Source organism: Dermacentor albipictus, chromosome 3 (genome assembly GCF_038994185.2).
Source record: "Dermacentor albipictus isolate Rhodes 1998 colony chromosome 3, USDA_Dalb.pri_finalv2, whole genome shotgun sequence".
NCBI lineage: Eukaryota > Metazoa > Arthropoda > Arachnida > Ixodida > Ixodidae > Dermacentor > Dermacentor albipictus.
Genome location: NC_091823.1, coordinates 129,799,499 through 129,860,308, shown reverse-complemented (window position 1 = coordinate 129,860,308; position 60,810 = coordinate 129,799,499). Strand labels below are relative to the sequence as shown.

The 60,810-nt window shown below is 47.2% G+C and overlaps 1 protein-coding gene across 3 annotated transcripts; it reads left to right on the top strand.

Moving 5' to 3' along the window:
- The first annotated feature begins 4,730 nt into the window (after positions 1-4,730).
- LOC135912845 (uncharacterized) lies at positions 4,731-54,958 on the top strand. Of its 3 annotated transcripts, none has more exons than XM_070536052.1 (5): positions 4,731-5,223; positions 10,092-10,474; positions 46,522-47,495; positions 48,066-48,428; positions 54,124-54,958. In XM_070536052.1, the coding sequence occupies exons 1-5, from the start codon at positions 4,853-4,855 to the stop codon at positions 54,538-54,540; spliced, it is 2,508 nt and encodes an 835-aa protein (XP_070392153.1). In that variant the 5' UTR covers positions 4,731-4,852; the 3' UTR covers positions 54,541-54,958. The 3 variants fall into 3 exon arrangements, with proteins under 3 accessions (XP_070392153.1, XP_065301468.1, XP_070392154.1); XM_065445396.2 differs by having other exon boundaries at positions 54,121-54,958; XM_070536053.1 differs by lacking the exons at positions 4,731-5,223; positions 10,092-10,474 and adding an exon at positions 22,065-22,446 and having other exon boundaries at positions 54,121-54,958.
- Positions 54,959-60,810: the final 5,852 nt, after the last annotated feature.

The window sequence follows — 60,810 nt, the reverse complement described above, 5'->3', positions numbered from 1 at the left end:
TACAAGAGTACAATTTGTGCACCCTTGCGGACGTCGCTACTTTCGGTCATCTTTTTAAAAGTTGGTGCTTTTCTTCTCTCTAACGTATTCACTCATGCAGTGTTGGTGTTGCTTTTCTAAATTTAGCTTACCATTCGAGATCTCATTACATAATTAGATTAGATGGTAGGGCCACTATAGAAATTTATTTGGATGGCAGGAAGACTTCTTTCAAAAACACTTATGCACCTGCAACGCCCGCCCTTACAGATGTTTCTGTTTTTTCATTCCATTGACAATTATTTCATTGAAGTCCAGCACTTCGTTCTCTTGGGTGATTTTAACTGCATCCTGAATTCTCAGCGTGGTGTTAGAGGCCCTGGCCAGGGCACTTCAAACTAATATGCGCGGGAGCCGAGGTGACGAGGGACCAGCTGTCGATCGAAAGCATGAATTTGTGTACAAAATGAATTGTTTGCTGCTACCGGGTGGAGGGTTAGATCGCTTAGTCGTTTCGTCAGAGTGTAATTCCCTCCTGCTCTGACACCATGTCTCACTTTGTGGACTATGGTGAGCTTTCCTTGCGACGCCCTTGTCATTCAGTTACCACGCTTCCTTACCTAACATACTATACAAGTGTTTAACGTTCACTTGAGTGAGGATTGGATGTGGTGCATGGATTGGGCGCTGCTGCGTGATGTGGTATTGCCTAATAGGCCTGGCATTTATCGAAAAATTCCTGGCGTAAAATTTTAATTGATGCATGTTGTTCAGCAAGCGCCAGGCCTGACCGCATCTCGAAAAAGCTGAGTGATATCTTGCGTCGTATGAGGATTGTCCAAGCAGGTGGAGCTAACACTATTTTAATTTGAAAACACCCCGATATACTACGAGTTTGTTACCACAAGATATTAGAGAACAAGTATGGTACTTCAGATCCGGAATTAATAACACCTAGACTTGACGTAGACGCGTAGGGGAAAGTTCGCATTGGAAATACACGACGACAATATTGTTCTTTTGTAAAAGAGGCAATCCTTCGAGATTGTCCATCTTCAAGTGACTTAGCCATTGCTAGACAAGAGCTTGAACGACATTTTCGTTGTTACTTACATCTGAACTTGGCTGAAATGTCCAAGACCTTCATCATAGTATCCGGACTCCTTGCGCGGCGTCCTTTGTAACACCACATCTACCAGAGACTGTTCTTTGTGGCCCAGTGACCATAGAGTGAGTTTTCGCAGCGCTGTCAGCGATGAACAAGAGATCAGCATCCGGCCTTGATGGATTATTCGCAAGATTTTACTACTCCTCCTTTGAAATACTCGGAAAATATCTAACAGCACTTGTTAATTGTTCTTTGTTGAAGTTGTAGCACCGTTGTTGTTTAAGGAAGGCCGCATCGTTCTTGGCCTAAAACCCAACTATCTCCCCAGTTATCCCAACTCGTGGCGTCCAATAACGGTATGAAATACGGAGTATAAACTTGTAGCTACTATTCTAAGTATATGGTTAGGTATTTTTATCTAATAATAAATAATTATCTAGCATCTGCTGTACCTGCACGAACAATATCCACATCACTCTCTCACTCGATATCTCTTTACCTATGCTAGTGCGAAGTCTTTAAGTGATGTCTTCGTATCGGTCATCAATCCAAAGCATTTGTTCGTGATGAGCATGACTACTTTCTTTCAGCTTTCAGTGCATTGGCCTCCCCGTTGGATTAATCAATATTATATTTGTACTCTGAAATCATTCGTGAATTCATATGAGATTGTGAAATGTGTCGCGAAATCTGACGTCAACCGTGGTGTATAGGGCAGGGATCTTTGTCTCCATCCCTACTTATATTGTCATTAGACTAGCTTCTACATGCAGTAGCTTCGTGCACCAGCATAATGGGTTTTCGTCTAACTTAAAGAGACATTATAATATTTTGGCCCATGCAGACGACATCTCCTTGTTACTTTGTGTCTCCTGCAGTTTGGAGCATTCTTTGACGATTTTCAACGACTGTGTAGCTACCTCAGGTGCTATGCTCAATCCGTCAAAGCGTTTAGGTTTGCCATTTGGTGGTTCCATGATACACGCTCAGGAGAAGCCCCGCTTCTTGACAGAGTTAAATTCTTGGTACTATATTTGAACCAACTGGCATATCATATCGAACACAGAGTGAGCCCATTTCGCGTGTCAGAAAATTGTTTTTGGCATATAATGGAATAGAGCGAACCCTATGTACCAAATAAATCTTTCTGCGGCTAAATCATATGCGGCAGCTTATGTGTTTTCTGTCGCGCCTAGAAAATTTGCTGTTAACTTGGCCTCTATAAAAAAAACAATTCGTATGCGATGGGAAGCTGCATCCCTTGTTTCTAGACTCTTTCTATGCTTGGTTCATGAGCTTGAAGGCTTCAAACTGTCATTGTTGTAACACGCACGGGACGGGTGCAGGTGTGGAAAAGACGCTTTATAGCAGTAAGCCCATACCCCCCGCGGTTGCTTAGTGGCTATGGTGTTAGGCTGCTGAGCACAAGGTCGTGAGATCGAATCCCGGCCACGGCGGCCGCATTTCGATGGGGACGAAATGCGAAAACACCCGTGTACTTAGATTTAGGTGCACGTTAAAGAACCCCAGGTGGTCCAAATTTCTGGAGTCCCCCACTACGGCATGCCTCATAATCATAAAGTGGTCTTGGCACGTGAAACCCCAGAATTTAACGTTTTTAATTGCGGTAAAACCAAGATTATATAGCCGCCGTGCAAGGGGGCGTACAGCGCAATGCGTGCGCATGACTGCGCACAACGTCATCCTTACGTCACAATTGTGACAGGAGTGTGCTCAATCTTTTCTGCTGAAAAATGTTGTCTCTCTAGTGTGATATCAGGAAAAACGGGAAAGATCTCTATTTGTGTATCCGCTTTGTGCGGTCTGTTCTATTTTTCACCAGATCGTTACAAAAGGCAACTTATACACGTCATTATTAGGGCCCGCAACGACTTTCGATGTTCCAGGTTTCCGGTTTTCTTGAAACCTTGTCGGAGAGGAGAGTACGCTTTCACGTCCACCAGAAGCACCCGCTAGATCTGCATTGGCGACATGCAGCTCGGCTGCACGACTTCGTCAGTATGTGCAGAGGTAGCCTGGAACGCGGCGGCACTTCACCTGCGCCGGGCTACAATCAAGCGCCGCGGGGCAGGGGCACGCTATAGCGCACCGGAGAACCGATGACTGTGGTACGTATACAGCCCGCTGTGAACTGGCGCACGTGTTCATCGAGCAGACCTCTTAGTGCGTAACACTTCGCCCCGCCTTCGGAACCGACTACCCCAAACGTGCACATGCTTCGGATTTTCGCTAGCTGCCCGGAATATAAACGTGCCTATTGATAAACGCTATCGAAGGTGAGCTTACACTCAGTGACCATCCTTTCCTTTAAAAATGTTGTAACGTTGCGGTCACTTCAAAGAAAGAGACAGCGCCAAAACGATGAGTCACGACTCTAAAACCCTTTACTGGGTGAACTTGTGCCCAGCAGTACAAGCAGTACTCAAAGCACTGCGCTCGCGGCTTGCACAGTAGTCGGTGGTCGAATTCTGATTTACGTGTCAGATGCGTCAGATATTTATACGGGCCTCGCCGTAAGAACATTCCAGCGCAATCGCGTGTGCGCGTGCGTTCCACAATGTATACCACTACATATATTCGCATCGCGTTCCACGCCGATATGATTAGGAAAGTTCAGACCCGTCGCGTCAGTGTCGCGACTACGACGTTGCGCTGCTCACCTGTAGAGGTCGCAAGTTCGATACCGGCCGCAGACGTCGTATTTCGGCGGGCACGAAATGTAAAAAAAAAAACATGTATTTAGATATGCGTCAAAGAAGCCCAGGGGGTTGAAATTGATCCGGAGTGCATGCACCAGTACGGCGTGCCTCATAATCACATTGTCGTTTTGGCGTGTAAAACCCTCCGATTTTTTTTCTTCTACTATGTTTCTACGTTGTTCTGCGCCATATTTTCAACAAGGTCAATTATGAAAAGGGCAGTTAATATTCGACAAAACGGGAAGGTCAGGCCCTTTGAGCGAGGGCTCCTCGAACTTGTCTTGTGCCTGGGCAAATTCGTAGCAGTCACCACTTTCAGTCTGTTGTAGTAAGTGTGGGGGTTTGCTCGATTTAGAGCACATGCTTTGGCGCTGCTTGGCTTTGGCCGGTACCCGCCGTGGTTGCTCAGTGGCTATGGTGTTGGGCTGCTGAGCACGAGGTCGCGGGATCGAATCCCGGCCACGGCGGCCGCATTTCGATGGGGGCGAAATGCGAAAACACCCGTGTGCTTAGATTTAGGCGCACGTTACAGAACCCCAGGTGGTCAAAATTTCCGGAGTCCTCCACTACGGCGTGCCTCATAATCAGAAAGTGGTTTTGGCACGTAAAACCCCAAATATTATTGGCTTTGGCCGGTGATGGTTCTCGAGGTGAACAGTGGTGGCATCGGATGCTACACAGTGAAATGCTGGCGGACCAACTCAGGGCTGTCCAGAGGGCCCGTGTGACGGCAGAGGGGCTCGGCCTCTCTGTACCGACGTGGGAGCGGCCCGCATCAGTCCCAGACTGATCCCTCAGGACCTAAATAAAGTTATTCATACCATACCACTGCGGCTAATCGCCAGCTATAACGGCTGTACCTCACCTGGAAAAAGACGTTGAAGAAAACCACGAGCTCGCGTGTCATCGGCGCACGAGGAAGTTAAGAAGAAGAACTCCTGCGTCCCATAGCGTTCTGATCGCGGACCCCCGTATAGACGGCTGCGGCGCAACGCTGCGTTTCATTCTGTTCCGCGTTTTATTCCCACACCGCGTGAGACTTCCGATGGACGGCGGCGGAGCCTCGGAGCGCGGCGGTCGCCACCGCCGCTCTGGAAGCAAGCGCAAGCGATCCAAGCACAAGGCGCAGGTCTCTGGCCAGGAGGGCGACGTGGTGTCCCGTCAGAGCAGAACCAGTTCAGCGTGTCGAGAGCCGGCCGACGGCTGCACGCCCTTAGGCAGCCAAAGCGTGGGCTCCGCGGTTCCTCGCGCTACGTCCGACGGCGCGTCTTCCCGGCATTTCGATCGCAGCAAGTCTCAGCCAGGGGCCCACTCCAGATCCCGCTCTTCGGTCTCGCGTCAACATCTGGCTTCCGTGGACGCAGGCGCTCCGAGATCCGCACTGTCCCCGTCCAAGCAAAGCATTGATGCCTCCAGGTAACGGGGCACTAGGCGCGGCCGCTGCGGTTGAACGAGTTAGGAAGTGCGTGCACCGGTACCTACCTGGCGAAAACATCATTCCAGGGGATTTTTCATGTGCTCAGTTATGTGCTTCACTTCCATCTTGCCTACACCATCGATGTATACGCACAAATATTGCTATTGTGTTAGAAGCTGGCGCTCTCGTTGTGAACAAGATCTCATTGCGTAGGCACTGTCGGCTGCACACTGATATTGAACAAACATCTGAGGGCATTTATATGTACAGTGTTTTGCCGAGCGTCAGAGAAGCCCGCGAATACACGCTAAGTGCCCCGAGCGGCCAGTCGTACGGTAATTTTGCGTGTATTCGCGGGCTTCTTTCACGTTCGGAAAAACACTTTTAGGTAGTACGTATTGAGCAACAGAAAACTGTATCGGAAGTTTTTGCTCTACAATTTTCTCATTGACACTTTTCATATAATTATAATATTTGATGAGTTGATTCATTAACTAAGACTAACTAAGTTAACTAAGTGGGGAAGCCAAGTGCAATTATCTCATGAGGTACCTTCATTTGCGGCGCGAACAATGTATAGCCTCCTATCAATGCATTACTGGCCGCGTCCGGCTTAGAGATGAGCTGCCTTGTAAAGATGCAATGCTCATGGAATTAATCCTCTGCTCCTTTTAATGGATTCTAGTTTTGCTGAGCTGATACGAGTTTCTTGGCAGCGAAGCAAAATGAGCTCTGCACGTTGCTGTCCGTGAAAGCAACAATGCCAATCTTGATCATATTTTCGAGTTGGTAAAAGGCACTCTCAACGTCAAGTGCATCATTCAACCCGGCATTTAGAGATCCTATCAACTACTTAATTGGGTCACTCGACATTTTTCTTGTCAGTACTGACACGGGTACTTGTCTTCATCGGGCGACACGTTTCACCGCCTAACAAATGTTATCGCACAGCGCAAGACGCGCTTGCATGTGTGGGAAATTTCTAGAATGTTATCGATGGTTCCATCCACTGTCCTTGTGTAATCTGATTGCATTTGTGCGCGATGCGAATTTGCGAGTTTGCGATGCGAGTTTTGCTGCTTGCTTCGCAGTCACTACCACGTGACAATACGAACTGAAACTTTCTCCCACCGAGCTGGTGACGAATGCATTCGACATTTGACCTCTGAGAACGAGAGCGCGAGACATTTCCTTCGTTAGGAAATTTTCAGGTTGGCTCTTATTGCTCAGGTCTTACATGTAAGCAAGAAACACCACATCCAGCCATTCAAGTCTCGTCATCAACAGTTGTGAACGTTAGAGTATTTCGAGAACTTTAGAGTTGTGGACTTTCGTGCTGTACAGAATTGTTTACATGAATGAGTAAACCACTTCTCGACCACTTTCGTGAAATGTCTTGTTAGCCCAGCTATAGCGAACTCGGTTTCACATATTCGGCAAGTCTATATGGTCCTTCAAGTAGCTTAGTGCTGCTGTGACTGAAGCACTGAACAGCTCCGCGGCTCACCTTACATCCATTTTCAGGAATAACAGTTGCCTGTGCGTAAGCAGTTGTATTGGCCGTACTGTGGAGTGCTTTTGCATTTTGTACAAGCGCTTCTAATATTTGGAAGATATTACTTGGAAGCCACCAATTTCCTTCTGGAATTGGGTTCCTATGTTTTTAACGATGTGACGGTTCGATGGCAAGGAAGATAGGTTTCATAGTATTCCAAGGATGAGAGTCGGGCAAACTGAAGAAAGAAGCTCATCGGCTGTCGTGGGCTTAGTCTTGCAAAATCTTGCCAAAGTGAAACTATCGCCGAAATTGGTCACCCGAGAATACCGCCCTCGCATCCAGCGTTTATGCCTTGCCTTTGCACAATATATCCATCGCAACCACATTAATGCCACGGTGGTCGGTGTCAAGGCGCACGTCATACCCCGCATCTTCTGTTCTCGTGATACGTGGCGAATATAATACGGCAAGCTGCTCACCGATGCATCCTCCTGTAGTACGTAAGCAACAGGAATTATTATTTTACCATGCAGGCTGCAACGAAGGAACCACAATAGAGAGTTAGCCACGGGGATATTTTCTGATGCAGGAAAAAGGTGCAGGAGGTCAGAAGTGAAATCCGCGTCTTCAAAAAAAGCGTCTCTTTGCTTATGGCACTGCAGCTTTCGCTGGATTATGATTTCGTCAACCACAAGCCCGCAAACTTCGGCCACCAGATTCTGTAGCTTCATGTTCCGTTCGGAGCCGGCACCGCACCAATTCACTTAATACGGCTTCTGATGTTGTAGCTTCGGCCTCACCTGATTTTTGAAGAATATTTCGACCTGGAAGCTTCAGCAGCACCTACGGCCTTAGATGTTCACGGGCCTCGGCTGAGAAGTTTCTAATTAGGAGGATGCAATTCCTTACCGTTAGCTATAGGAGCCTACTGGCCTCCTTGCAGTTCCTTTTTTGGTAGGGGTGTGCGAGCACTAATTCTTGAGTCCGAATCGAATGCGACTCGAATAGTGCTAGAAATGTGCCCTTCAATCTATTTTTTACTTGTTTGAAGATTTGCTTCTCGTAATTCGGGTTGTCTGTGACTCGCCCTATCTAAGCGCATTTTTAAACGGCGTCATGACGCTGGTTACAAACTCTTTTTCTCTCGTCGATCTGCATATTAAAGCGGGGCTTTTTTGTGTGTGTCTGAACCCTCCTGGTCTTCCCTAACCGTGGCTGCTGCTGCTACTGCTGCTGCTGTTTTACCGAATAGCTCACACTTAAAGGAAATCGATTACGTTCCCGACGGTCAAATTGAACCACGGCCCCAGAGCACATGCAACCCGGTGTTCTAACAATAAAGGCCACAGTCGCACGTATAACTGCTACCGTGCCAACGTCAACTAGTTCCTTGAGATGATCCCCGCGTGTGTAACATTTGCGTAGCACGAGATCGCGAGAGAGAGTATGTGCATGCATGGCAGTCTACGCCGAAGACGCAGTAATGAAATGAGCAAATTTATCGTATTCGATTAACCTTTGCGCAAAAGCTTCACTTCACATAGATTATAACATGCCGCGGGGGATGCGCACAATTTCGAACATCACCTTAGCGTGTTACTATTCTCAAACCCACCCTTACATTGCCGGTTATATAGTGTTCAATAATTTGTTGCAAGTAATCTCCAGCGTAGCTGAACAGCAGGGACGTCGTCCTTATGATATTTTGGTTAAGGCCTCTTTCAGCATGCTTCAGTGATATCCTCCGCGTCTCATACAATGTATTTGTTCGCTAGCAGTAAACTGAGTTCACCCGCTTTTTGTATAACTGTTACTAAGTTAGTCAATCTGAAGACAATCTAGGACCTTACTAACTTGTGACTACTGGTCTTTACTCCAATGAATGTTAACCCCCTAACGATGTCAGAGCAGCGTGAGTTTTTTTTCCTACTTAGGCTTCTCCAGGTCCATTCAGTTTTATTGTGGTTTTTAATTGAATTGAATTCTGGGGTCTTACGTGCCAAAACCACAATTTGAGTAAGAGGCACGCCGTAGTGGGGGTCTCCAGATTAATTTTGACCACCACGGGAACGTTGACGTGCCTCCAATGCACTGGACACGGGAGTTTATGCGTTTCGCCCAAATAGAAATGCGGCAGCCGCGGCCGCAATTTAATCCCGCGACATCAAGCTTAGCAGCGCAACACCATAGCCACTAAGCAGTCTCAGCAAGTGTTCTTTCTGCGGTGCTGGAATAAAATATTCATAATTCGCAATCAACTCCCTCCCTGGAGCTCTAACTATTATGTCTCACAGTAATTCCACAGCCCATGCCATAGTTGCCAAATTCTTGTTCTCCAATCTGCCTTTTTTCAACTTTCTCGTTAAACTCGCGAATGACTACAGTGCAGAGAGTTTTCATCTTCCGTAATGTTTATGTAGCGTCCTAGTAGATCTGTCTTACTTTAATTTGTCATCATCCTGACGGAACGCTCATACATAGGGTTGTATTTTATATAAGTTATAAGTCCTATATTACTACAATAATCGCTACACTTCTGCAATTACGATAAAATTTATCGGTGTACCCCTCTATGTCCTTATGTGTTAGAAATCTTACCTGACATCCTTTGTTTGGAAGGCCTCTGTAGCAAAGGACTTGCCCATTAGTCAGCACTAGTCAGCCTCACCACATCTGCTTAGCCCGTTGAGCTCGCCGACATAGTAGGCAACGCCTCAAAACTTCTCAGGGCCCTGCTTAGCAAAGTTAGCTCACATTTTGAACCTTGCCAGGTTCAGCTTGCAGTGGCGGCCCTGCCCGGACCTAGAAATTCTTTGCGCCCTCTGCTGCGCACTAGGTCCGAACCGGTACGCAAGCTCTCCGCAGCCGCTGGGAATGATGACCAAGGGTAGCAGCGATTATCATGAGGGAGGTTTATAAAGACGATAAAAAAAACCGGGAAGTTCCTTGCCTCCAAAATTTATTGCGTGAGTTATCAGGCGAAGGAGAAATTTGACTCCCAGCAGTTTATAGGGCAGCCAGATCCCCTCAGTAGTGGGCAGCCCAGTGGCGTAGCTAGGTCGTCTGGCACCCGGGGCCCATAGGTCTTCTGTCACTCTCTCTCTCTCTCTCCCCCCCCCCCCCCTGGGTGTAGTCCAGGAAGTCGAGGATATCAACAATTTCCGGGTGTCTTCAGACGTATCTGACACCCCCCTCCCCCCCACCCGCTGGCCCCTTGCACCCGGCCCCCCCCCCCCCCTCTGTTGCTTCGCCACTCAGCCTCCGCACCTTTCTTCATTCTCTCTCTCTTTCTCTCTCATTTCCAAAGCGGCCCACTCACATGTCTGTTCCGATAACCGATAACATGATGCCATGCTGCTTACTCGCCAGGTCCAAACCCACCGACGAGCGCGTCGTCACAGGCGAAACACGCCAAACAACGGCGGCGCACACCGTCGGAGGGACCGAGATTGCGAAGGAGCTTCAAGACGCTGCTGCGCCGGCAGTCCCTCCTGCTTCCGAGACGGGGGCCAAAGCACACAAAGACGACGCAGCCGCTGCGAAAGCGCCGGCCGCGATAGAGCCCCGGTCGCCTCCGCTGTTCGTGGCAGCGGCGCCGCCGAAGCAACAGGCCGACCGTGGCCGGAAGTCGAAGGTGGCCAAGGACCGGGACCAAGACGCTGACAACCGGCCGTCCATGGAGAGCTTCACGCCTCCGGACGTCATGAAGAAGAGCAACTTGGCATCGACAACGGCTCAGTGGACCTTCTTTCGTGAGTCTACTGCTACGTTGAGTAGCACGAAAAAAGAAATATAGGACGTAAGGAAGGGACAGACACTGGCGTTGCTGAAGGGCGCTGCTGAAGGCTGTGTCTGCGCGCGTCATGAACCAGCCAGCCCAAATGCGTACGTTTTTTTTTTTGTTAAGATGTTTTCACCTGGGTTTGCGACGCAAATTTCGGAAGTATTGAAGTTTATTCAAAGTGTAGGAATAGTGGTACCCTTCAGTAGGAGAGCAAAAGGCCAAGTGCCTGAAGGGGCCCGCCCTCATCCAAACAGTCGTAGTAGTTGACAGTCAGCAACAACACATGATCTAAGAAGATCTGGAACACATTGTGAAGACAGATTGAATAACACTAGCAGCATTAGCACTCAATACATATGCTATTTTTGTGAAGCAACAACCAATTGGTAACCCTCTTTTTAAATTTTGCTAATGAATACTCGAAATAAATATGTTTTCAACGTGTTTGCTAATGCTATGAAAAAGTCGCAGTTCCGCCCAAAAGGCGAAGCATCGATTGTGATAGCAAATTAGTAGGCATCTATGCGAAGTAAGAATAGTAGTTTTAACCGCCGTGTAAACATGTATTTGCTCAACTAACTAAATTAACGTGCCTGGTGTCACACACGCACAAGCAAACATGAACAAATCTCAATCGATGAACGCGGAAACTTGCCGTCAAAACGCTGGAGTGGGGAAGCGCGGCAACAGCAGCAGCGAATTGACCTTCGCGCTGCCTCTCGCTTCAACAGGAACTAAGCCGCGAGAACACATGCAGTGCACACGAAGCTATGAGACCCCGAAGCACCTAGACTGTATTAATGGCAGATCGCTTTGAAGTTGGTGCCCGCGGCTGCTCCATACGCAGCCGCCGCCTTAGTAGAAAGCCTCCCCCCCTTTCCGCGGGTGCCTTGGGCGCTAAGGAAGACGGCACGCTTCCTCCCCGCTTTCCTTCATTGATTGAGCCGCCATCTTCGGATCACCTTCGCTCGCTTTCACTCGCGCATGCAGCATACGGCGAGCGGCGGCGATGTTATCGCCCTTGGAATTCGTACGGAACATCATGGCGACACCGACGCCGACGGCAAAAATGCGTCTGGAATGTCCATATAATTGCTATCGCAGTAAAGGTTGTATAAATGAAATTACAGAGGTATATTGAGCTCGCCAAAAGTGCTAAATGTGATCTTTCATAAAATGCACTCAGTTATCTTGCGGCATTGCGGTCTGGGATTGGTCATCGCGTCGCTGCTCGCGCGGACCACAACCCACTGTTGCCACACGTGAATTTTAAAAAAGTCGCAATTTCATTGATTGCGATAGAGAATTGGTCGACATCTATACGAATAAAGGACAATAGTTTTGTCGGCCGGGCCAACTTGTAAACATTCGCTTAATAATTAAATGAACAAGCATGGTGTCACCCGCGCTCAAGCAAATAGGGACACATTTCACTCGATGACCGCGGGAACTCGCTGTCAAAACGCTGGACTGAGAAAGCGCGGCAGCAGCAGCGAGCGAATTTACCTTCGTGCTGTCTCTCGCTTCCACGCGAACTAAGCGGCGAAAGCACAGCGCACACGAAGCTATCAGCACTACGTGTCCGATGTAATCGCTTTCAAGATAGGGCCCGCACGGGCGCGCGTGGCCACGCCATACGCAGCAGCCTCCGGAGTAGAACGCCCCCCCCCCCCCCTCCCCCACCTGGCGCCTTGCGCGCGACAGAAGACTGCGCGCTTCCTCCCCGCTTTCCTCCGTTGCGTACGAGATTGAGTCGCCATCGTCGGCTCATCCTCGCACGCTTTCACTCGCACATGCAGTATACGGCGCGTGGCGACGATGTCATCGCCCTTGGACTTTATACGGCGCATCGTAGCGATGGCAGAAATTTATTTATTTATTCATTTATTCATACTGTCAACCCTCTGCTGAGGGTTCTTACAGGGAGGGTTTAAATACAGGCAGACCATATATACAGGTGCATCAAGCGGCAGCGGAATCACAAAAATACATGTTTAACAATTTTTCAAATTCACAAGCATCACTGGCTTCTGCCACAAAGCTTGGTATTGCGTTCCAAAGTTCAATCACGGCAGGGAAAAAAGAAAAGCGGAACACATCACTGTGAGCAAAGTATGGACGTAAAACATATTGATGGTTAACACGACTGCTTCGTTTTCCTGGAAGCTGCACATACTCATCTTTGTTAATTTTTAAATGTCCATGTAGTATTCTGTAAAACGCTTTCAGGCGATTTTTTAGCCTTCGTACTTCTAGTGTTTCGAGTTCACAAGACTGCAACATCAGTGTAACGGAATCTAAACGGCGGTACTTTGAGCATATGAAGCGCGCGGCACGACGTTGAACTTTTTCTAACTTTGTAGTCATTTCTTTCTGATGAGGGCTCCAGATGACTGAGGCGTATTCAAGTAAAGGTCTAACAAAAGTTTTATAAGCCATCAGCTTTACATCTCGCGAAGCTTGACCTAGTTTTTGCCTTAAGAAACCTAATCTCTGATTCGCCTTCGAGCACACATTTTCTATGTGCGTATGCCATGTCAGATTATGCGTAACTGTAACACCTAGATACTTAAACTGGTTAGCACGAACTAACAAATTACCATCGATGTAATAGTTAAAAGGCAGAACGTTTACTTTCTTAGTCATATGTGTGTATGTTGATTTATTGTAGTTTATATTCATACCCCATAATTTACACCATCGGCTGAAATTTTCTAAACGACGACTAATTCTGAGTTGATCCTGAACATTGGTTACGGTAGAATAAATTAGGCAATCATCTGCAAAAAGCTTCATTTTTACCGGTTCAGCAATAACAGAAGAGATATCGTTTATATATATAAGAAATAACAGTGGGCCCAAGACTGACCCCTGAGGAACACCTGAAAGCACTTGGAGTGGACTCGACAGGCTGCCATCTAAACTTACAGTCTGTTTACGATCACTTAAATATTCTTTTATCCATAGCACTAATCTTTCATCGATACCTATTTCTCTCAGTTTAAAGATCGGCTTATTATGCGGAACCTTGTCGAAGGCTTTTGCAAAATCTATACAAATGACGTCAATCTGATGCTTCTCATCTAAGGCGGCAGCGAGATCATGAACTACTTCAATTAATTGTGTAATGGTAGATAGTCCAGTACGGAAGCCATGCGGGCATGAGTAAAGTAAACTATTCACTTCTAGAAATTGTAAAATATGTTTTGCGATGATGTGTTCCAAAATTTTACAACTGATACATGTGAGTGAAATAGGACGGTAATTATTTACAAGTGTGCGATCACCGCCTTTGTGCACTGGTATAACTACGGCCCTGCGCCAGTCTGTGGGTAGAGAATGCGTATGTAATGATTTCGCGAAAATTATCGTTAAGTAGTATGACATCCATTCAGCATAGCGTTTCAGAAATTCAGGACAAATTCTGTCAGGTCCACTAGATTTTTTTCCATCTAAACTCAGCAGCAATTGGAACACCCCTTCTTGTTTGATTTCTAGATTTCCCATTGGGTAACGTGTTATATATGGTAAATGCTCGTCTGTATTCATGTTTGTATTATTAGTAAATACAGATTGAAAGAAGTAATTAAAATGTTCGGCAATGTCCGCAGACTTTGTTAACTTTATGTTGTCCTTTACGATTTCTTCAATTTTATCTTTCCTACTGCTAAGATATCTCCAGAATTTTTGTGGGGAACTTTTATGCGAAGCATATTACTAGAGCTCAACCCAGCTCCTCAGGCGCGGCGGTGTCGCCTCCAATACCACGTGACACCGTGACGTCACGACAGAGGAGAAACGGGGCTCCAACTCGCGCCGTCGCGGCGGTGGCGCTGCAGCGCTCGGAGTGAACGGACGCATTTCATATGCTCTCCGTGTTTTTCGGGCAATTTCTCTTTTTACCGGCCACTTACTCTCACTTTTGTTGCCGTGGACTTGCTACCACCGCTTCGGACCCGCTGTTGCGCTTTCCATACCAAGGCAAGCAAGTTTTCATGTTTTTTCGACCTTTTTCGTTTGGCCAAACCTGCTGCGGCAGCTAAGCCTAAGAGCTGCCACGACCTCGACGCGTTCGAGCGCAGCTGCGGTGGCGACGCCGCACCCTGCCGCGCCCAACGCCGCATCGAAGATGCCTTACACCGTAGAAGGCTCTGATATCACCGCCGCGGAGTTATCCGACGGCACATGGACGGCGTTCGAGATGCAACGCCGCTACCGACACCCATCTCCACCTGAACAACAACCTGCCGGAGTCCAGACGCCGGCCACGACGCTCTCTGCCCCGAATGCACGGCAACGCGGCCGCCCTCCACCGCCGACCAGGAAGCGCCCGCTTCCCCGCCTGCCCTCGGACGACCTCAAGATAGTCCTTCGCCCGCAAGGCACACTCAACCTCCACACCGTCGGCCCCGCCCGACTGGCTGTTGCCATTTACGCAGCCGCCAACGTTGACCAACGCCTGGCAGTTACTACCGACCAGGTTAGAATCCACCCTACTAACAACACAGTGACAGTGAGCACACCTGACAGTGCTCGTGCAGTGTCTTACGCCAAGGTCCGCGCCATCACCATCGACACCACAGAAGTCCCGGTCGCCGCCTACGCCCCAGCCCCGGACAACTCCGTGCGGGGGATTCTGTACCGGGCTTACAGCTATGAAAGCGACGCCGAAATCTTCGCCGAGCTTCGGGCTCGCAATCCCGACATCCCTATCGTTGTTGCGCGGCGTATGGGCCAGACACAACACTTTGTCGTCACTTTCGCCAACACCAAGCTGCCCCGATACATGCGGTATCTGGGCTTCACTTTCGAGGTCTTCCCTTACAAGGGGCGCCCGGAGGCTTGTTTCAACTGTCGCAAGCTTGGTCACAGAACAGATGTGTGCTCACAACCACGTCAACCCACTTGCCGCCGCTGCGGTGTGGCCCACGAACCTCAACCGGTCGGCCAACCACCCACTTGTCAAGCCACGTGCATCGTATGCAAAGGCCCACATCCCACTGGCAGTAGAAGCTGTAAATACCGTTTCGTGCCAACCAGCCGAGCTAAATCTTCCAAATCCTCCACGGACACTGAAACTGAGCCCGGCACAGTGTCACGTGGCCATCAGTCTCGCTCTCGGAGACGCGACCGCCAACAACGACCCCCAGGAAATGACGCTTTCCCACCACTGCGCAGCAGCGGCTCCAGTCACAACAGCCCTAGCCGCTCCCCATCGCGCTCTCGGGACTCCCGGGCAACCTCCCAGGACGGACCGGATACCAAGTCCACCAAACAGGTCGCGTGGAAGAGCCCTCCACCAGCCACAAGCCAACTGCCCAACCCCCAGGTAAGGGAACTGGCAGAAATGGTTAAGCAACTACAGCTACAGTTAGCACAGGCAAATGCTAAAATTCATAGCCTTGAGTCTGCACAGGCGCACCCACAACCGCGGCCGCAGCAGGTGGCTCGCGCTCCCACCTCCGACTCCACCAATGACCCCAACATGGACACCGACCAGCCCAAGTGCAATAAGCGCAAGGCACCTCCCCCCTCCTCTACCTCTGACCTTGACGCAAAATTCGAAACTTTTGACGCCCGCTTATCTAAAATAGAGGACGTCCTAAAACGGCTGACCCCCACTATCGACCAGCTCATTGAAGGCTGCACTAAAATGGCAACCAATGTTCACACCCTAACCACACGCCTCGACCACCTCACGGGCCCTCTGCAAACTGACGCCCTCACTACATCAAAGCCCACTCAGTCGCCTGGCGCGCTTCCCTCTACCGAGAGTGCAGCCGCGCGCGCGTCTGCTGGCGGTATTATCAAAACCGACGTAGCGTTTCCGCAGCGTCCCGAACCCTACAGGAAACGCGATGGCTAGCGCGCCCATCACAGTATGGCAGTGGAACTGCAGGGGCTTCAAGGCAAAGCGGAGAGCCTTGGAGTATACCCTGCAGGCCCAGCCATTTACACCCCACATTATAGCGCTTCAGGAAACCTACACCGACACCAAACTTGCCAGCTATACCGCTTACAACCAATCGGTGGCGCCGGATCTCCGCCCGAGCACCGCCATCCTTGTACACCGCAACCTCACCGCCAATCAACTCGATCTTGACTACCCGGAAGTCCCACACACTTTCGTGCAGGTCCTTCCAAACAGCCGAACCGAATCCCCACTCAACATCCTAAACGTGTACAGCCCCCAAGTGACAAGAGCACTAATGTAGCCACTCTCCTCCGCAAGGCGTGTGCGATCGCACGGAACGAGATGCTACTTATAGTGGGTGACTTTAACGCACCACACGCCGAGTGGGGCTACCCCAGCAAAGCCTGCGGTCGTAAAGGAGCCAAGGTTTGGGACACTGCCCAGACACTGGCTCTGACGCTCCTCCTCGACCCCGAACGGCCCACCCGTTTCGGTAATAGCATCACGAAAGACAGCTGCCCCGACCTCACTTTCACCCGCAACATCCCAGATGCGCGCTGGGAAAATCTCGGTATGAACATAGGTAGCGATCACTATGTTCTCAGCACTACCTTCACAGCCACACACAGCAAGGGCCCCCGCCGCGCATTCAAACACACCAACTGGGACGCTTTCCGGTACGTACGAGCTCAGCGTCCGCAAAGCCCTATAGACGACCTCGACACATGGACAGATACTCTGCTCCGCGACGCAGCCAACGCCACGTCCACAGTCACCCAGGAGGAGGGTGGCCCCACCCCAGATGCTAAACTCATGCATATGTGGGAGGCCCAGCGCAGCCTCCACGCTCGCTGGCTCCGACGCAAACACAACCGCCCTCTTAAGCTTCGCCTCGCTCGCCTCGAACGAGAGATCGAAGCCTACTGTACCAAACTTAGTCAGGAACAATGGCATCAGACTTGCGTCCGACTCGACGGGCAGCTGGGATGCAAGAACACATGGTTTCTGCTCAAGCACTTGCTTGATCCGACCCACACCAAGTCTGCATCACACAAGAATCTCAACCGCGTCATACACGCGTTTCCAGGCACGAACCAGGAACTCCTCGCTACCTTGAAAGACAAATACATAAACACCTCCACCGACATTCCCACCCCCTTAAATTACAAAGGCTCCCAGAACCCAGACATGGACAGAGACATCATGGCGTCGGAAGTCCGCGCCGCTCTCAACCGCATCAAGACTACCGCGGCCGCCGGCGATGACCATATCACCAACAAAATGCTCCGCAACCTCGACGACCAGTCGGTCGCAGCACTTGCGGACCTTTTCAACCACCACTGGCATGAAGGTCGCCTTCCAGACTCCTGGAAGCATGCCAAGGTAATCTTCATACCCAAACCAGGCAAACGACTCGATCTGGGCAACCTCCGGCCCATCTCGCTCACGTCTTGCCTGGGGAAGGTTATGGAGCACGTAGTTCTGAACAGACTCCATACTCACGCAGACAAGGAGGATCTCCTCCCCCCCCACCATGTTTGGGTTCCGGGCTGGACTCTCTACCCAAGACATCATGTGGCAGATACAACACGACATACTCGACCCGGGTCCCATCCGGGCGACGCGCACCATTCTCGGCCTCGACGTCAGTAAAGCGTTCGACAACGTGTCGCACGCTTCTATACTGGCCAACCTCTCGCAGATGAATGTAGGCACTCGCACCTACAACTATATTGCCAACTTCCTTCACAACCGCACAGCTGAACTCCACATTGGAGACCTCTGCAGTGACAAAGTCACCATGGGCACCCGCGGAACACCGCAGGGAGCTGTTTTGTCTCCGTCCCTATTCAACATTACTATGCGAGGCCTTCCCACACTTCTCGACACCATACCCCACATTAAGCACTCAATATACGCCGACGATATTACCCTCTGGACAAACTCTGGCTCGGACGGCGAGATACAAGATTCACTTCAGCAGGCAATCGACACCGTCCACGCTTACGTGCAGGCAAACGGTCTCGTTTGTTCGCCCACCAAGTCTGAACTCTTACTTGTACGAGACAGACGTGTTCGCCGACCCGTCCCCGACCCTCAAGAGCCGATCACGCTCCATATTGCCACCCACCCCATAGCCCCCGTACAGACCATCCGCGTGTTAGGCATGCTGGTGCAGAACAACACGCAGAACTCGGAAGCCATCCAACGCCTCCGAACCACAGCCCACCAAATCAACGGCCTAATCCGCCGCATTGCCACTCGCCAAAGGGGAATGCGGGAGACCGACCTCTGCCGCCTTACACAAGCCTACCTCATTAGTAGGATTGTCTACACATATCCTTATTACCACCTCCGCCGCAAAGACGAAGAGGCGGTAAATAGCATCATCCGCTCAGCGTATAAGGCGGCAATGGGACTGCCCCAGTCCGCCAGCACACAGCGTCTGCTCCAACTTGGAGTATATAACACCCTCACAGAGCTGATAGAGGCACACAAGACTGCACAGATACACCGTCTTTCTGGCACCAAACACGGTCGTTACATTCTTCACCGTCTTAACATCAACCCTACAGGTGACATCCACCCCACTGCTCCCCTCCCGACTGGAGTCTTCAGTCGGCTGGTCATCAAACCCATGGCCAAGAATATGCTACCCGGCCGCCACGACAGGCGCCGCCAACTGAAGGCACAAGCCTTAGACGTCACCTACTCCGCTGACGAACATGCCATGTACGTGGACGCGGCGAAATGCGACTCCAACGCATACGTAGCCTGCGTAGCGACGCCAACCGCCACTCTCATCAGCGCCGCTACAGTGCGCACGCACTCCTCCACCACTGCCGAAGAGGTCGCTATCGCGCTAGCCATCGCGGATCCCCGCACAAGCACGGTCCTCAGTGACTCTAAACAAGCCATTCAAAATTTCTCAAAAAACTCACTCTGTCTCCCCGCCGCACACATCCTCCGTGGTTGCGCTCTCGACAGAACTGTAAGCTTAGTGTGGGTACCTGCTCACGCGGGGAACTCTGGGAACGAAGGGGTCGACCGTTTAGCCCGAGGCCTAACTAACCGGGAGGCCGGCCCCTCGAACGCAGATGTGCTCGCAGAGGCCCCCAAATCCTATGCTGAAATTACAAATTTCTACAAGGAGACGAGACGCGTGTACCCGCCTCCCCACCCCGACCTCGAACGAGCGCAAGCCACCATGCTTCGCAGACTGCAGACTGATTCAATTCTCAGTCATTCTAGGCTTTATTTAATCACTGGAGGGGATTACGACCCCGTATGTACTAAGTGCGACCATGGAGTGTTCGCCACTCGGGCACACATTCTCTGGAGATGCGAGGGTAACCCTCCCCCACAATCATTACTGTCAGTTCCCTCCGAGGAGGGTTGGAACCAGCTGCTGACAAGAGCAGACAAGAAAACGCAACTGGCACTCGTCTCGTGGGCCCAAGACGTCGCCCCCACCTGGGAGCCACACTAGGCCTACCTGCCCTAACTTCCTACCCTGCAGTGGCAAATAAAGTTGTTTCTCTCTCTCTCTCGCGCGCGCGCCGTCGCTTGCGGCGTCGCCCCCCGCATCGGACGCGGTGAGCGCCGAGCAACGCAGCGTTCGGCGCGACAAAGAAATGTGCGCCTGAGCAAGCGCCGCACGCCTGAGCCGACGCCGACGACACCGGCTTTTCTGCGACACGAGTTCCTTAACGCTGTCGCGTTAAAATAAAGGCTAGTATGCTTCCCATCCTGGGCTTAACCTTAGCTAAGCCACAGCCATTTTTTAGGAACCCTGTCAGTGTTTGTTCAAAGAATTGCTTTTTGGATAGTGTCAGCGTATGCCTCAACTCTGCGCGAAGTCTCGGTATTTCGTCCGAACCCTTTTTCTTTTTACGCAGTCGCTTTAATTTTCTTTTCATGTGAATGATGCCGCGGTTAATCCAAGGTCGGCGGCGTTGTTTAGTCTTTCTTTTTTCGAGTTGGCACAAATCGGTCCACACAATGGTCTACTATATCCTTAAATTCATTCCAAAGCTCATCTACAGTTTTTTCCTTTGCATGGTGCTCAAATTGACCAAACGAGAATTCCAAAAAATCTAATATAGAATTGTCGTCAGCACGTTTGTAGTCCTTTACCGTAATTATAGGGGAGCATTTCATACGGGGCACACTGCTAGTAGCCACATTCACTACAATCATTCTGTGATCAGAAATACCTTCCTCAATTGTCAAGAAATGATGTTCTATATTATTGGATAGGAACACTAGGTCCAACAGTGACCGCGACCTAGAAGTTATTCTTGTGTCCTCTTGAACGATTTGATTTAGATTAAAAGAAAACATTATATCCAGTAGTTTATCAGCGCTGGATGCTTCAGCGCCGCTGCAGAGTAGGTCTTGCCAGTTAATGTGCGGTAAATTGAAGTCTCCGGGCATAATTAACCGCGTGTTCCTATGTACATTGTTGCACAAGAATGTGTTCAATCGGTTTAGGAAGTCAAGCGAAGTCGAAGGTGGCCGATATATTGCACCGACTAGATAAACGACACTTTGAAAGGAAATTCTGCACCAAACTGTTTCAGGGATGTCACTATCAATTAGAGCCGCGTGGACAGAATTCTTTAGTATGATACACACCCCTCCTCCACGTGAATCGCGGTCTTTCCTAAACATTTTGTATCCAGGGGGAATAACTGCGTCATCTTGTATCCCACAGTGCAGCCAAGTTTCCGTTATCAAAACCATGCAAGGGCTCTGTGAAAGCAGCAGAAATTCTAGGTCAATTGTTTTGTTAACTATGCTGCGTGCATTTAAAACAAGAAAACGTAGCTATGACGTAGGTGACGAGCCGGGCGTCACCATCGAACTTGTTGAACCGTCTGGGTCAGGCGGGCAGCCTGCCACTTCAAACTTCTTTTGCTTTTCTTTACCGAATCTGCTTTCTTTATATCCATATGGTATGCGCTTATCGTTAGTGAGGTCCCACGTGTACATTTTGTCTTTTATTTTAAGTTTATCGTAGATAAGCTTGACTTTCGTGCCTTTTGACCGATCCGATGCTGCACTTTCCCAAAGCTTTCTTCTTATTTCCGCTGTTTCCTTTGCATAGTCTTGGCTAATCCGAACATTAGTGCCCTTCAGTTTAAAACAGTTCTTTAGAACGCTGTCCTTTTCCCTGGAATCAAGGAACTTCATAATAATTGGTCTTGGTTTATCCGGTTTCGCTTTTCCAATTCGGTGAATTCTCTCTACTGTCCTGACGGGGACCCCCAAAGTATTGTCAAAAATACCGTCTAGGACCTGTTCTCTGAGTTTGGTTTCTGTTTCATCAGCACTTTCATTGATTCCAAATACTAGGAGATTGTTGCACCTACTTCTGTTTTCATAGTCAATTAACTTCAATGCTTGCTGTTGGACAACCGATTCCAATTTATTAATTCTGTTGCTCATTTCCTCAAACATTGTCAAAATTCCTTGTAACTTATCAGTTTTAGCATTAACAGCAGCAATTTCCTCTCTTATACGGTCCATCTTGTGGTCGCTTTCATCCAGTCCATCGATAATGACCTGCAACATTTCATTAGCCTTGGGCCCAGGGTTCTGTTCTATGTCACCTGACACAAGCGATAACATGAGCATCGACCAGCAATCAGACAAAATAGCAAAACACTTTTGAGGGCACGGCAGGACCAACAGAAACCTATCATCGCTACGATAAGCGGGCAAATTGCCCAGCTGACTGACCTGCACAAGCAGTAATGGCGATTTAGGCATGTTGTCCGCTGGTAAGCTGCCATGCCCTCTGAAGAAATCGATGCCGGGCTGGGCCTTTTCTAGGTTGTCCAGCGATGACGTCACTCCTGAAGGGTAGGCGTTGACAAGTAGACGGACCACAGTGTCATTGCCACGTTGCGGCACATTGAAGAATCCTGGTTCAGTCCTGTTGTTCGCTGTAGACACCACGGCGAAAAACCACGGCAAAACCTGCACAAGCAGTAATGGCGATTTAGGCATGTTGTCCGCTGGTAAGCTGCCGTGCCCTCTTGTGACTGGTGTGACTGGTGTGTGACTGGTGTGTTTATACCACGTTTCATACATCAGGTGCAACGCTATGGAGGCTAGAGATACTTTTTGCCGTGGCTGTGTTCGCACTTAGAAACAGTTCGGTGTCTTTGGCTGATTTTTGTGAAAATGTTTTTTACATAAGGTCAGTTCTGAATGAAAATAAGAATTTACCCTCAGAAGCAATCAAAGCATACGTTCATTCGGCTGCTAACACGTTGTTTTATATCAATTTTCTTTTCGTTGTTTTAATTTGCCTCCTGTCGCGGCAGCCTCACGTGCATGCTCGCGCGACCAAACTCCCAGCGAAGCATAGACGGAACGCGCGGAGTTGTAAAATTTGGAGACCGCACTGCTTGCGTAGCTTCCATAGCGTAGTACCTGATGCATGAAACGGAGTATATATAATTGCTATCGCAATAAAAAAGAATTCAAAATGTGTCTTATAGACCGCTCAGCAGCACTACCATAACAGCGTAGCTAAAAGATGTTATGTTGTTTGGGTTAGTTGCGTAGGGTTTCAAAGATGCGACGGCACGAAGCCGCGAGTGACAGACTCCATTTCTTGAGAACAACTGTGGCGGCCACGACTGGCCTAGCCTTTATTAAAAATGTCGGATTTGTAGGGGGCGCCAGGAGATACATAACACGCCCCTTTTTGAGTGACGATTACAACAATAAAACACGCACTTCATGACGTTCAGTTCTGAAATCTGGCCGGTGGCCGTATGGCTCTTCCAGCCCTTGTCACGTATGTCGAAGCATGTCTTGCTTCTTCAGGATAGTTGTGAGGCGTAGGATCGTTGGCACTTGTTCGGCCCGATTCATCCAGGGTGTAGTCTTCTGCTGTACAAGTGGCTTCACAGAACACCTGGGTGCGTGGCCTCAGGTGCACACGGTTACGCACATAAATTGCTCCGCTTGTAGTTTGCACTGTGTAGCGCCTCGGTTGAGGACCAACCTGTGTGACGACTGCTTTTTTCCAGTCATTCTTGTGCCTCACCCATACAGGTTGATGTTTCTTCAGCGGTGCAAGTATGCGAGTGTGGTTGTCTCCATATCTGTGCTGTGCACTCTGTCTGCGTTTGAGGAGCTTCCGATGTTCATCTGTGGGGTAGTGTGGTTTCAGATTATGGGGCAAGGTCGGTATGAACGTTCTCAATTTCCTGCCCATTAGCAACTCTGCTGGGGAAGATGCTCCAATGGTTGGGGTGGCACGGTAGTTGAGGAGAACCAAAGACAGATCTTTGCCATCGCTGTGCGACTTGATCAGCATGGACTTAACAGTCTGTATTGTTCTCTCGACCTGCCCATTGGACCTCGGGTAGTGGGGTGATGATGGTTCATGAGCAATATCCCATTCTTGCAGGAATGCTCTGAATGCCTGCGAGTCAAACGGTGGTCCCTGATCAGAGATAAGCACATTGGGGAGTCCAAACCGTGAAAAGATGTCCTTCAGGACTAAAATAACTGAAGTTGCCGTAGTGGTTTCCATACGTTTCACTTCAACATACTTTGAAAAGTAGTCAACAACAAGGATATATGTATTGCCTTGACAGTGAAAGAAATCAACGGCCAACTTTTCCCATGGTCGTGCTGGCAGATCTCTGTCAAGCAATGGTTGCTGAGGGTTTGCCTTCTGGTTGGATTGGCAGGTGTCGCAGCTTGAGACAAGGGTGGCAATGTCCTTGTTGAGTGTGGGCCAATAAACACTCTGGCTTGCTAGTTTTTTACAAGCCACTATGCCACGATGTGCCTGATGGAGTTTCTCAAGAACATCAGCCTGGAGAACTGCTGGAATGACAAGCCGTTGACCACAGCAAATGAAGCCGTCTGTGGTATACAGTTCACTTCTTATGTGAAAGTATGGTCTTGCCATCGGATGAACATCACTAGGGCGATCAGGCCATCCTTGTTGAATGTACTTGGTTAGTTGTTGCAATACTGGATCCCGACTTGTTGCTTCCTGGATCTGGTTGAGCTTGGTGGGCGATGCTTGTACCAGACTGGACACCAACAGTCCTGGATCACTGTCTGCAGTTTCCATCTTGGATTCGGGGTTTGGGGATCTTGACAAGGCATCAGCCACAGTTAGCTGTTTCCCCGGTACATACACTAGTTCAGTGCTATAGCACTGTAGCCGGAGCAAAAGTCTTTGCAGTCTAGGTGACATTTTTGTTAGATCCTTTGTCTGCAGTCCAACAAGAGGTTTGTGGTCTGTTTCCACTGTTACAGAGCGTCCATAAGTGTAATAGTGGAACCGCTCGCATGCGAACACTACAGCTAGAAGTTCTTTTTCTATTTGAGCATAACGTTGTTGGGGAGGTGTAAGGGCTGCAGAAGCATATGCGATTGGCCTGCCTTCCTGCAAGAGAACCGATCCCAGGCCATATGAGCTGGCATCTGTTGAAATTGTGATCGGCTTGGATGGGTCATAATAACGCAACACAGGCGCTGTTGTGAGCTTCTGTTTGATGAGCTTGAAAGTCTCTGTGTGCTGGCTTGTCCAGTGCCACGCTACATCTGCCTTGAGAAGCTCACGCAGAGGACTGGTAGTTGCCGAAAAATTGGGGATGAACTTCGTGAGATATGTCACCATTCCCAAGAATCTTTGCAGTTCTGACTTGTTTGATGGAAGTGACATGGCCTCAATTGATCTGACCTTGTCAGGGTCTGGGGATAGCCCATCTGAGGAGAGCTGGTGACCCAGATATTTTATGGCTGAAAGTCCTAACTTCAGTTTTGATTTGTTAAGCTTCAGGTTGTTTTGTCTCGCTATGGTCAGAGCAGTTCTGAGATGGGCTTTGTGTTCTTCTGGAGTCCTTGAGGCAACCAGTATGTCATCAAAATATGGCTTCACAATGGCCTGCCCTTCAAATACCTTGTCAATGGCCTGCTGGAACAGCTCGGGGGCTGTCGCAAGCCCAAATGGTACTCGAAGAAAACGGTAACGGCCCCATGGTGTTGCGAATGTGCAAAGCCGTGAACTTGGTTGATCCAAAGTCAGTTGCCAGAAAGCACTCTTGGCATCAAGGACAGAGAAGACTGTTGAGCCATTCAGGCTTGCAAAAAGCTCTTCTGGTACTGGTATGCGGTAGTGTTGCCTTTTTAATGCTGCATTGAGGTTCCGTGGATCCAGGCACAAACGAACAGTTCCGTCTTTTTTGGTTATCACCACTATGGGATGGACCCATTCACTATGTTCCGACTCTCGCGTGATTACGCCATTCTTCTCCATGCGCTGCAGCTCTGCTTTGACCTTATCCTCGAGTGCACTAGGTACTCTGCGAGGAGCACAAACTGTCGGCACTGCACCTTCACGCAGCTGGATGCTATAACGTCCCGGAAGCTGGCCGATTCCTTCAAATATGTCAGGGAAATCATTCAGTACTTCCTGAAACTGTTCTTGCAACACTGTGTCAGTGGACTTTGTCGTTGCTTGAAGGGTCTTCACACGGGAAAGCAAGTGCAGAGTTGAGCATGCAGCGGCCCCTAGTATCGGCTTGAGGGGCTCCTTCACCAGCAGAAATCTCAGACGGCACTCCCTGTTGTTTACCGCACAAGACAGTTCACATTCACTGTCTATTGGAAGCTGGTGGCCACTGTACGTAGTCACTTTAGCTGTGGTTGGTTTGGTTGCTGGTCTGCACGGCCACTGCTTGAACATATTTTCTGGAATTATGTTGACGTCCGAACCGGTGTCTAACTTGAATGTCACCTCGTGTCCATTAACACTGACACGTTCGCTCCAGTCTGTTGCGTCGACATTGACACTGCACGTAGTCAAACAGCCCAAGTATAATTCCTCCTGCGAGTCTTGTTGTGGTTGCTCATGAAGCAGTCCGACTCGCGGTCCATGCGCTGATGTCTGCCGACGTGACTGCTTGCACAGGTGCGCGAAATGGCCAAGTTTGTCGCAGTTGTAACAGTTTTTGCCAAAAGCTGGGCACTGTTGTGGGGGATGCGAGGTTCCGCAGCGAGAACATTTACGATTAGACCTTTGGGACGAGCGATGAGGCTGCTGAGGCTTGTTGATACCTAGCGGACGACCAGTTGTCTTCGTGGGTTTCCGATTATACGTGTGAACGGCATTCACTTCTGGCTGCTGATCACTGGTTCCGATCTCTTGCACATGTTTCTTTGATATTTCCGCTGCCTTGCACGCTGAGACGATTTTTTCCAGAGTGAGGTCGCGCTCCCGAAAGAGCCGTTCGCGGAGAGCTCCATCGCGGATTCCAACCACCACGCGATCGCCGATGAGTCTGTCGCACTTGTCACCGAAGTCGCATTTCTGCGCCTGTCGTCGAAGGTCAGTAACAAAATCGTCAATGGACTGACCTGGCTTTTGTACCATCGAGTTGAACACCGCCGCTGCTTGTATGACGTTCTTGTACGGGCGATACAACTCGTCAAACTTGTCAAGTATGTATTCCACTGGGTCTGCGTCTTCGTTTCCGGCGGCAGGGTCTGGAGGGAACGTCTGCGCGATGCGACGAGCATGCGGGCCAAGTACATGAAGCAACAATGCCTTCCGCGCTGATTTAGGCTTAGTGTTGTACTCACAAGCCAGTTCATATATGGTGAATGCTTCCCGCCATTCTTCCCATGCGGTCTGAGGAGTGTCACCAGGTTCGAAGTGAGCCGGGGGCTGGATGAAAACGTTGGCCATTTTGTTGATTTCAGGCGTTGCGGGGACGATCAGCTTGCACTTCTGACACCATGTTATGTTGTTTGGGTTAGTTGCGTAGGGTTTCAAAGATGCGACGGCACGAAGCCGCGAGTGACAGACTCCATTTCTTGAGAACAACTGTGGCGGCCACGACTGGCCTAGCCTTTATTAAAAATGTCGGATTTGTAGGGGGCGCCAGGAGATACATAACAAAAGAGACTATAGCCTGTGCTAGGGTCTCGGCTCCCTCGTCTTCCTTATGGCGCCAGGTGGCAATTGCTTTCATCGTCACTAAGCATCATGTAGGCTAGATTACAGAGTATCAAAATGTTACCGCCCCGACGCAGCACCAAGTAACATACTACTTAGTTAAAAAGCTAAAAAAACCTTCTTTTTTAAATTTTCGAATTCATGGCAAGAACCAAGAACATGAAGCTGTGTAGCTCTAAACGAGAAGGCAACAATTTTGCTGCATACATATATAGTATATACATCGGCTAATAATAATATAAAATGCCCTCTCACTTAAGCACAGTAAACTTGCATAAGAGGGTCATAGACAGGACATATAAGCAGAAAAACGGGTAAAACAAAGACGGCGCCCATATGTCATGTCCTAACGCGCTTTATCGGGCTTACGATAGATTACCAGCTTGTATAAGTTTGCACATTCTTTCACTAAAGCAACCTTGGGAATTATCAATTAACTTTATTGTTTTGAGCAAGCAAAGTCTTTGCCCTACATAGGCGGCCTATTCAATCCTGGAGGTCGTAGGCCCTGGCCACCCTCCGAGCCCTGTTCACCAGCACTAGCTCGTCCTCAGGGTTCAAGCTGGGCGTTTGGGTCCCCCGTTACTCTTCGGTTGCTGTGTGCGTTGGCTGTGGGTTGTCCACGCCCCGGCATTCCCACACCATGTGGCATAAGAAGCTGGTGATGTCGCAGAACTTGAAGTGCATCGGTGTTACGTGGGTGAAATTCTTAGGAATTTTTTTGTGTGTGCTATAGCCCTGAAGACCAGCATAGTCTGGTGAATAGGGCCAAGCTATCGGCTCAGGCCCACGACAACCTGGACAAGAGGCGACGTCCATCTCGGGCGATTCTACCGTCGGCTCATTTATATAAATAAAGTTTATTCCTCCTCTTCCTGCTACGAGGTGGTAGGTTAGTTCTCGAGGCCAGCGTGCCGCTTCGCCAAGCCCGTTTGTCAGATGGCGCATGTCTTGCTGAAATTGTTTTCTGGTGAAACACATATGCTTTGACGCAAATCTTGCAATTTCTGCCAACTACATGCATGCGACATTGCAATTGAATGAAAAGGCACTTGACTCAGCTGAGGTACCAACAGTCATGAAAGCATTGCGTGATCAAGGAGTACAGAAAGAATACGTCATTATCTTGGCAAATATCTACGAAGACTCCACAGCTGCTTTAATTCTCCACAAGAAAAGTGGGAAAATACATACCAAGGAAGGGATCAGGCAAAGAGACTCTTCAGTGATATTCACTGCTTGCTTAGAAAAATCATTCAAATTCGTGGACTGGGAAGGATTGAAAGTGAGGATCAATGGGGCATATCTCAAGATCTTCGGTTTTCAGATGACATTGTCCTGTCCGGCAATGCTGGGAACGAATCTAAACTAATGATTGAGAACCTTAAGCGAGAAAGTGTAGTGAGAAAGTGAGAAAGTAGTGTAGGGCTGAATATTAATATGCAGAAGACAACGGTAATGTTCGTGTAGCCTTGCAAGCGAACAAGAACTCATCATCGGCAGCCAGCCTCTAGAATCTGGCCAGGACTATGGTTATCTAGGTCAGTGAATCACAGGGGACCCTCATCAGAAGAAGAAGGACATTTTCAGAAGAATAAGAAGGGGTTCGAACGCATACGGCAGGCATTACCAAATCATGACCGATAGCTTATAACGCTGTCGTTGAACAGAAAAATGTACAACCATTGCATTTTATCGGTGCTAACATATGGGGCAGAAACTTACCCCCGCATGCAGAAATGCAACTTACGTCGAAGCACATGCTTGACTTGATTTAGATGACGCCTGGCGTTAACGTGCCTATAGACGCTCAATGCGTTTCTTTCGGTGCGTTCCCCATAGGCGTAACTCGGATCAAGTCAAGCATGGGCTTCAACTTAAGTTGCATTTCTGAGTACGGGGGTTAGAGGTTAACAAAGAAGCTTGACAACATGTTATGGACCTAGCATCTATCGTTGTAACGAAAAATGTTACACATAACGGGAAGAGGGCGGTGTGGAATAGAGAGCAAACAGGGATAGCCGATACTGTAGTTGACATTAAGAGAAAAAGTAAAGATGGGCAAGCCATGTAATACGTAGGGTAGATAACTGGGGCACCATTAGATTTACTGAATGAGTACCAAATGAAGGGAAGTGGAGTCTAGGACGCAGAACATTAGGTGGGGTGATGAAGTTAGAAAATTCGCAGGTACAAGTTGGAACCAGCTGGGGCTAGAAGAGGCAATTCTAGATTGATGGGAGAGGCTTCGTCCTGCAGCGGGCATAAAAACAGACTGATGATGATGATGACAGGCATGCGAGAAATTACCTACAGATTGACATTCGGTTAAGCTGCTGTTTCTTTGGGCGCGTAACACCCAGGAATACAAGAATAGAATATGCATTTGCCCGAGTTTACCATTCCCCGCATACTTTGTCCTGCACATGATGGTATGTTATCGTAATCACATTGAGGTCCACTGCTGGACGAAGGCCTCTGCCAGCAATCCCCAGCTACTCCTGCATTGCATCAGCCGCAAATTTGCAAATCTTATCATTCTATGTAACCTTCTGCCTCTGTTTCTTATCCCTTTGGTGGTCACTGTTACTCCAGGAACCGCGATGGCCTGTGGCACATTTTGTAAACGTTTCCTTCGTATAAAAGAAAGCAGAGATTCTATTTGGTAGGCGCCATTCATCATCCCGCGCTACTTCTTTTGACGCGCAACCGTTCGCGTGAAGTGTTCAGTTGGGAGTGAAATCTTCGACCTATAGACCATAAACCACTGTGGTTTCTTATGCACTATAGTTGACATATAGTTGACGTTTTCGGAAATCGGCCGCTAGCTGGTGAGGAAGCCCGCCGGGGTAGCTCAGTGACTACGACGTTGCGCTGTAGCTCGAGTTCGCCTGTTGGATTCCAGCCGCGACAGCCGCACTTTCATGGAGGCGAATTACAAAAACGCTCTTGTACTTACATTTAGGTGCACGTTGAAGAACAGCAGGTGGTATTTATCCGAAATCGACCCCCCCCCCCCCTTCAGCATGCCTCATAATCGGATCGCGGTTTTAGCACGTAAAACCCCAGTAATTAATTTTTTTTTTCAAAGGCTGGTGAGGGAGCATAGATGTTTACTCTGACGCAGCCTTGAACCTCACGTTCGTGACCGAGGCGGACAGCAAGGAGGAGCGGTACCTATGCGCCGCCGTCGTGGCCGTTGTGGGCGCCATCATCACGCTGGCCTTAGTGGCCGTGGCGCTGATGCTGTCCAGCAGGCGTCACGAGTCGTACGTGACCTGCGACACGCCCGAATGCAGAGAGGCGCAGGACTCTCTCACGCGGCTGCTCAACACCAGCAAGGACGCGTGCAATGACTTCTACGGCTACGTCTGCGACTCGTGGCTGGCACGCTCCAGCGGCAGCTTCCTCGGGGACAGCGCGGCCGCCTCCTTAGCCAAGATGAGCGAGCACCTGCTCATCCAGAACGTTGAAAGAGCAAGGGAACGGGCGAAGACACTCTCGGAAGGCAAGCGTCTGGTCCATTCTCCTTTGTCTTAAAGCAAGGTGCTTAAAGCCGGAGGCCTGATTCGATTCAGAAAGCCGTCATCCGTCCCGTCGCCGCCACCGTCACGGCACCGGTTTCTGTCAGGAGACAGCGTTTCCTCGCCAATTTCCCGTCGAAAAAGGGACGTTTGCGACCTTGGTTGATGCTCCCAACGTCGCCAGCATCCAGTCCTAGAGAAAAAAAAAAGACGGTGAAGAAAAGTACTCCTCAAATGAAAACCGACGTCATGACGTTGACGGGACGGAACGGATGACAGCTGTGTAAATCAACCCCGACAGTTATCGTTTACATTTAAGACACCTGGTTTAATTTAGTGGAGTACGAGAGGTTGTTTTCCTATACAGACTTCCCAACCTGGCAAAGGCGGCGCTAGTTGCAATCTGTTGGTTTCGGCTTTCACGCGTATATTTCCCGGTGAATTATCTAATTTCAAGCTTCTGTTCCGCTGCGAGAGGCGACTGCTTATCAAGCTCGCAAAGCGAACGTGCAAACAATATATCGTAATTAATGTTATGCAATAGCATATTTAACGCTTTGACTAGGCATAAACAGAATCCTCAATTTGTTTCTGATACGTTAACGCGTGATAAGCATAATTTGAACAGCTGTATCTCTCATTTCTTATGTATAATTTTTTTTTCTGCGCAGTACCAATAAACCTTCAATGTGTTAGACTTTGCATTCTGACTGCACATGTATAAAAGGGCAACTCTGGCGATATTTCGATGTCCATTGATCTCAAGAAAATTTTGAATATATTTTCATTTGCACTATGGTTATCTGTGCAAACTATACGACTGCAAGTCATTTAGTTTTCGTGAAAATGATTTTTAAAGATTGGTTGGGTTCCCGAGTCATGACTTTCTAGTGGCCACCCTGTGCTTGCGACGTCAGAGACCACACCACCAGTATCGCTGAAATCGTCGCTTAAATCGCCGCTGTACAGCTCGGAAACTCTGTAAAAGCTCCCTGTGTCATCCGGAGACATCATCAGCTTCGCTTATTTGTCGTTAGCGCCGCGTGTACGGCGAGTTTAGCACGTGTTCTGCTTGGGCCCTATAACGTAAAACTATTCCTGTATGTTTTTATTCCAATCTCCTGACGTCGAATTTGCGTAACCGCCGACGCAAGCTTCGGGGGGTCAGCCCCGGGGTTGTCCCAACAGACCAATCAAACGCTCTCCTCCTTCATAGGAGGTCACTTTTGTTTTCTTGAAAAACGTATAACGTTGCCTACACTGAGCAGCTTGTCTTATCTAATTGGCTCACAAGAGGCGCGGAGCATGCTCAAGTGGAGAGGGTTTCAATAGGGCCGAGCCACTGCACTGAAAGTCGACAACCGGATGAATAGGGTGGTGCCGGCGTCTGCGATTGGTCCGCTTTCCCTTACTTTGCTTGCAGTGGCTGGTCGAAAATCCCGGTGGCATGCAACGGAAGCTTAATGACGACGCTAATACGGATCCTCAGCAAAGAAGAATTGGCAGAACGAGGTCATAAACGTGTCGAAAGTGCTCTAAAACGTTACACGGCCACGCAAAAAGTTTTATTATGCGCAAATAAACCCATGCTCTCCGGCAGGTGCGAGTAGCCAGTGTGTGAGTGATCGGCAGCAGCCATCTTTTATTCCTTTCGGAACGGGGCAGCCTGCGGCTATTCATAAGAAAATTCAGTTTTGTTCGGCATATTAATGCATCTTTAATGCGTACACGTCACTTTGACGCGCTGAGTTCTTGCGGTTTTGTGACGTCGTGTGACAGGCAGGTGAAGTGGGTGCAGCCCGAAAACTTTTGACCAATAGCCGAAGGCTAATGGCGAAAAGGCGTCAAATCAGATATAAATATTTTTGTCTTTTGTCCGGTCAAATCATGCATAATCCGTGTGTACACGCCATATCACGTGGGGAGCTATCGCGGTTTTCGTGACGTCGCGTGACAGGAAGGTGAAGTGGGGGTGGTCCAAAAATGTTTTTGACCAATCGCGGAGGGCTGATTGATGAAATGGAATAGAAAAGTTTGGAATAGAGCTTCACGTTATAGTGCCCCTTGTTTACATTATGGTAGTGTAGGATGTGACGCCATCGACTCATCGAGACTTCACACAAAGCAGCTACCCGTTTCGGTTTCGGTATCTCATTTATTGGTTAATTAAAATTATTGATGAATTTCTAAGGAAATTCAACCACCCTATCGGTGACAGGTATGTCAATGCCATTTGAAAAGGACAACATCCTAATATGGTTAAAACCCCGGAATTATCAAATTATCAGTTTTTATCAGTATGTGCACGAGCCATCACGCACTGACGGAACAGGTCACGTACTCGACCTTTTGCTCTGTAACGTGCCTGATGTTGTATACAATGTACGGGTGTTGCCAGGTTTGAGCGATCACAACGTTGTTCTAGCAGATTTATCAGTTCAGTATGTGAAGGTTGCAAAAACACCTAGTCGAAAGATTTATGCCTACAGCAGGGCCAACTACGAGGCGATTAGCGCTGCTTTCGAGTCGTTCTTTCCAACTTTTGATGCACTCGCAGATAATCTAGATATCGAACAACTATGGAATACCTTCAAATTGAAATTGTTCGAACTACGTGAAGCTTTTGTCCCATCACGAGTTATATCAAGTAGGCGAGCTCGAGACAAACCCTGGTTTAACACAGAGTTACGTGCCCTTGTTCGACGACAGCGACGAAACTATCAAAGATATAAGGCGTCTAATTCGCCAGAGCATTTGGCCTTGCTGAAAGCAACAAAAACTGAATTTAGGCAAAAGTCCGACATCGCTAAGGACTTCTATTTCTTTAATCTAGGAGAAAGACTTGTCAGGGATACCAAAGAATTTTGGAGGTATGTGAAGCGTAATGGCAAAGACAACAGATCAATACCTGCTTTGAAAAATGAGGAAACTATTATTCATGATAATGAGTCTAAAGTTGAAATTTTTAGCCGTTATTTTTCATCTGTCTTTTTGCCGTCTAGCTCACGTACTGTCTGTTTTGAATTACCTGCTGAAATAGACCCCATGCCAGAAGTTACCTTTTGTGTTGATGGTATCCGTAAATTATTAAAAGATGTGAACCAGGCTAAGGCATGCGGCCCTGATGACATTCCTGCCGCTATCATACGGAACTGTGCGGACGCGTTATGCTTTTATTTCGTCCGGATGTTTCAGAAGTCCCTCAATGAAACTGATATGCCAGATGATTGGAAGTTAGCGCGAGTCGTGCCCATACATAAGAGTGGGGTGCGTAACTCCGTTCAGAACTACAGGCCCGTTTCCTTAACTAGTATAACCTGCAAAATGATGGAGCATGTAATATACAGTTGTGTTATGGCCCACTTAACTAAGCATAATCTCCTAAGTCCCTGCCAACATGGTTTCAGGCGTGGTTTATCGTGCAATACACAGTTGGTAGAGTTTATTCATGATTTAGCCTCGGCAGTTGATAAGCAACAAGTTGTGGACTGCGTATTTTTGGATTTCAGTAAAGCGTTTGATGTAGTCGCACACAGTCTCCTACTCTCAAAATTAAAAGCTTATAACTTGGATGGTAAAATAATAGCGTGGATTGCCGAATATTTGTCATTGCGGAAACAGGCTGTGGTTCTGAACGGTATATCTTCGCAATATGCATCAGTTACGTCGGGAGTTCCCCAAGGCTCCGTGTTGGGGCCATTATTGTTTTTGTTGTATATTAATGATATTTCAGCTGGTATACAGTCTTCATTCAGGATGTTTGCCGATGATTGTGTTGTTTATAGAGTCATAGATGCCATTTCCGATTCACAAATCCTGCAAGTTGACCTAAACACTATCGCAGACTGGTGTGTGCGTTGGGATATGTCGTTAAATATAAATAAGACTGTTCACGTCACCTTTACAAGAAAACGAGCTAATCATCCCTATAGGTATAGAATTCATGATTCAACTCTAAAAGTAAGCAAGGAATTTAAATATCTAGGTGTGTTTTTTACTTCTGATTTACGATGGAACAAGCATGTTAACTATATTGGAAATAAGGCAGCATCAGTTTTGGGATTCTTGCGGCGCAATTTTAGTCATCTACCGAGTAACTTGAAGACGCAGTTGTACTTTAGTCATGTACGTTCCATACTTGAATATGGATGTGTTTGTTGGGACCCACACACATCTGAGCTTATAAACAAATTAGAAAAAATCCAGAATAGGGCAGTTAGATTTGTTCTTGGTAATTATAGCCGGCAGCTTAGCATGACAGAAAGCAAACTTAAACTTAAATGGCAAGAGCTGAAGGATCGTAGAAGGCATATTAGATTAAAATTTTTCCACGATATTTATTATTCTAAAACAGGCATAATCCGCGATAAATATATCCAGGCACCACACTATATATCTAGGCGACTTGACCACTGTTTGAAGGTCAGGGAATTTTCTTGTAGGGGTGACGTCTTCCGTTATTCTTTTTTTGTTAGAACTGTTCGAGATTGGAACAGTTTGCCATCGACCATTGTATATATTACAGAAAACGATGCTTTTTACCACGCATTGAACTAATTTGTTGATGTATTGATTCAAGTTTGTAACCTCCCTGCTGTAATGCCCTACGGGGCGATGCAGGTAACTAATAAATAAATAAATAAATAAATTGCTCTTTAACCCTCACGTCAGAAGGTAATTGCTATTGCACTTACATATTACACTTACTCCTTGCTTCTCTCTCTGTACCTCCTGTAAAACACATTAAACAATGTGAAAAGCAGGCAGACACCTTGTTTTTATAAACAGTAGATAACACATTAAACAAAAGCAAATCAAAAGCATGCAGTGAAGTCATCTGGTTGCATCTCTTCCTCTGAACGATGGCATATTTTCAAGTTCGGGTGGTTCTTGCACGTCCGCAGCTAATAAATTGTGCATACGTATCACGAGCTATAGGCTGTGCCCAACAAGACGGAGGCAAAGATGCTAAGGAGTCCGCAATTAACATATATCACTGCATGAACTCAAATAACCATATCGCGTCATTATTGCTTCTATAAAGTAACTATCATGCAACTTACAAGATATACAATGACAGCATGAGATTTGTTTATCTGAATCTTCTTTTCGTTACACTATGACATGCAGCTGCTTACTGTTTTATTCCATAGTGTGATTTAATGACATGTGCATGCAGACTCTCCAAAAATTCTATTCAGGGTAGCTCCCGTGGACTCACTTAGCCGAGCTTGCTTGCACTCATATTCACCAGAAGTTTGCTAAGCCGAGTTTGCTCCGGCTCATATTCACAAAAATTCTATTCAACCAAGCTTGCTCGAACCCATATTCGCCAAAATTCTACTCAGCCGAGTTGGCTCCGACTTATATTCACCAAAATTCTACTTAGCCGAGCTTTCTCCGACTTGTATTCACCAAAGTTCTACTTAGCTGAGCTTGCTTCGATTTATAGTGACCAAAATTCTACTCAACCGAGCTTGCTCCGACTCATACTCACCAAATTTTACTAAGCCGAGCTTTCTCTGACTTATATTCACCAAAATTCTACTTATCCGCACTTGATCCGATTCATATTCACCAAAATTCTACTCAGCCGAGCTTGCTCCAATTTGTAGTCACCAAAATTCTACTCAGCCGCACTTGCTCCGATTCATATTCACCGAAATTCTACTCAGGTGAGCTTTCTCCGACTTAAACTCACCAAAATTCTACTCAGCCGAGTTTGCTACGACTTATATTCACCAAAATAATGCTTAGCTCATCTTGCTCCGATTTATAGTCACCAAAATACTACTCAGCCGCGCTTCCTCCGAGTCATATTCACCCAAATTCTACTCAGCCGCGCTTGCTCCGATGAATATTCACCAAAATTCTACTCAGCCGAGCTTTCTCCGACTCATATTCACCAAAATTCTACTCAGCCGAGCTTTCTCCGACTTATATTCATCAAAATTCTACTTAGCCGAGCTATCTCCGACTCATATTCACGAAAATTATACTCAGCGGAGCTTGCTTCGACTTATATTCACCAAAATTATCCTTGTCTGAGCTTGCTCCGGTTTATAGTCACCAAAATTCTACTCAGCCGAGCTTGCTCCGATTTATAGTCACCAAATTCTACTCAGCCGAGCTTTCTCCGACTTATATTCACCAAAATTCTACTCAGCCAAGCGTGATTCGACTTATATTCACCCAAATTCTACTCAGTCGAGCGTGCTCCGTCTTATATTCACCAAAATTATACTCAGCCGAGCTTGTTGCAGCTCGTATTTACCAAAATTCTACTTAGCCGAGCTTGCTCCGACTTCTCAGAAATGCTTCGAAGCTGAAGGGAACTCAAACGTACATTTCGGAAGACTTCTCACCTAGGCTAAGAACAATTAGAAAGCTGCTCTGGGCTACTGCTAAAGATAAGGAGCCTGAGGATAAAGTGTACCTTAAGTATGATAAATTAGTCATTAACAAAGAGGTCTACGCGTGGGACGAAAGGAAAAATCAAAGGTTTAAAGTACCTGAAGCCGCTTCACGCGGTATTGATCACAGTTATGAGAGCGGTGTAACGAAAGCCTCAAAACCGGGGGAAAATGCAGGTCGTCCGCGAAGGAAACGCGCCAATGCTTCTAGTACTTGACAAGCCACAGGTTCAGAATCACTGTCTTTTTTTTACGCCCATGGTTCTTCGAATCAAGCGAAGCATAAACCGCCATCGATTAATATTAATGCCGGTAGTTGTCGTGACGTCAAGATGACCCCATCGCCAGATACGTGCCAGTTAAGTGTGATATCCCTGAATGCTAGAAGCATTGTAAATAAAATAGATAGCCTTGAAGTTCTGCTCATTTCTTACGATCCTCACCTACTGGTGATTTCCGAGACATGGTTACATAGCGGTATTCTTGATGAAGAAATTGTGCCACCGGACTAGGTCATATACAGACGCGATCGCGGCTCACGTGGTGGAGGCGTTGCTGTGATTGCGAAACGTGCAGTAAGCATAACGCTGCTTGAACAAATTGATCAGCATGAAAGTTTATTGTTGCACGTTACTGCGCATGGTCTCACTTTTCTTCTTTGTGCTGTGTATCGTGCACCTGATGCAGCGGATTCTTTCATGTATAGTTTATTTGACCGCTTACTGCCTTACCAAAACCGGAACTTAATTATTACCGGTGATTTTAATTTCCCTGCTATTGATTGGGATAAACCGTATTATGGCCTGTCTGCCTCGTGTGATATTATTCTTGATCTGATGTTTTCTTTAAACCTTAAGCAAACCGTTCATGCATACACCAGAGAGACATCTGTCTTAGACCTTTTCTTTGTTAGTCAAACCTTTTTTGATGGAGTGCTTAGTGTTGAAGCTGGAATCTCGGACCATCGTCTCTTGTTCTTCTGTTGTGTTTCGTCAGTTGTTGCCGGGATGCGACCGATTAAAATGATCAAGGACTACGCACGCGCTGACGATAACGCAATCATCGACTCTTTACAATCACAGTTAGATAACCCTTGCAGCAATGACCTTCATAGTTTATGGCAGCACTTTAAGAATACAGTACAGTATACTATTGAACATTTTGTTCCCCTTAGAAAGGTTTGTATTAATCGCCGCAATCCTTGGATAAGTCGTGAAATTATTCAAATGAAACGTAAAGTAAGGCGCTGTAGGAAGAAAAAAATACCTTGTCCGCAACAGCTCCAGGTTCTAAAAGAGGAACTTGCCTATAATTTAAAACTAGCAAAGTCACGTTATTTTGACACGACGCTCCCCGAATTTATCAGAAGTGATCCCCAAAAATTTTGGAATTTTCTAGGTCGCAGGACTGACCACTTGACCAAAATTCGAGTTAATAACAGCGCTGTAACCGACTCCACGATCATAGCGCACAGTTTTAGCTCGTATTTTCAAAGCGTGTTCCTTATGGAACGGGCAACCACAGCAAGCATTCCAGTTGAAGATCCTGGTGACGTACCAACTATCTCTGTGAACGGTGTTGTGTGTATGCTGCGTAAACTCGCAGATAAAAAATCCGCGGGTCCCGATGGGCTTCCAAAGGCCTTTTTGAAGCGTTTTGCAGCACAGGTATCTGTTTTCTTAACGAGTATCTTTCAAGTCTCGTTACTTTCGGGAGATGTACCGGAGGACTGGGGGATGGCCCGCATTGTGCCAATTCTAAAAAAAGGGGACAAGCTAACCATTTCTAATTATCGACCAATCTCAATCACTTCCACTTGTTGCAAGCTGCTTGAACACATAGTATCGGGTTATCTTAACTCTTATCTTGCTGAAAATAACATTTTATCACCTGCACAACATGGCTTTCGGAAAGAAATGTCCACTGTGACACAGTTAGTTACAACAATTCATGATTTTTCTGTTGTGCTTGATAAATCGGGGCAGATTGATGTACTTATTTTAGATTTCCGCAAGGCATTTGACACAGTTCCCCACAGTAAACTTATTTATAAACTAGAAAGTATTGGCGTCCCTACTTACCTTGTTAATTGGATTAATGCTTATTTAAAACACAGGACACAGTACGTAGAGGTTAATGGTTGTAAATCTGAAGTGCTTCCAGTTACGTCAGGTGTACTCAGGAGAGCAGTTTTTTGACTGTGGTATGCTAGTTGTGGATGATGATCGCATGGTACATACCATCTGGGAAGCTGCTCTGGCGTCTCGGAGGAAACATTTAGGCCTCAAGGGAAGTCTGCTCGTAAGCAATGGCGATGCCAGTTCTGCAGAGCCGTGGAACAAAAAGACTGCTGACAATGTCCATGCAGTTGCTATTGAACTTCAGGATCAAGTGAAAGGTCTAGAGGACATTGACACGCCTATCGAGAGAAGAGCGTACGACTACCGTACAACAAGTATGATACCGTGCTTGCTGGCCTGAATCGAAATGACAAAGAAATAAAGCATGTTAGGTGCCGATTTGAGGACGGTAAAGAATACCAGTGTAATGAAGAGCTAACAGATTTCAAACGGAATATCAATGAACTTGAAGGTCAAAATAGAAAATTTAAGTAACCTTGAATTTCATGGCATTCTGAAAACAGATCATGAGGTCTTGCTTGAAAAGTCAATGCAGTTGCTTTGTCCCTTGAGCTACCTCCGTTACATGAATGTGATGTCACTGCCACCACTTGCCGGCGAAGTCGGACAGGATACTCGGCATTATTGTCAGTTTTTGTCGGTGATCAGTTAGGAATCAGTGGTTTGAAAGGCGCAGGCAACCGAAATAAAGATGCTGAGGTTTGCATTCGAGAATATCTAGCCAAGCAGGCAAAATCTCTTCTATAAGAAACTAAGCAGTGGGCTTGCGAGAAAAAAAAATTTGTTACAACAACGGGAAAGTATTTGTAAGGCGGAAAGAGGGTGCCCGAGCTGTCTCACTTCGGTTTAAGAACTACCTGGTATCAATAGCTTAACGTTGATCTGACCAAGGTTAAAGAGTCGCTCCATCATCATGACGATCACAGCTGATGAGCTACAAAACCATGTAAAGAAATACTACCTATCCGGGATGAAGATTCTTCATTTGAACGTGTTTTGTCTAATTTCAGGTTTGAAAAGTAGTACTGCCTGTGCCTAGTATATAGTGCAGGTCCGTCCAATAAAATTTGTAGCACATCTTAATGAGGGACCGCACAAACACACTTTTAATCTCTATTTTTCTAGCGGTACTTTTCCAATGTAGTTACAAATCGCCAAGGGGGGGGGGGGTGCTGCACAAAGAAAGGTGGTCGGATAGTTTAAACAATTACAGACTTATATCAATCCTGCCTGTGCTTACAAAGGCTTTAAAAAAAACTTTGCTTTCTCGCTTGTCGTCTTTTGCAGACAAACATAACTTAATAACGAACACACAATTTAGGTTTGGGCGTTACCGATTCACAAAGTTCGCCCTCCGCACACAGAGAGAAAACATATTTGGAGAGCATTAAACCTAAAAATTCAATATTGCAGAATTTTATTGATTTCATGTATTGTATTCATCTATTGACTTCAGGTAGATACGCTATTGATTATAAGCTTTCCGGATTACTGGTTAGCATGAGATCTAAGATGCTAGAACTGCTCCGTGCAACGCGTGCAGGTTCTGATACAAGTTGGGTTAAATTGAAATTAAGGCGAAAATACACAAAATCTCTGGCAATTGAGCTCACTGCCCATAGTTATGGGGACGTCACTGCTCCAGTCTATTTGAGGAAAATTAAAATCGCCAAAAAGGAGGACTTCTGCCTGCGGGTGTTGATTACTAAGGTGACTCAGACTGTTATTAAGTTTAAATGTGAAATATGGAATATTATTTGGAGGCCTGTAGCAAACACCTACAATGACAGTGTGTGTGGGGGGGGGAAGCATGAATAATTAGCCACAATACTTCGACATCAGAAGTGATGTTTTTGGCTACGGAGCACGATAACTGCTGGTGCTCAGCGATCAGTACACTGCCCCCCCCCCCCCCCCCCCCCCGCATCCCTCTGCTATCCTCTCGATAGACATGAAACTCTGGTAGATCGGCTAGTACTTCTGCATCTGTTATATCTTTTGTTAGGTTTCGGTTATCACTTTATATTACTGTTCGATGATAAAACAAGGTTGGAAAAAGCGTCACGTTTTGGAAGGAAACTGCGTGTGTTGGTAAAGATTGCAGACAATGATATGTTAGATTAGGAACAGTGCAACAAACATTTTTACGACGGGGAAATTGCTATATTATTTCTTTGACAGACTGCGTTTCCTCGTCGTAAACGTAGCGCTTATGGCCCGGCCCATATGCAGTGTTTTGAATCGCAAAGAAAAAGGTAATGATTTGCTTTTCGCGAAAGTTCTGAGGTGCCTGCGAGAGTTGAGTACGGAACTGTTGCAAGCTGCTTGAACACATAGTATCGGGTTATCTTAACTCTTATCTTGCTGAAAATAACATTTTATCACCTGCACAACATGGCTTTCGGAAAGAAATGTCCACTGTGACACAGTTAGTTACAACAATTCATGATTTTTCTGTTGTGCTTGATAAATCGGGGCAGATTGATGTACTTATTTTAGATTTCCGCAAGGCATTTGACACAGTTCCCCACAGTAAACTTATTTATAAACTAGAAAGTATTGGCGTCCCTACTTACCTTGTTAATTGGATTAAACGCTGAAGCTGGTTCCTTTGAACTTGCGGCCATTAGAAAGAATCAATTTTTTTTTTTATGGAAGGTGAATTTTGCTATGATAGGACGGTGGCGGTTAGTACCTGTGCGATGACCGAGACGATGCGCGCGCTCAATTTCTTTCAGCTCGATACAAATGTTCAAATGATCGTGACAGTGCTTGATACGTTGCTCAGTCTGGGCAAACGCCTCTGATCCAGTTGATTCAGGGAGGAGGAGGAAGAAATAACTTTATTGTGTGCCCCGCGAGTTGGTGGGGAGGGCCAAAGGCCCCGCCTAGGTGACGGGAGTTCTTGGGTCCTGGCGGCATCCTCGGCCCGCTGGACGGCCCACAGATGATCCTCGAGGGCGGGGCTTCCCAGCGCGGCTTCTCAGCGCGGGCGAAGGCTGCTTCTATAGGCCGCGTTTTCTTTATTGTTATGTATCGCTCGGCATTCCCATAATATATGCTCCAGAGTGGCTCTGGATTCCTATGTTTTGCATTTGTACGTTGGATATACATCCGGATATATGATGTGCGAGAGCGCAGGATTCGGATACGTCCTAGTTTGTAACTGCCGCCATGCGACAGACTGAATTTTTGTCACCTTTGCGCGAGGTGGCGGGAATATGCTCCTCTGTAACCTATAGTGTTTCGTGATGTCATTGCATGTGCTCATTTTGTCCTCCCATTCCCACTCATTTACTGCACCGTCACGTCCGGAAGGTGTCGGGGCGTCTTAGATTTTTGCGCCGTGACTGGTTCTCGGCGTCATCAATACGCGTTTCAAGCCTGTGCACCACGGTGGCCACTTGAGCGGTACAAGTTTTCACGGTTTCAAAGTCAGAGCGCAGGGAGACGAGATTTTTATAATGCCCCTCTAGATCAGTCATGCGTTTGCCCATATCAGCAATAGCTTTGTCCGTCGACAACGAATGAACTTTCAGGTCCTGAACCTGACTGATTAATTGCGACTGACCAGCAGACAAGCTCTTCAATTCAGTTAGTAAAGCATCGGAGTTCGGGCCCGGGTTGCTTTCAACATCGCCCGACATCATCAAGCCAGCACGAATTACATGAGAACACTCGAGAGCGACAAGAAGGCAGCAGTGCGGGCTCGGCAGCTTAAGCAGGAAATAATTGCTAGACTTCTTAGAAAAACGACTGTAAGCTTTACCAACCTGCGTGACAAGAGTGAATGGATTAGCGATCTGCGTCTGTGCACAGCCGCTGAGCCCACAAGGCGCCACCGGTAGTGCCCGCCCTTTTATAGTTGAGCGGAAATTTGATGTCGATGACGGCAGGTTTGTCCACGCTGCATCGAGCACCACCGTCTTCGGTAGCGGTGTCATCGAAAAGGCAGACCTGCCACTCCCGACGAAATCCAGGGGCTTGAAGGGCTGTGCAGTTGAGAATCCAGGGGTGCAAAGCAGGGATGGGTGACAGGAAATCCTGTCATGTTCGCCTCACCAAGCACGATATTGCAGCGGGGCTGCCAGGGCAGAGAGAGAGAGAGAGAGGGCTCTTTATAAGAAAAACAGAGAATTTTGCCGGCGCGTATATAACCGCTGGCATGCTACTCTGCATAGGGATGGGGAATGGGATTAAAAGATTCCAGAAAAAGTGGGAGAAAAAGAAGATAAAAATAAATATGAAAAATGCGAGTGGACCTGACACTAATATTTACAGGTGACATGACGGGTAAATTTAGGCTTTTGTATATGAAGTTGCAATTTTTAAAGCTTTCCAATTAGACCAATTTCTGTCAGGTATTTGAACAATAAATCCAAACCCCGTCGCTGTTTTGGAGGGCCGGGCATTGGACCTAAGATGCTCGGTAACGTCAACGGTTTGTGGCAAATCATGTCCATTTGTTGCTCAAAACATTGTCTCTCGTCGCGGTATGCGGGGCATTCTAGTAATATGTGCTCAATTGTCTCCAAGTTGCGACAGTTATCACAGTATGGGTTAGTAATAAGCCCTATGCGGTACAGATAATTGTTCGTGTATGCCACGTTCAGTCGAAGACGATGGTACGATATCTCTAAGTGTCGAGGAAGTGGTCGTGGAATTTTCGGTCTCATTTCTGGGTCAATGTAACGCAGGAAGTTATCTCGGTGAAGCGGCAGATTCCAGATGCGGTATTTTTCTTGATAGGCATATTTTCTTGCCATGTTTGAAGCGTCGGCTTTTGTAAAAAATGTTCTTTTGAACTTGCGGTATTGGAGTCCATTTCTGGCAGCTTCATCCGCTCTTTCATTTCCCGAAATGCCGGCATGACCAGGTATCCACTGGAACTTTATGCAATGCCCAGCAATCTTAGCCCTGTGGTGAAGATAAGCGATGTCAAATGCTGCAGGTTGATTATTGCAACGCTTGTGCCTGTTCCACATACTTTGTAGGGCTGCTTTTGAATCTGTGAAAATCACCCATGTCTTTGGCGGCTGCTGTCGAAGTACATACACAAGGGCCTCCTTAATGCCATATAGCTCCGCTGAAGTAGAGGATGTCGCTCGCTCAAGACGGAACGATAATCGTTGCCCGGTAGAAGGAACAAAAAGTCCGCACGATGAACGATGTGGAGTTGTAGAGCCATCTGTGAAAATGTGCGTTGCGGCTGCGTATTCTTTGTGCATATATTCCAAAGCTATCTGACAAGTCGCTGCTTGAAGCATTTTCTTTTTCGCACTAATCACAGGTATATATAACACGATTTTCCATGGGTATAGTGTCCATGGTGAAATGTTTCGCGGCATAATTTGTGACGCCTGAGCAGGAATCAAAATAGTTATGCTTCTGACGGCCTGCCCAATGCTAGATGTAGCACGGGTTCTAGAAATATCCTTTTTTTAGTGAGTCTTCGCATGAATGACGTGGCGGAGGTGAATCCGAAGTGTCTCCTGCGAAGATAGCACGTCGAGAGGCAGGCATCCAACTTCTGCTACAGTTCCTGAGCGGGACGACCCCTTCGGAAGACCCAGACATACGCGAAGGCAGTTGTTTCGTGCTGCCTCAAGTTTTCTCTTGCTTGTGGGAGACATTTTGTGCAGGATCGGGAGATAATATCGCAGTGTTCCGTCGACGTAGGCGTTATGGAGGAGCATCATTGATCGACAGTTGCTGCCCCACTGTGATCCGGCTAAAAATCGGAATACGTGCGACGCCGAGGAAATCTTCTCACTCAGTTTTTTCACTTGGGGTGACCATGTGAGGTTCCTGTCGATCGTCACACCAAGAAACCTTTGCGTCTTGACGTATGGAAGGGCACGACCACCCAACACTTGCGGGTATTTTTCCATACACCTCCGCGTGAAAGCCATGGCAACACTTTTGTCGGGGGACATTTCAGACCCCTTGGATTTAGGTAGGCCGATATACTTGCTAGCGCTCTCTGTAGACGTTGTTGGGTGGTACTGCGGGAACGCGCCTGCCAGGGCAGCCGTCACAAGAGCTTGAAGCACCTGCATGACAAAAGTGAATGGATTAGCGATCTGCGTCTGTGCACAGCCGCCGGTCTAAGGTGACTTAGCGTGCTTGTACGCTCATTTCACGTATTTATCCGACATCACCGAAAAACTTTGACCCGGAATATGGGATTTAGGACGTTCATGAAAGCTTCGCCACCGTCCTCAATGCACCCGATGCTGATAGAGGTGGCTCCAAACTTCAGTCTGCCTCAGACAGAAACCTTAACTTTTCGTACCGAAAAAAGTAAAAAATGCTGACCAGAGAGCATTCTGAAAGTCTAGAGGGTGTTGAATCATCAAAGGTTCCGATGTACAAGTATGTGTCCCTAACTTCGGTGGATATTGAGTTTTTTTTCTGCATGCAAACCAATGCTTGGCAGGAAAAGGTGCAACATATATATAAGACACAGAAATTTTGAGATGGTGCTCGTTTGACCCGGCTTTCAGAACATTTCTAGCCACACTAAATTTCATATAAATCATATAAGCTACGCAAACTGCCTTACTCCGTTATATCGAGACAATTAAGGTAGTTTTACCAAACAGGAATTTGGTGGGCTGTGTTCCTAATAGAAAATCTTAATCTTCAAGTGCACAGCGGAAGTTCTTGTGTGTGTCTATACGCACTTAAAGTACAGTATATCACTGCTATATGTGGCTTGAATGACAGCTTTAGTGCCTTTTTATAGGCGCGTGAAGCATCATTATTCAGTACCTAAACATCTATCCTCTACTGATAACATAACACTAAATGCTTATTATTTTGTTGTGCTTCAATAACGTTGCGTCATGATTTCCGTTTGACGAAGGTCGCATATATAATTGGGAACTTTTGTTGAAACGTCAAACACGCCAACCGAAGGGCACTATGTCGGGGAAGGGTAGAAATAAAACAAAAGAGAGATGGAGGGAGGGAGAAAACGAACGGACAAGCGTACTCATGTTCGGCAACATCTCTGCAGGGACCGGAAGGGGTTCCAGGAACGCCGAAGGCCTGCACGTGGTGCGTGGACTGTACCAGAAGTGCCACCGCTACGTCTCGGAGAAGGCGACGACGTCCACCGACTTCAACGAGACGCTCGAGGCGGTGCGCAGGGACCTCAACTGGACGCTGATTCGCGGCGCGAGCAGCTTCCACGACTTGGTGGCACTCGTGGCGCGGACGTCGCTGCTGGCCGGTTTCCACACGGTGTTCGCGCTCAACCTCCTCAGCGAGAGCGGCAAGCTGTTGCTGCGGCTGTCCGCCGGAAAGTCGCTCCTCTGCAAGCTCACGCTCTCGTGGAGCCGAAAGGAACTCGAGGGCCATCTGCGACGCGTCATCGACGACGTCCAGGAGCTGACGCAGGTCCTGAGACTCGACGACGCCATCTCCGACGATCTCGGCTGCGAAGACGACGGCGGCGCCTCGATGGACGACGAGAGCGTGCCGCTGAGCACGCTGTTCGCTGACCTCACTCCGGGCGTCAACGCGAGTGACTGGGTCGACATCCTGTACGCGCTCGTGCTGCCTTCCGCGAAGGCCGACGCGGGCTTTTCGGACGTTGCCTTGATGTCCCGCGCGGACAGCGTCCGAACCGCCTTTGGCAAGATATATGACCCCGACGACGTCAGCGCGGCCGCGAACTACCTGGCGTCGCACTTGGATGCCGACCTGCTGTTCCTGGAACTGTCCAAGGAGCGCGTCGCTGCGGATTCTGCGGCGACGGACAGTTTCTGTCTCGCCTTAGCTCGGCGATGTCTGTCGCACGCCTGGCCGCAACTCGTGGCGAGGCTGCTGGACCTGGGCCACAGCACGCAGGTTCTGCACACGATGTACCGCGAGCTGAAGAAGTCGCGCCGTGCTTCCTTGTTCAAGTGGTTCATGGATGCTAGCCGCTACGACGTCAAGGAAAAGATCGCAAGGGCAGGGCTCGTCATCGTCTCCGAAAACTTTAACGTAGGTGCAGGGGTGTTTGCGGCGGTGGCCAGATGCGGGCTTCTGTTTGGTATCGGATGTACTAACTGTTATGATTGAAGTTTCTGCATAGAGCAGTGGTGACGAGAGTGCAGCGGCTTCAGCTATCTTCCTATTCTTCGGAAGGATGCTAAATAAAAGTCAAATCGGGGGTTTTACGTGCGAAAGCGACGATGATTAGGAGGCACGCCGCAGTGCGCGTCTCCGGAATAATATAGACCACGTGGGATTCTTTAACGTGCACCCAATTTGTGGTGCGTTTGCGTTTTTGCATTTCGCTCCCATCGAAACTGGATGAGGAAACGTAAAAGAACTGTATAATGTAGAAGGCACGGAAGCTCTCTTGCGGTTTTAACGCATTGCGTAGTCTCGTACGCGAAGACGATACGTCCTGCCCAGACGTACTGCTCATTTAAAGTTGAACGCCTCGTTTATCTCCGACCGAGGTGCAGTGCTGCAACATGTAACGCTGTGGCATCGCTTTCCAAAATGCCTTACTTGAGGACTGTCTATAGAGGCGGCAGTAACACGTCATGCCGGCGCCTCGCGCAGGCTCGCGACGGAGCTGAGGGCGACTACGGATGGCTCGCCTCGCACCTCGAAGAGTCCGGCGGCATCGACTTCGTGCGCTTTTTCGTGCGTGCCCTGGAGCACGAGCACACTCTGCAGCTGCGGCGTCCGCCGACCCGGCTCCAGATGCTCATGCTTCGGCTCGAGCAGCGCTCCGAGCTGGCGCACGCGGCATGGCTCGACGCCGTGCTGGTGCCCACGCTGTACCAGAGGCCGCCGCTGCTCTACTCGGCTGGCGTGCCTGCGTACTTCAACTACGGCACCGTGGGCGCCCTGCTGGCCGCACGCATCATCGAGGTCATCACGCCGGCAGCCGCGGCCTCCGGAACGCTTCCAGGCAGGATTGTACGCTGTTTGTTTCACTGCTGCTATATATCCGACGCTATGTAGATAGTCTCCGGGCTCGTGTGGAACTCGCGAATTATCGTGAAATATGACTGCCGCCGATAGCGGTTGTTAACGCGTAGCAGATCGGAAAGAAAGCGAGCGACGAGCGCCGGTAGGGCTGTTCCAGGGACGCAGCCGCAGTGGGCTACGTAAAATGTCTTGCGCGTGCTGCAGACTGTGTATGGGCACTAGCGTACAGAAACGACGTAACCAAATGCGCAATTTACGTTTGTCCACGCAATATCAATTTTACATGCCTAACTTATGTGACAGCTAGCGGGCGCCTTAATTACGATCGAACTTTGCAATCGTGCTCGCTCCCTATTCGTAGGGGAGCAGTTTGTTTTGCAGAAGGTGTTTGCGAACTAGTGCAATAAAATTAACCCCCTCCCTCCCTTGCTAGTGGCGTCCGAGTCTGTCCTGCGCCGCCCTGACCCGCCTCCCTCTGTACTCGTAGGCAGTCCATGTGCGTGTCTCAATCTCCTGCGCTTGCGCTCCCCACGATGACGCACGACCGGGTCAAAGAGGCTCGATATCACTCTGCCTTGGAGCCCGAGTCTCTTGGCGACGTTTCTGGACCTTGTTTGTCAAACGCAGAGGCTCCATAACCGAGCGAGCGTGAAATTTCTGCAAGAAATTGCACGCTTGCATTCTTTACAACTCTTCATGAGCACTGGTTTGAGTTTGATGGATTATATCTACTATGGCTGAGTGAGCTCTCTGAAACACGACCACTCCCACTCAAATCGACAGACGCACTGCCGAGCTATGCATCTCTGAACGCCGCGCGAGAGGCTAAATTCAGCTCCGATTGTGTCGTCCGTAGCGCGAGAATAACTGCCATTTGCACACGTGACACATAAACGGTTAACCATTAACGAGTAATGCACCTATTTTTTGTTCTTTCTTATTCATCTACACAACGATACCAATGTAAGGCGCGTGGTTGGTACGGTTGTAAAGATATAATAAGCAATTAGCAAGCAACATGTAATAAGCACGTGATAAGCAACTGTCCCTCATTCACCTTAACGGTAGAAGTGTCCATAACAAGGAATATGCCTTACATGAATTATTCGACAATATGAAGGATAAATTCGATGTAATAATGGTTACTCAAACATGCTTAACTGTAGATGACAACCCGCCACACTTCCGCGGTTACGATTACTTTGGTCGTATTCAGGCTGCTGGTCGTGGTGGTGGTGTGGCTATGTATTTACTAGAACAATCCTGCCATCAAGTGTTACCAGAGTTTTCTTTTATTGATGATGACTGTGAATTCCTAACTGTCTGTTTAAAGAAAGTTACAGTTGCTGTAGTCTACAGACCACCTTCTGGAAATATACAACAATTTATGTCTGTTGATAAAATGTTAAATTTACTGTGGGATTCTAATGTTGTATTTGTGATAATGGGAGATATGAATACTAATATGCTAGCGAGCGATACATATGCAAGAGAGCTTGGTATCACATTCCAGTCTTATGTATGTGCAAACCTTATATCATCGGCCACTCGCATGAATAATGAAACTGCAACAATGTTGGACATGTGTATAACAAACGTACACAGTTCAATGACATCTCCTGATATTTTATCATGAGATATCAGTGATCACCTTCCTGTATTCTGTTTTTTACCCATTGCAAGCAAGAATAGCATGAACGTGTCTACATCGAGCTCCTGTCGGGACAGTAACTTGCACACGCTGAATACGTTTCGAGCACTTCTACATGAAATAAATTGGCAAGGCATCGCGATGCAATTGGATATCAATAAAGCCTACAAATTATTTTTCGACGAATTAAAGACATGCTAAGATCTCGCATTTCCACATAAAGTACGAAAAGAACATAATAAGAAAGCTAGAAAACCATGGATAACTGCAGTTCTTATTTTTTAAAATTCGCCAGAAAAAATGAAAGGTACAATCTTTTTTTGCTAAATCACGAGATACTTGGGAACTTACCGAGTTCAAACAATTCAGAAACAAATTAAATAGTGAACTTAATAAAGCGAAGTCATAATATTATAGATCACTATTTTCACGTATTCGCAATGACCCCCCTCCCCCCAAATAAAAATGGCATGAGCTTTACAATCTTATCCACGGGAGAGCTTCCAATCATGCATTACAGCTGCCAACCGCCCATAACATTTTTACTACAGCCACTACATTAAACACGCATTTAATAGCTAATGGCGAATATGCGCCTTCCACCAGTAACCTAACAGACGATACATTCATCTCCAGGAGACATAGTGTAGTGAACTCTATTTCTTTATCGCCACCGGCCTACGTTCAGGTGAAAAATCATACAGCTGTAGGATATGATAACATCAAAGCTGAAACGATCAAGCTTGTCTCGGAAACCTTTGGCGCACATTATTAATTGCGTGTTGGAGTCTGGTGTGTTCCGGGAGGATGTTAAGATAGCCAGGATATGTCCAGTGACGAAAAATGGCGGAAATACAAATGTTAACAGTTATAAACCAATCTGTGTGCTTCCGATATTATCTAAACTGTTCGAAACCGTTATCAGAGATCGTTCAACAAGTTTTCTTGAGAAACATAAAATCTTCTCTCAATCGCAGTTTGGTTTCCCTAAAAATTTTCTACTGAGCAATGCATTACTGGACGTACATGACAATAAACAATATAGAATATAGACTATGCACAATAGGTGTCCTTTTAGACCTTCAGAAAGCTTTTGTTTGGGTTGATCATGACGTACTGCTGTACAAACTCAGTTGTTATGGCATCCGAGGAGTTGCACTTGACCTAATGAAGAATTACCTAACAGACAGGCTACAGTAGATAGCCTTAAATAACGATGTGTCGCAAAAATTGAAAATTATCAGTAAGGTATCCCAAGGGCTAATACTTGGGCCATTATTATTTAATTGATAGATAAATAATTTAGCAGAAATACCGAATTACCAGAGTTTAATTATGTATGCTGATGATGCTAACATCTTTTTCGTGGCCAAAACGCATTCGCATATATAGCGGTTAGCTAATGAGTATTTAAATGTATTATCAATTTCGCTATGTAAGAACAAACTGCAATGAAATGTAAATAAAACTAAATATAACATTTTCGGGCCAAGAAATAAGCCTTTTAACGAAGGCATAACAATACTATTTAATGACACTAAAATAAAGGAGGTAGAGACACAGAAATTTTTAGGTGTCTGGTTTCAGAAAGACCTGTGTTGGAACACAAATGTTGTAAAGTTAACGGCAGCTGAACTAAGTAAAGCTGTTGGCGGCCTCTATAAACTTTGTGAGTTGCTGACATTGTGGTTAAAGAAGGCGCTCTATCACACGGTATTTCATTCCAGATTATTATACTGCTGCTTAGTATGGAGTAACACAAGCAACCAGAATTGATTAACATAACTATTACAGAAACGGGTTCCGCGAAATTTTATAAACTATCATGGACGATCGCAGGGCTTACGTACTCATCAACTGTTTCTTAAAGGACACTAAAGGCAAATATTAGGCCAAGCTAAAGTGATAGATTAGTACTTGAGAATCTCTAAGGCGTCAGTATTATTGCGAACTGGGCCTTAATTATCGAGAAACTGAAGTAAATGCAGGACATGATAAGAGACTACCTCCGGACATTCAAGCACTTGCGCGATGACGAAAGCACTCTTCAGTTAAATTCTGTCAGCAGTGCTAAACCACTGGTTGCAAAAAACATCCATGTATTCTATTATAAGACGAAATAAAATGCTACTTCTCCAGTTCTATTTCATTTTTAGGAAAAAAATAAAGAAACCGCGCCCTTGTTGCTTAGTGGCTACGGTGTGGGGCTGCTATAAGCCTGCGGTCGCGGTATCGAATCCCGGCTACGGCGGCCGCATTTCGATGGGGGCGAAATGCGAAAACACCCGTGTACTTAGATTTAGGTGCACGTTTAAGAACCCGAGGTGGTCGAAATTTCGGGAGTTCCCCACTAAGGCGTGCCTCACAATCAGAAAATGGTCCTGGCACGTAAAACCCCATAATTTACTTTCAGAAAAAAAAAACTCATTAAAATTACCCTTGACAACGAAGCGGGCGGTCGAAAGGTTTCGTTGTCGCTCGACTCTGCCCCGCCCACACTTTCGCGTTCCAGCAGTTTCGTTATTGCGTAGTGTTGCATTGGTTTTGCTGGCTTGCGAAACTCGCACAAACTGCGAGTAGCAGAGAATTCATCTTCCATGCTATGTCGCGGGATCCCCAACGGTCTACGCCGTTTGACCAAAAATCAGCTGCAACGGCGAATCCGCCGCTCTGTCTTGGCTCGGTGCCGCCGTCTGTCGGGCGCCGTTTTACTCACCGACGGCAGCAAGAGATGATGATGGCGTATGCAACGTCACCATTTCTCCGTTTGTGTAGCGGTTGATTTGAATTTCGAAAAAGGTATTCGGACCCTTCAGATGCAATTTTTTTCGTAAACTAATTCCTTTCTTGGCACGAAACAAGCGTTGCGAGGTTTCTGGAATGGTATTTAAACAGTCCCTGTCAACTTATAATTTGCATTTAGTGTCCCTTTAAGCGTGAAATACTACACGTAAGTCAGGTATGTACTTATAAACTAATACAGCATATAAAATAAAATATACAGAATTGCGTCAATTAAAGCTACACTACAGTATTGCCTGTGGAGAAACATCATAAGGACACTGCAAATTAGAACTAATTACGGTAGGCAGCATATAAATTATCATATTCACATATTGTTAAACGGAATAGGGCAGGAAATTAACTTTAATGAACACATCAATAAAAAACGTATCAGAAGGTTAGTGTTAGAACATGGTACTGTGCAAAATTGAAGTTTTCTTCTGTGTTTTCATGCAAATTTTACTACTATTCGTTTCAGTGCGTTCTAAATACTTTAAGTCTATGCGTGAATGCACTGTATTATATTTCAAGTAATTATCTAAGTTTCCTTGTGCGAAAATTATTGTTGACAGTATTTGACTTTCATTGCCATTATTTTATCATTTCTTTAATTCAAGTAGTAAGTGCAGGTCATTTCCCCTATGTTTTCCTTGGTGTCTTTGTTTGTTGGCTTCTCATGATATGAATAATGAAAATTGGGCCCCTTGGTTAACCCTCTTTCTTCTCGATCGCGGCCAGTAGTACGATAAGCAAATGCAAGCATCAAAACCACAAATTCGAAGGAAAGGACAAGGCCGTGAAACTCATATAAAAACAGTAAACGCGATCATCGTTGCAGTGTTGATTTGAACTCCATGCAACGTCAGTGACAAGGTAGCAACAGTAACAAAAGAAATGCGATTTCGTACGCTCTCAAGCTTGTAATCGCGAAGATGCGACGACTGCTGTTAACCATTGGTTACAGGAAAAATAATTTACCTGCGTTAATTTTTCTTGGAAGAGGAGGTGCCAAGTTTTAAGTGTTACTTGGGAAAGATGATTGTTCAGAGCCACAAACAGCGAAAAAAGAAAGTGTAGGCGCAGTGTTCTGTTCGTTTCGCTTGTGTTGTTATTCCTTCTGTTCATAAGCAGTCCTATTTGTCTACGCATATACTCGACGCTGAGCATTAAGCGTAGCAACATAACCATGCGTGTTTCGTGACTGCTTTTCCCGCCCACGGATTCATCTTCTGGCGGCGATGGCAGCAGCCGCCGAGCCACTCCGTGTGGACGCAGGACGCGCTGCGCATGTACAACCAGAGCACCATGTGCCTGCAGCGGCTGTACCGGCGCCTGGGCATGCACGGCGAAGAGAGCGCCAGCGACGAGCAGCGGCGACGCGCCATGTTCGTGGGCGCGCTCGGCCTGCGGATCGCCTACGACCGACTGGAGGCGACCTTCCGCGAGGCCGCTGCGAACCAGGACGCCTTCAGCGCCCTCTGGCCGCAAGCGCGAGCGGCGTTCTTCGCGCGTTTCTGCCTCCTGTCGTGCGACGCCGACCAGCGGCCCAGGCCGCTGTCGCCTCGAGGCAGCTGCCTGCTGCCGCTGCACACCATGCGCGAGTTCGACGACGCGTTCGACTGCGGCGCGCACCAGGACTTCGTCTTCGACGACTGCATGCTCTGACGCGGTGCCCTCGGCGCAGGGGGGCAAGCGCCGCCCCCTGGGCTCGTTTTAGAGAACTACGCTAATCGCGTGGCAACTTTATGTACGTTTCGCTTCATATTGTGTCTATCGACGGCCGCACGTTCCAGGGTTCACGGCTGGTTCGGACTACATGCCTTTGTATAGTGCAACTTTTCATGCCTTATGCTATACGTGTGTGTTTTATTTATTTTTTTCCCGCGTATTGGCCTGTATACAGAGGGCAGCTATCTTATGACGGGCGCCACCTGAAGTGCCCAGGAACTAAACGCTGCGCTTAAACAGACAAGCACTTGTAATGGAGTGTATGATTGTGGCGTTTGCAAAACTGCTTGTCTCGATGACTTAGTGTGTTTTGATTTTTCTTGATGTGAATGTAATTCTACAGAATTTGCCTTTACTTTGATCTCATTAAGTATGATATTGTTGGTTGGTTTGCGTTTAGATAGTGCTTAGTTTGAGATTTCTTCCTAACGCAGTTATTGGTAGCAATTACCATCAATCTGTTATTTGTGTGTCACTTTTCTGCGCATTCGCGACGTCGGCTATGATGTAGCCTGAGACGCTATCTTCTGCAGACACCAAAGTGAGTCGTCAATAATGGGGCCTCCAACGACTTTGCATTATTGCTTTGTGTGAAAAAAGTGCTGGCACGGAGTCCTCACTGCCCGTGGTTTCATTACTAATACCGTGGGATCCAGGATGCCCGAGGGAAATGTGCCGTGGCATTCATTCCAGAAGCAGCAATAGTTAAGGCATGTGTGGTCTAAAACAAAGCACTGTAGTACATGAGAGACAGTGCATATGAACACTACACAGGGTTCGTAACGCCTTTCTGTACTAAGTTAGAGTAGGCGAATATAAGCTTGTTGGAATACGAACCGAATACGAATAAGAAGTAGAATATCGAATAGTCGGACGCAGGAGCACATACTTGCAGCATGAATATTTGCTTCGGTACAATTGCGTACCACGCTTGTTCTAGTTAGTGAGAAAAAGACATGTCGTAGAAAAAGCCGCGCGAATAGCCTTTCGACATCTTCAGAGCGTGTTAGCAAACGACCTTTTCAAGACAATAGCTATACGGCTGCAGGAAAGATCAGAAGTTATCGAAAACGAAATGAAAAAAGCTGCTGAAGGACTCAAGGACTCGCACATGTAGTATACGGCGCGCGGCGACGATTTTATCACCCTTGGACTTTTAGGCAATGTCACGGCGACAGTAGAAACGCTCCTGGAGTTTCTGTATACTTGATTAAAACGCTAAACGACAGACTACGAACAGAAGTTGGCGGCTGTCATGTGGGCTTCTGCCGCGAAACCGAAAATAGAGCTAGCATCACCCACTTTTTGTCTGCATTGCTTCAAAAACTTTTGTCGTCGTTTCACTTCTTAAAATTTGCGATACTTTGTTCAGCTGTTACCAGTACTTATGTACGGTGCAGAAACCTGGAGGCTTACGAAAAGGGTTCTATATACTGAAATTGAGGACGACGCAACGAGCTATGGAAAGAAGAATGATGGGTGTAACGTTAAGGGATAAGAAAAGAGCAGATTAGGTGACGGAACAAACGCAAGTTAATGACATCTAAGTTGAAATAAAAAAAAAGAAATGGGCATGGGCAGGAAATGTAATGAGGAGGGAAGATAACCGATGATCATTAAGAGTTATGGACTGGATTCCAAGGGAAGGGAAGCACAGCAGAGGGCGGCAGAAAGTTAGGTGGGCGGATGAGATTAAGAAGTTTGCAGGGACAATATGGCCACAATTAGTACATGACCGGGGTAGTTGGAGAAGTATGGGAGAGGCCTTTGCTCTTCAGTGGGCGTAAAAAGGCTGATGATGATGATTATGATGATGATGATGTTCAGCAGACGGAGAAGAGTACTCAGACTTTAAGCGTCAGATGTTCCGAAATACTAGGATAGTTTCATATATTCGAAGATACCGATTTTTGCTGTATCTTTTTCGACGATGTTACTGAATATTGTCAAATACAAATACGATTAATTGGTGCGTAATATTCGATTCGTAACCGAAACTTCGCATATTCGCCCACCTCTAGTTCAGACGCAGAAACTATTTGTGATTGTTTTATGCTGCTTGTGTAGTAGTCGGGATATTAGAGCATAGACTGCTCGCGAAAACCTGTCTTATCATGTTCGAGCTATCAGGCCTGGCACACGTGTCACATGGCTGCGTTAGATTTTGAAGCGCTCTCACCCATCTCCTCCGCGCCCTACTACGTCTCGCGTGTGCGCAGCACATTTTCTACGATTGCCTCGTTTGTGCGACAAAGTTGTAGTAAACGACAGATAAGAAACAGCCGGCGGACGGTATCAAATGGTCGGTACAACTTGACGCATTGAGAAACACTCATCTAAAGGCGATTATCGTGATCTTCGCGCATGAAACTGGAAACATTCCGGGGCAGCGCGACATCTGTAGGCCTTTACCCTAACTACTTTTTCTACCAGCCCGGGCGTTCAGTGGTTTTTCCAATAGTCCGACTACATTACATTGAGGCAGTCAGAACTTTGTACTAGTGGCGGGAAGGACCCAGACCAGTGAAGGCGCAACCACAACTGGCCAGCCCAGCTTATCGCTTGCACTGTAGCTTTGCCGGTGTCAAATACATGTAAATGGTCATCCAACTCACGTACCTCCCTTCAGTGGGGGGAGGGGGGGGGGAAGGTGCCTCATTGTGTGGTGACCAGTACAGCGCGGGCACAGTCACACACGCTCATGTATGTAATATCAGGGAAGCGTTGAATCACGTACAGGATCCTGCAGTGCAAAACGGGGCAAAGAATTGAACCAGGCAGGAAAAACACCAGCATTTTATTGACGTTACGGCCGGGGACCAGCCTTCACTCCGACGGAGGCCAGCCCCCGGTTAAAACATCTGTAACATCCTGATATTTTTGCAACGTGCTGCTGCTCTTCGACCTATATATGCTGGTCCTGCCTTCGCCAGTGGGATTACTCTGACGGAAGCAGGACCACCTGCCGAAATGTTAGTAAAGTCATCTTTCGCAGAAGCCAACAACAATGGCACCAAGGACAGCATATGGAAAATCACTTGTACTTACTAACTGAATTGAAGAAATGATAAATTAATGGAAATGAAAGTGGATGAAAAAATCACTTGCCGTAGGTGGGAAACTATCCCACACCTTCGCATTACGCGTGCGATGCTCTACCAATTGAGCTACGTCGTCGTCGTTTTCCCATCTACTTTCTTGAGTATTTATGTTGCACTGCTGGAACTAACTCTGGGAGTGTTCGCCAGCGCCACCACTCACAAACCTTGGCGGCGGATGTGGAACATTCTTTCTGGCGCAGGCGTCACGAGTCCATCATCTTTTTGGCTGAAAGCAACTGGTCAATAAACCCACACATTCTACCTGAAGGCATCAATGTTGCCGTATTCTAGACCCTCGTTATGTAATAGACGAGAAGAAAGAGGGTTAACCGAGGAGCCCGATTCTTAATTTTATCTTAAGAATCCAACAAACAGTGACACCAAGGACAACATAGGGGATAATTGAATTAAAGAAATGATAAATTAATGGAAATGAAGGTGGATGAAAAAACTGTCCGCATATGGGGAAGCACAGCACAGTAGGGTAACTGTTTGCATGGTGTATATACAAGGGGTAGCAAGCACTGGATAAAAGCCGCCCAACACCAAGCCAGGCACGTGGTCCTCAGATCAGCCAGGGCCGCTTGTGGATACGCCCCGCTAAATCAAAGTGTGCCCATCATCTCCTTCGAACAGCACATACCAATATAACAGTATTAAACGCTCGTCAATAACAGTTCTTTTGGCCAATGGTTATTAACGCACCATGTCCCAGAGGAATCACCGTTCGTCTTCATTTTTGACCAGCTACCTAATAGGAACTACAACACTGATACATCAAAAGTAATCTCTTTGTCATGCGGATATGCCACCAACCAAAGACATAATTTAACAGTAACTCCATTTCGGACATGCGTTGAGTCAAGCACTAATCTTTTTATAAAATATTTAACGAGTTGAACAGTCTAACTAATGAGGAAGTTAGTTTTGTTTTATAACCAATCCTGCCAATATCCCCAGTGGGTATTGTAGTATCACGAGATAAACCAATAAATAAAGAAATAAATAAAGAAATAAATTAATACATAAATAAAGGCCGTCTACACCCGGGTGGTAAATTCACCATTTATCCATCCCGACATGGACAATAGAAAAACACGGAACATCTAGGTAAAATGGTTTACTTCACGTTAGCTTACATTACTGTGTTCCAAAACACCTGCATTATTTAAAATCCACTTGACAGTTTTAATGGAAATTTTAACAACTTTTGTAGCGACTTCAGCTGCAAGCTTCAAAAAAATTTGTTGGTTAATTATCTGTGATGTATAATCAGGTCTGTAATGACAAAGATAACTTACAGGACACCCGCCGTGTTTGCTTAGTGGTTATGGTGTTGGGCTGCTGAGCACAAGGTCACGGGATCAATTCCCGTCCACTGCGGCCACATTTCGATGGGGGCGAAATGCGAAAACACCGGTGTACTTAGATTTGGGTGCACGTTAAAGAACCCCAGGTGGTCGAAATTACCGGAGTCCCTCACTACGGCGTGCCATGATCAGAAAGTGGTTTTCGCATGTAAAACCCCATAAATTATTTTTTTCATAATTGCAGAATGTCTCAAATATCATGCACCAAGACCTAAAGATAATCAAATGCCACATAGCTCGATAGAACCGAGTTAATGCTGTTTGCCGTCGCTTGGAGATACTCAGATTATTCTTGCATTCCGCCTAATTGCATAATCAGCCTTAAATAATAAATCAGCTTCTCAAATATTATACTGAGATTAAAAGTGTCAATGAGAAAATTGTGCAGCAACATGAAAAAATCCCGATAGAGTTTTGTGTTGCTCAATACGTGCTACGCAAAAGTGTTTTTCGAGGCATGAAAGAAGCCCGCGAATGCACGCAAAATGCCCCGAGCGCCCAGTCATGCGGAAATCTTGCGTGTATTCACGGGCTGCTTTCACGCTCGGCAGAACACTTTTATGTAGCCCGTATAGAGCAACAGAAAGCTGTATCGGGAGTCTTTGCGTTGTGCCTTGAAGATGCCTTGCTGGAACAATAATACTCAATCACCTTCCTTTCTGTGCAAACCATCGATGCCCGAGTTTTGGGAAAGGACGTCAGCGACATGGTTCAGAGTGCAAGCACGATGTCGCGCGTCGTAGGCGTACTTTTCAAGGCGAACGATACACCGTGCGAATTGGTGCTTTGGGCGCTCCTTCGAAAACATCCAGGCAGTCGCTGAACAATCTGTCGCAATTGTGAACTTGCGCCCGAACAGACAATACCTAAGCTTGTCGTCGATACTACACGCCACCCGCCGTGGTTGCTCAGTGGCTGTGGTGTTAGGCTCTATGGTGTTAGGCTGCTGAGCACGAGGTCGCGGGATCGAATCCCGGCCATGGCGGCCGCATTTCGGTGGGGGCGAAATGCGAAAACACCCGTGTAGTTAGATTTGGGTGCACGTTAAAGAACCCCAGGTGGTCGAAATTTCCGGAGTCCCCTACTACGGCGTGCCTCATAATCAGAAAGTGGTTTTGGCACGCAAAACCCCATAATTTAATATTTTTAATATACACGCCACCGCTAGACGCTCTAGCTCGTTAGAGGCGTAATGACGCTCAGCGTCCCATAGCTTTCGGCTGGCGTGAGCGACGATGTGTTCCGTTCCATGCGAGCCACGCTGCACGAGTATGGTCCCAAGACCAACCTGACTGGCGTCGGCAGGAACCTCTATTATTCATTGAAGACACTCAACACCGGGCAATGAGTCAGCTGGGCCTTGAAGGCCTGAAATATGTCTTCCTTGCACTGGCCCCATTCAGAAGGTGCTCCTTTCTTAAGCAGGTCTGTTAGGCGAACTGCCGTTGATGCGAAATTTTAAACAAGCTTTTGTAAGAGGCGTTCCCAAGAAACGACCGGAGTCGTTTCACGCATGTCGGTGTCATGTTCGCTGCGGCTTATACTCTCTCGGAGAGCGGTTGGATGCCATGCTCGGAAATGTTGTAAATCAAGTAACAGATAGAAGTCAGTCCAAATTGACATTTCTCGCCATTTAGTCTGAAGCCAGAATCATACAGCCTTTCTATAGAACAGCGTCGAGGTTCCGCAGATGTTCTTGGTTTGTTGTGCCCATGGCTCGAATATTGTCAAGGTAT

Excerpts from the sequence above, each read along its gene's own strand:
- LOC135912845 (XM_065445396.2), top strand. The coding sequence starts at position 4,853 with ATGGACGGCGGCGGAGCCTCGGAGCGCGGCGGTCGCCACCGCCGCTCT. Across the intron at positions 5,224-10,091 it reads CAAAGCATTGATGCCTCCAG|GTCCAAACCCACCGACGAGC; the intron begins GTAACGGGGCAC and ends CTTACTCGCCAG. Across the intron at positions 47,496-48,065 it reads TCGTCTCCGAAAACTTTAAC|GCTCGCGACGGAGCTGAGGG; the intron begins GTAGGTGCAGGG and ends CGCCTCGCGCAG.